This window comes from Hyla sarda, unplaced genomic scaffold (genome assembly GCF_029499605.1).
Source record: "Hyla sarda isolate aHylSar1 unplaced genomic scaffold, aHylSar1.hap1 scaffold_958, whole genome shotgun sequence".
Classification (NCBI taxonomy): Eukaryota; Metazoa; Chordata; class Amphibia; order Anura; family Hylidae; genus Hyla; species Hyla sarda.
Genome location: NW_026610988.1, coordinates 848 through 72,936, shown reverse-complemented (window position 1 = coordinate 72,936; position 72,089 = coordinate 848). Strand labels below are relative to the sequence as shown.

Below are 72,089 nucleotides of genomic sequence, written 5' to 3'. Positions count from 1 at the left end.
TATAATAGATGAGTGTAATATAATAGATGAGTGTAATATAATAAAGCAGTGTAATATAATAAAGCAGTGTAATATAATAGATGAGTAATATAATAGAGCAGTGTAATATAATATATGAGTAATATTATAGAGGAGTGTAATATTATAGAGGAGTGTAATATTATAGAGGAGTGTAATATAATAGAGGAGTGTAATATAATAGAGGAGTGTAATATAATAGAGGAGTGTAATATAATAGAGGAGTGTAATATAATAGAGCAGTGTAATATAATAGATGAGTGTAATATAATAGAGCAGCGTAATATAATAGAGCAGCGTAATATAATAGAGGAGCGTAATATAATAGAGCAGTGTAATATAATAGAGGAGTAATATAATAGAGGAGTGTAATATAATAGAGGAGTGTAATATAATAGATGAGTGTAATATAATAGAGCAGCGTAATATAATAGAGGAGCGTAATATAATAGAGGAGCGTAATATAATAGAGCAGTGTAATATAATAGAGGAGTGTAATATAATAGAGGAGTGTAATATAATAGAGCAGTGTAATATAATAGAGCAGTGTAATATAATAGAGCAGTATAATATAATAGAGCAGTGTAATATAATAGATGAGTATAATATAATAGAGCAGTGTAATATAATAGATGAGTGTAATATAATAGAGCAGTGTAATATAATAGAGCAGTGTAATATAATAGAGGAGTGTAATATAATAGAGGAGTGTAATATAATAGAGCAGTGTAATATAATAGATGAGTGTAATATAATAGATGAGTGTAATATAATAGATGAGTGTAATATAATAGATGAGTGTAATATAATAGAGGAGTGTAATATAATAGAGGAGTGTAATATAATAGAAGAGTGTAATATAATAGAGCAGTGTAATATAATAGAAGAGTGTAATATAATAGAGCAGTGTAATATAGAGCAGTGTAATATAATAGAAGAGTGTAATATAATAGAGGAGTGTAATATAATAGAGCAGTGTAATATAATAGAGGAGTGTAATATAATAGAGGAGTGTAATATAATAGAGCAGTGTAATATAATAGAGCAGTGTAATATAATAGAGGAGTGTAATATAATAGAGCAGTGTAATATAATAGAAGAGTGTAATATAATAGAGCAGTACAATATAATAGAGCAGTGTAATATAATAGATGAGTGTAATATAATAGAGCAGTGTAATATAATAGAGCAGTATAATATAATAGAGCAGTGTAATATAATAGATGAGTGTAATATAATAGAGCAGTGTAATATAATAGAGCAGTGTAATATAATAGATGAGTGTAATATAATAGATGAGTGTAATATAATAGAGCAGTGTAATATAATAGAGCAGTGTAATATAATAGAGCAGTGTAATATAACAGATGAGTGTAATATAATAGAGCAGTGTAATATAATAGATGAGTGTAATATAATAGAGGAGTGTAATATAATAGAGGAGTGTAATATAATAGAGGAGTGTAATATAATAGAGGAGTGTAATATAATAGAGGAGTGTAATATAATAGATGAGTGTAATATAATAGAGCAGTGTAATATAATAGAGCAGTGTAATATAATAGATGAGTGTAATATAATAGATGAGTGTAATATAATAGAGCAGTGTAATATAATAGAGCAGTGTAATATAATAGAGCAGTGTAATATAACAGATGAGTATAATATAATAGAGCAGTGTAATATAATAGATGAGTGTAATATAATAGAGCAGTGTAATATAATAGAGCAGTGTAATATAATAGAGCAGTGTAATATAATAGAGGAGTGTAATATAATAGAGGAGTGTAATATAATAGAGCAGTGTAATATAATAGATGAGTGTAATATAATAGATGAGTGTAATATAATAGAGGAGTGTAATATAATAGAGGAGTGTAATATAATAGAAGAGTGTAATATAATAGAGCAGTGTAATATAATAGAAGAGTGTAATATAATAGAGCAGTGTAATATAGAGCAGTGTAATATAATAGAAGAGTGTAATATAATAGAGGAGTGTAATATAATAGAGCAGTGTAATATAATAGAGGAGTGTAATATAATAGAGGAGTGTAATATAATAGAGCAGTGTAATATAATAGAGCAGTGTAATATAATAGAGGAGTGTAATATAATAGAGCAGTGTAATATAATAGAAGAGTGTAATATAATAGAGCAGTACAATATAATAGAGCAGTGTAATATAATAGATGAGTGTAATATAATAGAGCAGTGTAATATAATAGAGCAGTATAATATAATAGAGCAGTGTAATATAATAGATGAGTGTAATATAATAGAGCAGTGTAATATAATAGAGCAGTGTAATATAATAGATGAGTGTAATATAATAGAGCAGTGTAATATAATAGAGCAGTGTAATATAATAGAGCAGTGTAATATAACAGATGAGTGTAATATAATAGAGCAGTGTAATATAATAGATGAGTGTAATATAATAGAGGAGTGTAATATAATAGAGGAGTGTAATATAATAGAGGAGTGTAATATAATAGAGGAGTGTAATATAATAGAGCAGTGTAATATAATAGAGCAGTGTAATATAATAGAGCAGTGTAATATAATAGATGAGTGTAATATAATAGATGAGTGTAATATAATAGATGGGTGTGAAATAATAGATTAGTGTAATATAATAGATGAGTGTAATATAATAGATGAGTGTAATATAATAGATGAGTGTAATATAATAGATGAGTGTAATATAATAGAGCAGTGTAATATAATAGAGCAGTGTAATATAATAGAGGAGTGTAATATAATAGAGCAGTGTAATATAATAGATGAGTGTAATATAATAGAGCAGTGTAATATCATAGAGCAGTGTAATATCATAGAGCAGTGTAATATAATAGAAGAGTGTAATATAATAGAGCAGTGTAATATAATAGAGCAGTGTAATATAATAGAGGAGTGTAATATAATAGAGCAGTGTAATATAATAGAGCAGTGTAATATAATAGAGCAGTGTAATATAATAGATGAGTGTAATATAATAGATGAGTGTAATATAATAGAGGAGTATAATATAATAGAGCAGTGTAATATAATAGAAGAGTGTAATATAATAGATGAGTGTAATATAATAGATGAGTAATATAATAGATGAGTAATATAATAGAGGAGTGTAATATAATAGAGCAGTGTAATATAATAGAGCAGTGTAATATAATAGAGCAGTGAAATATAATAGAGGAGTGTAATATAATAGAGGAGTGTAATATAATAGATGAGTGTAATATAATAGAGCAGTGTAATATAATAGAGCAGTGTAATATAATAGAGCAGTGTAATATAATAGATGAGTGTAATATAATAGATGAGTGTAATATAATAGATGAGTGTAATATAATAGATGAGTGTAATATAATAGAGCAGTGTAATATAATAGAGCAGTGTAATATAATAGAGGAGTGTAATATAATAGAGGAGTGTAATATAATAGAGGAGTGTAATATAATAGAGGAGTGTAATATAATAGAGGAGTGTAATATAATAGATGAGTGTAATATAATAGATGAGTGTAATATAATAGAGGAGTGTAATATAATAGAGCAGTGTAATATAATAGAGCAGTGTAATATAATAGAGGAGTGTAATATAATAGAGGAGTGTAATATAATAGAGGAGTGTAATATAATAGAGGAGTGTAATATAATAGAGGAGTGTAATATAATAGATGAGTGTAATATAATAGATGAGTGTAAAATAATAGAGCAGTGTAATATAATAGAAGAGTGTAATATAATAGATGAGTGTAATATAATAGATGAGTGTAATATAATAGAGCAGTGTAATATAATAGAGGAGTGTAATATAATAGAGGAGTGTAATATAATAGAAGAGTGTAATATAATAGATGAGTGTAATATAATAGAGCAGTGTAATATAATAGAGGAGTGTAATATAATAGAGGAGTGTAATATAATAGAAGAGTGTAATATAATAGAGCAGTGTAATATAATAGAGGAGTGTAATATAATAGAGCAGTGTAATATAATAGAAGAGTGTAATATAATAGAGCAGTGTAATATAATAGAGCAGTGTAATATAATAGATGAGTGTAATATAATAGATGAGTGTAATATAATAGATGAGTGTAATATAATAGAGCAGTGTAATATAATAGAGCAGTGTAATATAATAGATGAGTGTAATATAATAGAGCAGTGTAATATAATAGATGAGTGTAATAGAATAGATGGGTGTAAAAATAGATGGGTGTAATATAATAGAGCAGTGTAATATAATAGAGGGGTGTAATATAATAGATGGGTGTAATATAATAGATGAGTGTAATATAATAGATGAGTGTAATATAATAGATGAGTGTAATATAATGGAGCAGTGTAATATAATAGAGCAGTGTAATATAATAGAGCAGTGTAATATAATAGATGAGTGTACTATAATAGAGCAGTGTAATATAATAGAGCAGTGTAATATAATAGATGAGTGTAATATAATAGAGCAGTGTAATATAATAGAGCAGTGTAATATAATAGATGAGTGTAATATAATAGAGCAGTGTAATATAATAGAGCAGTGTAATATAATAGATGAGTGTAATATAATAGAGCAGTGTAATATAATAGATGAGTGTACTATAATAGAGCAGTGTAATATAATAGAGCAGTGTAATATAATAGAGGAGTGTAATATAATAGAGGAGTGTAATATAATAGATGAGTGTAATATAATAGAGCAGTGTAATATAATAGAGGAGTGTAAAATAATAGATGAGTAATATAATAGATGAGTGTAATATAATAGATGAGTGTAATATAATAGATGAGTGTAATATAATAGAGCAGTGTAATATAATAGAGCAGTGTAATATAATAGATGAGTGTAATATAATAGAGCAGTGTAATATAATAGAGCAGTGTAATATAATAGAGGAGTGTAATATAATAGAGTGTAATATAATAGAGGAGTGTAATATAATAGATGAGTGTAATATAATAGAGGAGTGTAATATAATAGATGAGTGTAATATAATAGATGAGTGTAATATAATAGATGAGTGTAATATAATAGATGAGTGTAATATAATAGATGAGTGTAATATAATAGATGAGTGTAATATAATAGAGCAGTGTAATACAATAGAGCCGGGTAATATAATAGATGAGTGTAATATAATAGATGAGTGTAATATAATAGATGAGTGTAATATAATAGAGCAGTGTAATATAATAGAGGAGTGTAATATAATAGAGCAGTGTAATATAATAGAGGAGTGTAATATAATAGCAGTGTAATATAATAGATGAGTGTAATATCTATTATATTACACATCTATTATATTACACTCATCTATTATATTACACATCTATTATGAGTGTAATATAATAGAGCAGTGTAATATAATAGATGAGTGTAATATAATAGATGAGTAATATAATAGATGAGTAATATAATAGATGAGTAATATAATAGATGAGTGTAATATAATAGAGCAGTGTAATATAATAGAGCAGTGTAATATAATAGAGGAGTGTAATATAATAGAGGAGTGTAATATAATAGAGGAGTGTAATATAATAGAGGAGTGTAATATAATAGAGGAGTGTAATATAATAGAGCAGTGTAATATAATAGAGCAGTGTAATATAATAGAGCAGTGTAATATAATAGATGAGTGTAATATAATAGAGCAGTGTAATATAATAGAGCAGTGTAATATAATAGATGAGTAATATAATAGATGAGTGTAATATAATAGATGAGTGTAATATAATAGAGGAGTGTAATATAATAGAGCAGTGTAATATAATAGATGAGTAATATAATAGATGAGTGTAATATAATAGATGAGTGTAATATAATAGATGAGTGTAATATAATAGAGGAGTGTAATATAATAGAGGAGTGTAATATAATAGATGAGTGTAATATAATAGAGCAGTGTAATATAATAGAGGAGTGTAATATAATAGAGGAGTGTAATATAATAGAGCAGTGTAATATAATAGATGAGTGTAATATAATAGATGTGTAATATAATAGATGAGTGTAATATAATAGAGCAGTGTAATATAATAGATGAGTGTAATATAATAGATGTGTAATATAATAGATGAGTGTAATATAATAGAGCAGTGTAATATAATAGATGAGTGTAATATAATAGATGAGTAATATAATAGATGAGTAATATAATAGATGAGTGTAATATAATAGATGAGTGTAATATAATAGAGCAGTGTAATATAATAGATGAGTGTAATATAATAGAGCAGTGTAATATAATAGAGCAGTGTTATATAATAGATGAGTGTAATATAATAGAGGAGTGTAATATAATAGAGGAGTGTAATATAATAGAGGAGTGTAATATAATAGAGCAGTGTAATAATAGATGAGTGTAATATAATAGAGCAGTGTAATATAATAGAGGAGTGTAATATAATAGATGAGTGTAATATAATAGATGGGTGTAATATAATAGAGCAGTGTAATATAATAGAGCAGTGTAATATAATAGAGCAGTGTAATATAATAGATGAGTGTAATATAATAGAGCAGTGTAATATAATAGAGCAGTGTAATATAATAGATGAGTGTAATATAATAGAGCAGTGTAATATAATAGAGCAGTGTAATATAATAGAGCAGTGTAATATAATAGATGAGTGTAATATAATAGAGGAGTGTAATATAATAGAGGAGTGTAATATAATAGAGGAGTGTAATATAATAGAGGAGTGTAATATAATAGATGTGTAATATAATAGATGTGTAATATAATAGATGAGTGTAATATAATAGATGAGTGTAATATAATAGATGAGTGTAATATAATAGAGCAGTGCAATATAATAGAGCAGTGTAATATAATAGAGCAGTGTAATATAATAGATGAGTGTAATATAATAGAGGAGTGTAATATAATAGAGGAGTGTAATATAATAGATGAGTGTAATATAATAGATGAGTGTAATATAATAGATTAGTGTAATATAATAGAGCAGTGTAATATAATAGAGCAGTGTAATATAATAGATGAGTGTAATATAATAGATGAGTAATATAATAGATGAGTGTAATATAATAGATGAGTGTAATATAATAGATGAGTGTAATATAATAGATGAGTGTAATATAATAGAGCAGTGTAATATAATAGAGCAGTGTAATATAATAGATGAGTGTAATATAATAGAGCAGTGTAATATAATAGAGCAGTGTAATATAATAGATGAGTGTAATATAATAGATGTGTAATATAATAGATGAGTGTAATATAATAGAGCAGTGTAATATAATAGATGAGTATAATATAATAGAGCAGTATAATATAATGAGTGTAATATAATATATTACACTGCTCTATTATATTACACTGCTCTATTATATTATACTCATCTATTATATTACACATCTATTATATTACACTCATCTATTATATTACACTGCTCTATTATATTACACTGCTCTATTATATTACACTGCTCTATTATATTACACTCATCTATTATATTACACTCATCTATTATATTACACTCATCTATTATATTACACTCATTATATTACACTCCTCTATTATATTACACTAATCTATTATATTACACTCATCTATTATATTACACTCATTATATTACACTCCTCTATTATATTACACTAATCTATTATATTACACTCATCTATTATATTACACTCATCTATTATATTACTCATCTATTATAATATACTGTTCTACTATATTACACTAATCTATTATATTATACTCATCTATTATATGACACTCATCTATTATATGACACTCATCTATTATATGACACTCATCTATTATATTTGAAAGAAGAGATCGCAGACGGCACTCACGGAAACAGCAAGAAGTTTTATTCGGGATCGCTGGTCCACGCAACAACAACGACAGGTAAGTCGACCGGTTTCGCGCTACACAGAGCGCTTACACGTGACCTCTGACATCAATTAACCCTTCCCCCTTAAATACATACACCAAGTAATACAAAAATAGAAAACTAGACATTACAGGGTTAAAAGCACAAGTATGGTGTGTGGTATAGAGAGACTAGCATTAGTATTTACTAATTAGCTATAGCAGCGCCTAGGCCTGTGTAACAATTACGGAGGTAATGCACCGCATTAAAAACGCTAGGTGTGAACATAGATCCTATGCTAACAACATCACCTGCACTATGGGAATACATTAAAATCCTCCCGTAGGTTTAATCCTAATGGTCCTATGGCGTCTGTAAGTATAATCATTTCTGATTCTTTTTGTAACAATAATTTGTGTCTATCTCCACCAAATTTTAAGGGTGCAACTGTTTTTAATCCTAGGAATTTTAAATCTTCAATTTTGTTATTATGTTTATATTTCATATGTTCTATTACTTTTGGGCAGCCTTTTCCAGTAGTGAGTGAGCGAAAATGTTCCCTAATTCTTTTATACAAAGGTCTTATGGTCTTCCCAATATAGTAAAAACCACATGTGCAAACTAATGCATAAACAATATAGGTAGATTTACATGTCACAAAATCATGGATATCAATATTCTGTGATCCTAAATATATACTTTTCGTTTGTATCATGTGCGAACATAATTTACACTGTCCACATTTAAAACATCCTTGTGGTTTTGATTTTTCTATCCAATTTTTGGACGTATCATCTTGTAATCTACCTCGTACAATATAATCTCTAATATTCTTAGTTCTGCGAAAAGAAATTAGTGGTTTATTCAACAATGTTTTGCTTAAGATATCATCCTGCTGGAGAATATGCCAATTTTTATGTATCGCTGACCTGATTTTATTTTCCATAGGGCTGTATGAGAAGGAAAACGTAAAATTTTTTGTTTGATTTTCTATATTTACTTTAGCGCAGTCTTTATCATGTGTTTTATGTTTTTTATGCAACAATTGACTGCGAGGTATTTTCCTGACCTTGAATAGAGCCTCACTCAGGATAGATATAGGGTAACCCCTCTCTTTTAGTCTGTCCCATAATTGTTTCGCCTGTATTTCAAATGTTTCAGTAGTGGTATTTATCCGTTTCAATCGGACAAATTGTCCGAAAGGAAGGGATTTTTTGACATGATGAGGATGAAAGCTGTCATATCTAAGTAAGGAATTAGTAGCTGTAATTTTTCTAAACCCCTCAATCTCCAAATAATCATTTTTAGCAACAAGTTTAGTGTCGAGAAATTCTATACTATTGGTGCCCACCACACTAGTAAAATGCATATTATAGTTATTATCGAAAAGTATACATTTAGGATCACAGAATATTGATATCCATGATTTCGTGACATGTAAATCTACCTATATTGTTTACGCATTAGTTTGCACATGCGGTTTTTACTATATTGGGAAGACCATAAGACCTTTGTATAAAAGAATTAGGGAACATTTTCGCTCACTCACTACTGGAAAAGGCTGCCCAAAAGTAATAGAACATATGAAATATAAACATAATAACAAAATTGAAGATTTAAAATTCCTAGGATTAAAAACAGTTGCACCCTTAAAATTTGGTGGAGATAGACACAAATTATTGTTACAAAAAGAATCAGAAATGATTATACTTACAGACGCCTTAGGACCATTAGGATTAAACCTACGGGAGGATTTTAATGTATTCCCATAGTGCAGGTGATGTTGTTAGCATAGGATCTATGTTCACACCTAGCGTTTTTAATGCGGTGCATTACCTCCGTAATTGTTACACAGGCCTAGGCGCTGCTATAGCTAATTAGTAAATACTAATGCTAGTCTCTCTATACCACACACCATACTTGTGCTTTTAACCCTGTAATGTCTAGTTTTCTATTTTTGTATTACTTGGTGTATGTATTTAAGGGGGAAGGGTTAATTGATGTCAGAGGTCACGTGTAAGCGCTCTGTGTAGCGCGAAACCGGTCGACTTACCTGTCGTTGTTGTTGCGTGGACCAGCGATCCCGAACAAAACTTCTTGCTGTTTCCATGAGTGCCGTCTGCGATCTCTTCTTTCAAGTCTTCTACGCTTATGCTTATGGCGGACCGAGCACCGGATTTGTGGCATTTGGACGTAAAGGTGCAGTGATCCAGTATACTCCGGCAGAATCGTGAGTGCGGCAGTGCCGACTTTTCTCCTTCTCCATGTGACTCATCTATTATATGACACTGCTCTATTATATTACACTCATCTATTATATTACACTCCTCTATTATATTACACTCCTCTATTATATTACACTCATCTATTATATTATACTGCTCTATTATATTACACTGCTCTATTATATTACACTCCTCTATTATATTACACTGCTCTATTATATTACACTCCTCTATTATATTACACTCCTCTATTATATTACACTCCTCTATTATATTACACTCCTCTATTATATTACACTCATCTATTATATTACACTCATCTATTATATTACACTCATCTATTATATTACACTGCTCTATTATATTACACTCATCTATTATATTACACTCCTCTATTATATTACACTCCTCTATCATATTACACTCATCTATCATATTACACTCATCTATTATATGACACTGCTCTATTATATTACACTCATCTATTATATTACACTGCTCTATTATATTACACTCATCTATTATATTACACTCATCTATTATATTACACTCATCTATTATATTACACTGCTCTATTATATTACACTCATCTATTATATTACACTCCTCTATTATATTACACTCCTCTATCATATTACACTCATCTATCATATTACACTCCTCTATTATATTACACTCCTCTATTATATTACACTCCTCTATTATATTACACTCATCTATTATATTACACTCCTCTATTATATTACACTCCTCTATTATATTACACTCATCTATTATATTACACTCATCTATTATATTACACTGCTCTATTATATTACACTCATCTATTATATTACACTCCTCTATTATATTACACTCCTCTATCATATTACACTCCTCTATCATATTACACTCATCTATCATATTACACTCATCTATCATATTACACTGCTCTATTATATTACACTCATCTATTATATTACACTCATCTAATATATTACACTCCTCTAGTTTATTACACTCCTCTATTATATTACACTCCTCTATTATATTACACTCCTCTATTATATTACACTCATCTATTATATTACACTCATCTATTATATTACACTGCTCTATTATATTACACTCATCTATTATATTACACTCCTCTATCATATTACACTCATCTATCATATTACACTCATCTATCATATTACACTCATCTATCATATTACACTGCTCTATTATATTACACTCATCTATTATATTACACTCATCTATTATATTACACTCATCTAATATATTACACTCCTCTAGTTTATTACAGTCCTCTAGTATATTACACTCCTCTATTATATTACACTGCTCTATTATATGACACTGCTCTATTATATGACACTCATCTATTATATGACACTCATCTATTATATTACACTGCTCTATTATATTACACTCATCTATTATATTACACTCATCTATTATATTACACTGCTCTATTATATTACACTCATCTATTATATTACACTGCTCTATTATATTACACTGCTCTATTATATTACACTGCTCTATTATATTACACTGCTCTATTATATTACACTGCTCTATTATATTACACTCTTCTATTATATTACACTCTTCTATTATATTACACTCTTCTATTATATTACACTCTTCTATTATATTACACTCTTCTATTATATTACACTCTTCTATTATATTACACTCCTCTATTATATTACACTCCTCTATTATATTACACTCATCTATTATATTACACTGCTCTATTATATTACACTGCTCTATTATATTACACTGCTCTATTATATTACACTGCTCTATTATATTACACTGCTCTATTATATTACACTGCTCTATTATATTACACTGCTCTATTATATTACACTCCTCTATTATATTACACTGCTCTATTATATTACACTGCTCTATTATATTACACTCCTCTATTATATTACACTCCTCTATTATATTACACTCCTCTATTATATTACACTCCTCTATTATATTACACTGCTCTATTATATTACACTCATCTATTATATTACACTGCTCTATTATATTACACTCCTCTATTATATTACACTCCTCTATTATATTACACTCATCTATTATATTACACTGCTCTATTATATTACACTGCTCTATTATATTACACTCCTCTATTATATTACACTCCTCTATTATATTACACTGCTCTATTATATTACATTGCTCTATTATATTACACTCCTCTATTATATTACACTCATCTATTATATTACACTCCTCTATTATATTACACTCCTCTATTATATTACACTCATCTATTATATTACACTCCTCTATTATATTACACTCCTCTATTACATTACACTCATCTATTATATTACACTGCTCTATTATATTACACTCATCTATTATATTACACTGCTCTATTATATTACACTCATCTATTATATTACACTCATCTATTATATTACTCATCTATTATATTACACTCATCTATTATATTACACTGCTCTATTATATTACACTCATCTATTATATTACACTCATCTATTATACCCGTCTCCATTTGTCATGTTGATTTCCCGGCTGCTGATTCGCTTCTTTTCCTCGGCTCTCGGTCTCCCGTGTGATCTGACCCGTCCTACTGATAGAGGAAATGAGTCAAATCCTGAATAATCCGCAGAATTCCCTGAAGGAGCCGCAGATTGTAGAGTGTCCTGAGAACAGGAGCGTAATAACACAAATGTCCCTGAGAATGTGGGCGCGGGCCCGAGAGGACAGGAGCTGGATCATTATTACTGATCTTATCCTCCAGTCACCTCCAGAGCTGCACTCACTATTCTGCTGTTACATCATGTCTTCTCCTCCAGAGCTGCACTCACTATTCTGCTGTTACATCATGTCTTCTCCTCCAGAGCTGCACTCACTATTCTGCTGTTACATTCTCATGTTTTCTCACTAAATATATTTCCTATTGACATGAAATCTTCCCCAGATGTTGGTAACAACCCAAAGTATTCCATATATACAATCCATAATATATAAATATACACACTACACTGTTCAAAAAACTAAATTATAGGTAATTAGCAAGACACCTACTATAAAGGAGTGGTTCGGCACGTGGTGACCACAGACCACTTCTCAGTTCCTATGCTTCCTGGCTGATGTTTTGGTCACTTTTGAATGCTGGCAGTGCTTTCACTCTAGTGGTAGCATGAGACGGAGTCTACAACCCACACAAGTGGCTCAGGTAGTGCAGCTAATCCAGGATGGCACATCAATGCGAGCTGTGGGAAGAAGGTTTGCTGTGTCTGTCAGCGTAGTGTCCAGAGCATGGAGGCGCTACCAGGAGACAGGCCAGTACATCAGGAGACGTGGAGGAGGCCGTAGGAGGACAACAACCCAGCAGCAGGACCGCTACCTCCACCTATGTGCAAGGAAGAGCAGGAGGAGCACTGCCAGAGCCCTGCAAAATGACCTCCAGCAGGTCACAAATGTGCATGTGTCCACTCAAACGGTCAGAAACAGACTCCAGGGGGTGGTATGAGGGCGTCCACAGGTGGGGGTTGTGCTTACAGCCCAACACCGTGCAGGACGTTTGGCATTTGCCAGAGAACACAAAGATTGGAAAATTCTCCACTGGGGCCCTGTGCTCTTCACAGATGAAAGCAGGTTCACAATGAGCACGTGACAGAGTCTGGAGACGCCGTGGAGAATGTTCTGCTGCCTACAACATCCTCCAGCATGACCGGTTTGGCGGTGGGTCAGTAATTGTGTGGGGTGGCATTTCTTTGGGGGGCCGCACAGCCCTCCATGTTCTTGCCAGAGGTAGCCTGATTGCCATTATGTACTGAGATGAGATCCTCAGACCCCTTGTGAGACCATATGCTGGTGCGGTTGGGTTCCTCCTAATACAAGACAATGCTAGACCTCATGTGGCTGGAGTGTGTCAGCAGTTCCTACAAGAGGAAGACATTGATGCTATGGACTGGCCGCCCGTTCCCCTAAATCCGATTGAGCCCATCTGGGACGTCTCGCTCCATCCACCACAGACTGTCCAGGAGTTGGCGGATGCTTTAGTCCAGGTCTGGGAGGACATCCCTCAGGAGACCATCCTCCACCTCATCAGGAGCATGCCCAGGCGGGGAGGTCATACGGGCACGTGGAGGCCACACACACTACTGAGCCTCATTGGGACTTGTATTAAGGACATTACATAAAGTTGGATCGGCCTGTAGTGGGGTTTTCCACTGTGATTTTGAGGATGACTCCATATCCAGACCTCCAGGGGTTAATGATTTCCATTGATAATTTTTGGTTATTTTGTTGTCACATTCAACTATGTAAAGAGGAAAGGATTTCATACGATTAGTTCATTCAGATCTAGGATGTGTTATCTTAGTATTCCCTTTATATTTTGAGCAGTCTATATACACACACTGCATCCATCCATATATATACAATCCATACATATTTACAATCTGCAGAACCTTCAGGATGTGAAGACTGTTTGTGTGGAAGAATCCCCCCAGAACAATGTAGGACACTACTTTCTCCATACAGGAGGCTGAAACCATCATCACCAACAAGGGTTCTGTATAAAAAGTGTTGGATAAATATCAGAAGAGGGTTCAATACTTTTTAATTACTGCTTTCAGTTTTTGTCTTGGCTTTCCAGGCCTTTCTTTATGTGTCCAATACTTTTCCCTGTGTCACCTCAAATGATTACACATAATTACTGATTAGTTTTGGTCACTTTGTATATAAGTATGTATGTATGTATGTGTATATATATATATATATATATTATAGATGGTATATATGGATTCTATACGATACTATTACATACACAGCCGCTATAACCTGTATGCGGTACAATTACATATGCACAGCCCCTATAACCTGTATACGGTACAATTACATACGCACTGCCCCTATAACCTGTATACGGTATAATTACGTACGCACTGCCCCTATAACCTGTATACGGTATAATTACGTACGCACCGCCCCTATAACCTGTATACGGTATAATTACGTACGCACACCCCCTATAACCTGTATACGGTATAATTACGTACGCACCGCCCCTATAACCTGTATGCGGTACAATTACATATGCACAGCCCCTATAACCTGTATACGGTACAATTACATACGCACTGCCCCTATAACCTGTATACGGTATAATAACATACGGTATAATTACATACGCACTGCCCCTATAACCTGTATACGGTATAATTACTTACGGACTGCCCCTATAACCTGTATACGGTATAATTACGTACGCACTGCCCCTATAACCTGTATACGGTATAATTACGTACGCACTGCCCCTATAACCTGTATACGGTATAATTACGTACGCACTGCCCCTATAACCTGTATACGGTATAATTACGTACGCACAGCCCCTATAACCTGTATACGGTATAATTACGTACGCACTGCCCCTATAACCTGTATACGGTATAATTACGTACGCACAGCCCCTATAACCTGTATACGGTATAATTACGTACGCACCGCCCCTATAACCTGTATACGGTATAATTACGTACGCACCGCCCCTATAACCTGTATACGGTATAATTACGTACGCACCGCCCCTATAACCTGTATACGGTATAATTACATACGCACCGCCCCTATAACCTGTATACGGTATAATTACATACGCACCGCCCCTATAACCTGTATACGGTACAATTACATACGCACCGCCCCTATAACCTGTATACGGTACAATTACATACGCACCGCCCCTATAACCTGTATACAATATAATAACGTACGCACACCCCCTATAACCTGTATACGGTATAATTACGTACGCACTGCCCCTATAACCTGTATACGGTACAATAACATACGCACACCCCTATAACCTGTATACGGTATAATTACGTACGCACCGCCCCTATAACCTGTATGCGGTACAATTACATATGCACAGCCCCTATAACCTGTATACGGTACAATTACATACGCACTGCCCCTATAACCTGTATACGGTATAATAACATACGGTATAATTACATACGCACTGCCCCTATAACCTGTATACGGTATAATTACTTACGGACTGCCCCTATAACCTGTATACGGTATAATTACGTACGCACTGCCCCTATAACCTGTATACGGTATAATTACGTACGCACTGCCCCTATAACCTGTATACGGTATAATTACGTACGCACAGCCCCTATAACCTGTATACGGTATAATTACGTACGCACAGCCCCTATAACCTGTATACGGTATAATTACGTACGCACCGCCCCTATAACCTGTATACGGTATAATTACGTACGCACCGCCCCTATAACCTGTATACGGTATAATTACGTACGCACCGCCCCTATAACCTGTATACGGTATAATTACATACGCACCGCCCCTATAACCTGTATACGGTATAATTACATACGCACCGCCCCTATAACCTGTATACGGTACAATTACATACGCACCGCCCCTATAACCTGTATACGGTACAATTACATACGCACCGCCCCTATAACCTGTATACGGTATAATTACGTACGCACTGCCCCTATAACCTGTATACGGTATAATTACGTACGCACCGCCCCTATAACCTGTATACGGTATAACATACGCACCGCCCCTATAACCTGTATACGGTATAATTACGTACGCACTGCCCCTATAACCTGTATACGGTATAATTAAGTACGCACTGCCCCTATAACCTGTATACGGTATAATTACGTACGCATCGCCCCTATAACCTGTATACGGTATAATTACGTACGCACTGCCCCTATAACCTGTATACGGTATAATTACGTACGCATCGCCCCTATAACCTGTATACGGTATAATTACGTACGCACCGCCCCTATAACCTGTATACGGTATAACATACGCACCGCCCCTATAACCTGTATACGGTTTAATTACGTACGCACCGCCCCTATAACCTGTATACGGTATAATTACGTACGCACTGCCCCTATAACCTGTATGCGGTATAATTACGTACGCACTGCCCCTATAACCTGTATACGGTATAATTACGTACGCATCGCCCCTATAACCTGTATACGGTATAATTACGTACGCACTGCCCCTATAACATACTCCTCCTGATAGATGAGGGGTCGGTAGCTGCAGTGACAGGATTATTAGTACCATGTGAAGGAGGATGTGACAGGATGATGGGGTCGTGTCCGCTGGGAGTAGTCTGAGCCTCATGTTCTCGTTCCCTTTCACCTCTTGTCTTCTCCGGTTCCCGACGCTCAGTGTTTATTATTTGCTCAGGGTAGAACATCTGCCTGGTCCGGCGCGGTCCGGGATCGTGTCCAGGGTGTGGGGTCATCCTTCGCCTTGTGTGGGAAAATCAGTGTCTTCTGCTGCAGCCGAAAAGATTGTTAGGAGTTGTGGGTGAGCGGCCACCAGCACTGACACTACCGGAAATCTTCTAGAACCTTCTCTACTGCCCCCATATAATGCCCCACACCACAGGCCGATCTGATTCTCAGCAGTTGTGGGTGAGCGGCCACCAGCACTGACACTACCGGAAATCTTCTAGAACCTTCTCTACTGCCCCCATATAATGCCCCACACCACAGGCCGATAAGATTGTTAGGAGTTGTGGGTGAGCGGCCACCAGCATTGACACTACCGGAGATCTTCTAGAACCTTCTCTACTGCCCCCATATAATGCCCCACACCACAGGCCGATCTGATTCTCAGCAGTTGTGGGTGAGCGGCCACCAGCACTGACACTACCGGAAATCTTCTAGAACCTTCTCTACTGCCCCCATATAATGCCCCACACCACAGGCCGATCTGATTCTCAGCAGTTGTGGGTGAGCGGCCACCAGCACTGACACTACCGGAAATCTTCTAGAACCTTCTCTACTGCCCCCATATAAATAAATAATGCCCAGGCGCAACCCAGGAAGAAGCGGAGTCACCTGTAATGGCCATGGTATTAATCGGCATATGACTGACGCAGAGATAAGAGACTGGCCACCTGAACACCCACGAGGCACTGCCCACCAGCAGTAATACCATCTGAGGGGGGTTGTGGGTAATAAAAATCAGCCACGGAAACCATCACAGATTCTGATATTTTTATTAATATTATTTTTTAATTTCAGAAAAGTGTCACTGCCGGTGTCTGCTCCTGTGTACGGAAATATATTCCTGATCTGTGGACGAAACACATCATACTACCATCTCTGAAGCAGGCATCTTCTAGTAATGCCTGGAGCAGAGATCAATTTTCCTCTAGTAATGTCTGGAGCAGAGATCAGGTTTCTTCTAGTAATGTCTGGAGCAGAGATCAGATTTCTTCTAGTAATGTCTGGAGCAGAGATCAGATTTCTTCTAGTAATGCCTGGAGCAGAGATCAATTTTCCTCTAGTAATGTCTGGAGCATAGATCAGATTTCTTCTAGTAATGTCTGGAGCAGAGATCAGATTTCTTCTAGTAATGTCTGGAGCAGAGATCAGATTTCTTCTAGTAATGTCTGGAGCAGAGATCAGATTTCTTCTAGTAATGCCTGGAGCAGAGATCAATTTTCCTCTAGTAATGTCTGGAGCAGAGATCAGATTTCTTCTAGTAATGTCTGGAGCAGAGATCAGATTTCTTCTAGTAATGTCTGGAGCAGAGATCAGATTTCTTCTAGTAATGTCTGGAGCAGAGATCAGTTTTCCTCTAGTGGTGTCTGGAGCAGAGATCAGTTTTCCTCTAGTAATGTCTGGAGCAGAGATCAATTTTCCTCTAGTAATGTCTGGAGCATAGATCAGATTTCTTCTAGTAATGTCTGGAGCAGAGATCAGATTTCTTCTAGTAATGTCTGGAGCAGAGATCAGTTTTCTTCTAGTAATGTCTGGAGCAGAGATCAGTTTTCCTCTAGTGGTGTCTGGAGCAGAGATCAGTTTTCCTCTAGTGGTGTCTGGCACATATGTTCTCCTTTAAAATAATGTCCTTGGGGAAAGAAAAACAAAAAACTGAAAATAAGACCCAGAATCCAATGAGACGTCGTCCTTTATTATCATCTCTACAGGAATCGGTCACACTACATGCACAAGCAGAGAACATGCTGCGTATCCTCCATGTATCGTAGCTGTATACAGAGGTCACATATCTACAATATATCCGAGCTGTATACAGAGGTCACATATCTACAATATATCCGAGCTGTATACAGAGGTCACATATCTACAATATATCCGAGCTGTATACAGAGGTCACATATCTACAATATATCCGAGCTGTATACAGAGGTCACATATCTACAATGTATCCGAGCTGTATACAGAGGTCACATATCTACAATGTATCCGAGCTGTATACAGAGGTCACATATCTACAATGTATCCGAGCTGTATACAGAGGTCACATATCTACAATGTATCCGAGCTGTATACAGAGGTCACATATCTACAATGTATCCGAGCTGTATACAGAGGTCACATATCTACAATGTATCCGAGCTGTATACAGAGGTCACATATCTACAATGTATCCGAGCTGTATACAGAGGTCACATATCTACAATGTATCCGAGCTGTATACAGAGGTCACATATCTACAATGTATCCGAGCTGTATACAGAGGTCACATATCTACAATGTATCCGAGCTGTATACAGAGGTCACATATCTACAATGTATCCGAGCTGTATACAGAGGTCACATATCTACAATGTATCCGAGCTGTATACAGAGGTCACATATCTACAATGTATCCGAGCTGTATACAGAGGTCACATATCTACAATGTATCCGAGCTGTATACAGAGGTCACATATCTACAATGTATCCGAGCTGTATACAGAGGTCACATATCTACAATGTATCCGAGCTGTATACAGAGGTCACATATCTACAATGTATCCGAGCTGTATACAGAGGTCACATATCTACAATGTATCCGAGCTGTATACAGAGGTCACATATCTACAATGTATCCGAGCTGTATACAGAGGTCACATATCTACAATGTATACAGCACATTTCATGTCCACACACAGGAAGGTGACATCGTGGTCAGTTCTGTGGACGACTTGTATTATGGGATCTGATTACTGCAGAACAGAGGAGATTTGATCTATACAGGGATCTAATACAGAGGTCTAACGCGGGGGATCTAATAAGGAGATCTAATATAGGGGGATCTAATACAGAGGTCTAACGCGGGGGATCTAATAAGGAGATCTAATATAGGGGGATCTAATACAGAGGTCTAACGCGGGGGATCTAATAAGGAGATCTAATATAGGGGGATCTAATACAGAGGTCTAACGCGGGGGATCTAATAAGGAGATCTAATATAGGGGGATCTAATACAGAGGTCTAATGCGGGGGATCTAATAAGGAGATCTAATATAGGGGGGTCTAATACAGAGATCTAATAGAGATCAAATGTGTGGATATAATATGGAGATCTAATATGGGGACCTTATACATTCCAGTCCTGAAGAAGACTATAAGGGGTAAATTGTCCTGATTTCTCCCATGATCCTCGGCTCAGGAGTGGCTAGTGATCAGCCCTAGATGGACCTGCCCGTCTGCTGTCTTTGTCCTCCCACCCATCATCACCAGGGGGTGAAGCCCCCGCGGCCCAGACACCTCCAGACCATCAGCATCAACAAGTGCGCATTACAGGAGTTCTCTAGTTGTGTGCGGGGGCTGGGGATGCACTAAACTCTACAAAGAAACCTCAGAACTCCATTTGCCAAATCAGACCCCCAGAGCTGAGCAGCAGGAGAGCCATATGAGACCCCCCAGAGCTTAGCAGCAGGTGAACCATATCAGACCCCCCAGAGTTGAGCAGCAGGTGAACCATATCAGACCCCCCAGAGCTGAGCAGAAGGCAAACCATATCAGACCCCCCAGAGCTGAGCAGCTGGCGAACCATATCAGACCCCCCAGAGCTGAGCAGCTGGCGAACCATATCAGACCCCCCAGAGCTGAGCAGCAGGCGAACCATATCAGACCCCCCAGAGCTGAGCAGCAGGCGAACCATATCAGACCCCCCAGAGCTGAGCAGCTGGCGAACCATATCAGACCCCCCAGAGCTGAGCAGAAGGCGAACCATATCAGACCCCCCAGAGCTGAGCAGCAGGCGAACCATATCAGACCCCCCAGAGCTGAGCAGCAGGCGAACCATATCAGACCCCCCAGAGCTGAGCAGCAGGCGAACCATATCAGACCCCCCAGAGCTGAGCAGCAGGCGAACCATATCAGACCCCCCAGAGCTGAGCAGCTGGCGAACCATATCAGACCCCCCAGAGCTGAGCAGAAGGCGAACCATATCAGACCCCCCAGAGCTGAGCAGCAGGCGAACCATATCAGACCCCCCAGAGCTGAGCAGCAGGCGAACCATATCAGACCCCCCAGAGCTGAGCAGCAGGCGAACCATATCAGACCCCCCAGAGCTGAGCAGCAGGCGAACCATATCAGACTCCCCAGAGCTGAGCAGCAGGCGAACCATATCAGACCCCCCAGAGCTGAGCAGCTGGCGAACCATATCAGACCCCCCAGAGCTGAGCAGCTGGCGAACCATATCAGACCCCCCAGAGCTGAGCAGCAGGCGAACCATATCAGACCCCCCAGAGCTGAGCAGCAGGCGAACCATATCAGACCCCCCAGAGCTGAGCAGCAGGCGAACCATATCAGACCCCCCAGAGCTGAGCAGAAGGCGAACCATATCAGACCCCCCAGAGCTGAGCAGCTGGAGAGCCATATGAGACCCCCCAGAGCTTAGCAGCAGGTGAACCATATCAGACCCCCCAGAGCTGAGCAGCAGGCGAACCATATCAGACCCCCCAGAGCTGAGCAGCAGGCGAACCATATCAGACCCCCCAGAGCTGAGCAGCTGGCGAACCATATCAGACCCCCCAGAGCTGAGCAGAAGGCGAACCATATCAGACCCCCCAGAGCTGAGCAGCAGGCGAACCATATCAGACCCCCCAGAGCTGAGCAGCAGGCGAACCATATCAGACCCCCCAGAGCTGAGCAGCAGGCGAACCATATCAGACCCCCCAGAGCTGAGCAGCAGGCGAACCATATCAGACCCCCCAGAGCTGAGCAGCAGGCGAACCATATCAGACTCCCCAGAGCTGAGCAGCAGGCGAACCATATCAGACCCCCCAGAGCTGAGCAGCTGGCGAACCATATCAGACCCCCCAGAGCTGAGCAGCTGGCGAACCATATCAGACCCCCCAGAGCTGAGCAGCAGGCGAACCATATCAGACCCCCCAGAGCTGAGCAGCAGGCGAACCATATCAGACCCCCCAGAGCTGAGCAGCAGGCGAACCATATCAGACCCCCCAGAGCTGAGCAGCAGGCGAACCATATCAGACCCCCCAGAGCTGAGCAGCTGGCGAACCATATCAGACCCCCCAGAGCTGAGCAGAAGGCGAACCATATCAGACCCCCCAGAGCTGAGCAGCTGGAGAGCCATATGAGACCCCCCAGAGCTTAGCAGCAGGTGAACCATATCAGACCCCCCAGAGTTAAGCAGCAGGTGAACCATATCAGACCCCCCAGAGCTGAGCAGAAGGCGAACCATATCAGACCCCCCAGAGCTGAGCAGCTGGCGAACCATATCAGACCCCCCAGAGCTGAGCAGCTGGCGAACCATATCAGACCCCCCAGAGCTGAGCAGCAGGCGAACCATATCAGACCCCCCAGAGCTGAGCAGCAGGCGAACCATATCAGACCCCCCAGAGCTGAGCAGCAGGCGAACCATATCAGACCCCCCAGAGCTGAGCAGCTGGCGAACCATATCAGACCCCCCAGAGCTGAGCAGAAGGCGAACCATATCAGACCCCCCAGAGCTGAGCAGCAGACGAACCATATCAGACCCCCCAGAGCTGAGCAGCAGGCGAACCATATCAGACTCCCCAGAGCTGAGCAGCAGGCGAACCATATCAGACCCCCCAGAGCTGAGCAGCAGGCGAACCATATCAGACCCCCCAGAGCTGAGCAGCTGGCGAACCATATCAGACCCCCCAGAGCTGAGCAGAAGGCGAACCATATCAGACCCCCCAGACCTGAGCAGCTGGCGAACCATATCAGACCCCCCAGAGCTGAGCAGCTGGCGAACCATATCAGACCCCCCAGAGCTGAGCAGCTGGCGAACCATATCAGACCCCCCAGAGCTGAGCAGCAGGCGAACCATATCAGACTCCCCAGAGCTGAGCAGCAGGCGAACCATATCAGACCCCCCAGACCTGAGCAGCAGGCGAATCCATATCAGACCCCCCAGAGCTGAGCAGAAGGTGAACCATATCAGACCCCTCAGAGCTGAGCAGCAGGTATAAAAAGAAGTCTATGCCAAAAGGAACAATGCCAATGACCCCAGCATCTCCCCTTCGGATCTTAGTGAAGCCACACTATTGGGCCCCCTCTCCTGTAGACCATGGAGGGGCCCCCTCTCCTGTAAGACCATGGAGGGGCCCCATCTCGTACACAAGAGGGCCCATGGTTTTCAAGACCTTATTGACCAGTTGGCTGCTATGTCAAGAATGATCAATGTGCTATCAGATTAACCCCTCAGCAGCCCCTCACCCATAGGCTGCAGTAGATGTATATTCTATGTATAGTGATATACTATGTGATCACAGGAGGAGCCAGTGAGACCCTGTACATGATGGGTCAGTGAGACCCTGAGCCCCGTATGATGGGTCAGAGAGACCCACGCCCCCTACAGGTTGGGCCAGTGAGACCCCGCGCCCCGTATATATGATGGGTCAGTGAGACCCCGCGCCCTATACATGATGGGTCAGTGAGGGCTCTGCTCATATATGATGGGCCAGTGAGACCCCGCACCCCCCAACTACAGTGACCGATCCTCCCACCCTCCCCCCAACTACAGTGACCGATCCTTCCCCCCTTCCCCCACTACAGTGACTGATCCTCCCACCCTCCCCCCCAACTACAGTGAAGGCTCCTCCCACCCTCCCCCCAAATACAGTGACTGATCCTCCCATCCTCTCCAGACTACAGTGACCCCAGGGAGCAGCTTCATCCAACCTACAGTCTGACCCCGGGGAGCAGCTCCATCCACCCTACAGTCTGACCCCAGGGAGCAGCTCCATCCACCCTACTGTCTGACCCCAGGGAGCAGCTCCATCCACCCTACAGTCTGACCCCGGGGAGTAGCTCCATCCACCCTACAGTCTGACCCCAGGGAGCAGCTTCATCCACCCTACAGTCTGACCCCGGGGAGCAGCTTCATCCACCCTACAGTCTGACCCCGGGGAGCAGCTCCATCCACCCTACTGTCTGACCCCAGGGAGCAGCTTCATCCACCCTACAGTCTGACCCCGGGGAGCAGCTCCATCCACCCTACAGTCTGACCCCAGGGAGCAGCTTCATCCACCCTACAGTCTGACCCCGGGGAGTAGCTCCATCCACCCTACAGTCTGACCCCAGGGAGCAGCTTCATCCACCCTACAGTCTGACCCCGGGGAGCAGCTTCATCCACCCTACAGTCTGACCCCGGGGAGCAGCTCCATCCACCCTACAGTCTGACTCCGGGGAGCAGCTGCATCCACCCTACTGTCTGACCCCAGGGAGCAGCTCCATCCACCCTACAGTCTGACCCCAGGGAGCAGCTTCATCCACCCTACAGTCTGACCCCGGGGAGCAGCTCCATCCACCCTACAGTCTGACCCCGGGGAGTAGCTCCATCCACCCTACAGTCTGACCCCGGGGAGCAGCTCCATCCACCCTACAGTCTGACCCCGGGGAGCAGCTGCATCCACCCTACAGTCTGACCCCGGGGAGCAGCTTCATCCACCCTACAGTCTGACCCCAGGGAGTAGCTCCATCCACCCTACAGTCTGACCCCAGGGAGCAGCTTCATCCACCCTACAGACGGACCCCGGGGAGCAGCTTCATCCACCCTACAGACGGACCCCGGGGAGCAGCTTCATCCATCCTACAGTCTGACCCCAGGGAGCAGCTCCATCCACCCTACAGTCTGACCCCAGGGAGCAGCTTCATCCACCCTACAGTCTGACCCCGGGGAGCAGCTTCATCCACCCTACAGACGCACCCCCGGGGAGCAGCTTCATCCACCCTACAGTCTGACCCCGGGGAGCAGCTCCATCCACCCTACAGTCTGACCCCGGGGAGCAGCTCCATCCACCCTACAGTCTGACCCCGGGGAGCAGCTCCATCCACCCTACAGTCTGACTCCGGGGAGCAGCTCCATCCACCCTACAGTCTGACCCCGGGGAGCAGCTCCATCCACCCTACAGTCTGACCCCAGGGAGCAGCTTCATCCACCCTACAGTCTGACCCCGGGGAGCAGCTTCATCCACCCTACAGTCTGACCCCGGGGAGCAGCTTCATCCACCCTACAGTCTGACCCCGGGGAGCAGCTCCATCCACCCTACTGTCTGACCCCAGGGAGCAGCTTCATCCACCCTACAGTCTGACCCCCGGGGAGCAGCTTCATCCACCCTACAGTCTGACCCCGGGGAGCAGCTCCATCCACCCTACAGTCTGACCCCAGGGAGCAGCTTCATCCACCCTACAGTCTGACCCCGGGGAGCAGCTTCATCCACCCTACAGTCTGACCCCGGGGAGCAGCTTCATCCACCCTACAGTCTGACCCCAGGGAGCAGCTTCATCCACCCTACAGTCTGACCCCGGGGAGCAGCTCCATCCACCCTACAGTCTGACCCCGGGGAGCAGCTCCATCCACCCTACTGTCTGACCCCAGGGAGCAGCTTCATCCACCCTACAGTCTGACCCCAGGGAGCAGCTTCATCCACCCTACAGACGGACCCCGGGGAGCAGCTTCATCCACCCTACAGTCTGACCCCAGGGAGCAGCTTCATCCACCCTACTGTCTGACCCCAGGGAGCAGCTTCATCCACCCTACAGTCTGACCCCGGGGAGCAGCTCCATCCACCCTACTGTCTGACCCCGGGGAGCAGCTTCATCCACCCTACAGTCTGACCCCGGGGAGCAGCTGCATCCACCCTACAGACGGACCCCGGGGAGCAGCTCCATCCACCCTACTGTCTGACCCCGGGGAGCAGCTCCATCCACCCTACTGTCTGACCCCGGGGAGCAGCTTCATCCACCCTACAGCAGTTCCCTATAGATAACCAGATCATAATAACCAAAATACATGGGGGCAATAATAGGATTGTCAGCAGTCGTCCAGAGAACCGCCCACAGCGTCACACCATGGCTCGCCAGAGAACCGCCCACAGCGTCACACCATGGCTCGCCGGAGAACCGCCCACAGCGTCACACCACGGCTCGCCAGAGAACCGCCCAAAGCATCACACCACAGAACGCCGGAGAACCGCCCACAGCTTCACACCACGGCACACCGGAGAACCGCCCACAGCGTCACACCACGGCACACCGGAGAACCGCCCACAGCGTCACACCACGGCACGCCGGAGAACCGCCCACAGCGTCACACCACGGCACGCCGGAGAACCGCCCACAGCGTCACACCACGGCACGCCGGAGAACCGCCCACAGCGTCACACCACGGCATGCCGGAGAACCGCCCACAGCGTCACACCACGGCACGCCGGAGAACCGCCCACAGCGTCACGCCGGAGAACCGCCCACAGAGTCACACCACCGTATGCCAGAGAGTCACCTGACAGTTCTGGTCTGTGCACCAGGAAGCCTCGTCTATATGCACAGAAGTGGTTTTCAAACTGTTCAATGGCATCGGAGACGCTGCGGAGAACAGAGCGAGATCATCGGGAAATACTAAGGGGCCGCAGGATAGAGAACTACAAGCTGCTCCGTCGGTGTCATACAACCGGCCCATGACATGTGATAGAGGACCTTGGAGGCTCCGTACGGTCAGGTGTTCCTCTCTGACCCCTCACCCTCCGAGCTGCAGTCACTCCACATTACACAGCGGAACCCCTGACCCATTATGACCTTCGAGACACATATAAACCATTTCCCTAACCCAGGTGTTCCCAGCCCTACAGGAAGACAAGAGAACCTCGGGGGAGGGGCTGGCAACGATCGTAAGTCACACTTACACTTCATCATCATATTCCTTTGGAGGAGAAACGGCTATAACCAGGTCAATCCAATCCTGTGAAGAGAAAATTAAATGAATGATGAAAAGAAAGAGGAAGAGAGAAGAGGAGAGAAGAGGGGAGAGGAGAGAAGAGGGGAGAGGAGAGAAGAGGAGAGAAGAGGAGAGAAGAAGAGGAGAGAAGAAGAGGAGAGAAGAAGAGGAGAGAAGAAGAGGAGAGAAGAAGAGGAGAGAAGAAGAGGAGAGAAGAAGAGGAGAGAAGAAGAGGAGAGAAGAAGAGGAGAGAAGAGGAGAGAAGAGGAGAGAAGAGGAGAGAAGAGAGAAGAGGAGAGAAGAGGAGAGAAGAGAGAAGAGGAGAGAAGAGAGAAGAGGAGAGAAGAGAGAAGAGAAGAGGAAAGAGAGAAGGGAGAAGAGGAGAGAGGAGAGAAGAGGAGAGAAGAGGAGAGAAGAGGAGAGAAGAGAGAAGAAGAGGAGAGAAGAGAGAAGAGAAGAGGAGAGAAGGGAGAAGAGGAGAGAAGAAGAGAGAAGGGAGAAGGGAGAAGAGGAGAGAAGAGAGAAGAGGAGAGAAGAGAGAAGAAGAGAAGAGAGAAGGGAGAAGAGGAGAGAGAAGAAGAGAGAAGAGGAGAGAGAAGAAGAGAGAAGAGGAGAGAAGAGGAGAGGAGAGGAGAGAAGAGAGAAGAGGAGAGAAGAGGAGAGGAGAGGAGAGAAGAGAGAAGAGGAGAGAAGAGGAGAGAAGAGAGAAGAGGAGTGAAGAGGAGAGAAGAGAGAAGAGGAGTGAAGAAGAGAGAAAAGAGGAAGAAGAGAGAAGAGAAAAGAGGAAGAAGAGAGAAAAGAGGAAGAAGAGAGAAGAGGAAGAGGAAGAAGAGAGAAGAGGAAGAAGAGAGAAGAGGAAGAAGAGAGAAGAGGAAGAAGAGAGAAGAGGAAGAAGAGAGAAGAGGAAGAGGAAGAAGAGGAAGAAGAAAAGAAGAGGAAAGAAAGAAGAGGAAAGAAAGAAGAGGAAAGAAAGAAGAGGAAAGAAAGAAGAGGAAAGAAAGAAGAGGAAAGAAGAAGATAGATAAGGAGGAGGAGGATAAAGAAGTGGAGGATGATGTGAAAGAAGAGGAGGAACACAGGAGAAGGCAGATGAGGAGAATGAGTGACCGGCAGAGACCAGGTCCTGCAGGGCTTCACTTACCCCCCCGGAGCCCCAGGCTCTGGACAGCGTGCTCTGCGCCTCCGATAAGGTCACGTCCATCAGGATCTTCCCATTCACGGACAGAATCTCGTCCCCCTGCACGATGCCCCCTACAGGAGAGATGGAGCGGTCACTCTACAAGGGGCTCCTGGGTAATGAAGGGTCATTCCATTCCCTCCCCCAGTGGCAGCCATTACAGCGACTGGAGAGATTGTCTATTCACGTAGGCGTCGCCCTCTACAGAGCTGTAATGGCGGCAGGAATTCATTATGTTCCACCATGTGACGCACCGTGACGGTCAGCTGCGCCCCCGTCGTATATCGCAGACACCACGATTTTCCCAATTGGAGATTCAATGCCGCCTTCCACCGCCAGGTCCAGCGCCCCCTCCTGCAGGAGAAGGGAACAGTCTCATGGCTGAGCCAAAAAGGATGCCAAAAGTGACACGCCGACCTTGTTGGCCCCGCACACACAATACCCCGGACATCCTGACCCCGCACAAAATATACACCGGACATCCTGACCCCGCACACAATATACACCGGACATCCTGACCCCGCACACACAATATACACCGGACATCCTGACCCCGCACACAATATACACCGGACATCCTGACCCCGCACACACAATATACACCGGACATCCTGACCCCGCACACACAATATACCGGACATCCTGACCCCGCACACACAATATACACCGGACATCCTGACCCCGCACACAATATACACCGGACATCCTGACCCCGCACACACAATATACACCGGACATCCTGACCCCGCACACAATATACACCGGACATCCTGACCCCGCACACAATATACACCGGACATCCTGACCCCGCACACAATATACCCCGGACATCCTGACCCCGCACACACAATACCCCGGACATCCTGACCCCGCACACAATATACACCGGACATCCTGACCCCGCACAAAATATACACCGGACATCCTGACCCCGCACACAATATACACCGGACATCCTGACCCCGCACACAATATACACCGGACATCCTGACCCCGCACACAATATACACCGGACATCCTGACCCCGCACACACAATATACACCGGACATCCTGACCCCGCACACAATATACACCGGACATCCTGACCCCGCACACAATATACACCGGACATCCTGACCCCGCACACAATACACCGGACATCCTGACCCCGCACACACAATATACACCGGACATCCTGACCCCGCACACAATATACACCGGACATCCTGACCCCGCACACAATATACACCGGACATCCTGACCCCGCACACAATATACACCGGACATCCTGACCCCGCACACACAATACCCCGGACATCCTGACCCCGCACACACAATATACACCGGACATCCTGACCCCGCACACACAATATACACCGGACATCCTGACCCCGCACACACAATATACACCGGACATCCTGACCCCGCACACACAATACACCGGACATCCTGACCCCGCACACACAATATACACCGGACATCCTGACCCCGCACACACAATATACACCGGACATCCTGACCCCGCACACACAATATACCCCGGACATCCTGACCCCGCACACACAATACACCGGACATCCTGACCCCGCACACAATACCCCGGACATCCTGACCCCGCACACACAATATACACCGGACATCCTGACCCCGCACACACAATATACACCGGACATCCTGACCCCGCACACAATACCCCGGACATCCTGACCCCGCACACAATATACACCGGACATCCTGACCCCGCACACACAATATACACCGGACATCCTGACCCCGCACACACAATATACACCGGACATCCTGACCCCGCACACACAATATACACCGGACATCCTGACCCCGCACACACAATACACCGGACATCCTGACCCCGCACACACAATACACCGGACATCCTGACCCCGCACACACAATACACCCCGGACATCCTGAACCCGCACACACAATACCCTGGACATCCTGACCCCGCACACACAATATACACCGGACATCCTGACCCCGCACACACAATACCCCGGACATCCTGACCCCGCACACACAATATACACCGGACATCCTGACCCCGCACAAAATATACACCGGACATCCTGACCCCGCACACAATATACACCGGACATCCTGACCCCGCACACACAATACCCCGGACATCCTGACCCCGCACACACAATACACCGGACATCCTGACCCCGCACACAATATACACCGGACATCCTGACCCCGCACACACAATACCCCGGACATCCTGACCCCGCACACACAATATACACCGGACATCCTGACCCCGCACACACAATATACACCGGACATCCTGACCCCGCACACAATATACACCGGACATCCTGACCCCGCACACACAATATACACCGGACATCCTGACCCCGCACAAAATATACACCGGACATCCTGACCCCGCACACACAATATACACCGGACATCCTGACCCCGCACACAATATACACCGGACATCCTGACCCCGCACACACAATATACACCGGACATCCTGACCCCGCACAAAATATACACCGGACATCCTGACCCCGCACACACAATATACACCGGACATCCTGACCCCGCACACACAATACCCCGGACATCCTGACCCCGCACACACAATATACACCGGACATCCTGACCCCGCACACACAATACCCCGGACATCCTGACCCCGCACACACAATACCCCGGACATCCTGACCCCGCACACACAATATACACCGGACATCCTGACCCCGCACAAAATATACACCGGACATCCTGACCCCGCACACAATATACACCGGACATCCTGACCCCGCACACACAATATACCCCGGACATCCTGACCCCGCACACACAATATACCCCGGACATCCTGACCCCGCACACACAATATACCCCGGACATCCTGACCCCGCACACAATATACACCGGACATCCTGACCCCGCACACACAATACCCCGGACATCCTGACCCCGCACACACAATACCCCGGACATCCTGACCCCGCACACACAATATACACCGGACATCCTGACCCCGCACACAATATACACCGGACATCCTGACCCCGCACACACAATATACACCGGACATCCTGACCCCGCACACACAATATACACCGGACATCCTGACCCCGCACACACAATATACACCGGACATCCTGACCCCGCACACACAATATACACCGGACATCCTGACCCCGCACACAATATACACCGGACATCCTGACCCCGCACACAATATACACCGGACATCCTGACCCCGCACACACAATATACACCGGACATCCTGACCCCGCACACAATATACACCGGACATCCTGACCCCGCACACACAATATACACCGGACATCCTGACCCCGCACACAATATACACCGGACATCCTGACCCCGCACACACAATATACACCGGACATCCTGACCCCGCACACACAATATACACCGGACATCCTGACCCCGCACACACAATATACACCGGACATCCTGACCCCGCACACACAATATACACCGGACATCCTGACCCCGCACACACAATATACCCCGGACATCCTGACCCCGCACACAATATACACCGGACATGCTGACCCCGCACACACAATATACACCGGACATCCTGACCCCGCACACAATATACACCGGACATGCTGACCCCGCACACACAATATACACCGGACATCCTGACCCCGCACACACAATATACACCGGACATCCTGACCCCGCACACACAATATACACCGGACATCCTGACCCCGCACACAATATACACCGGACATCCTGACCCCGCACACACAATATACCCCGGACATCCTGACCCCGCACACACAATATACACCGGACATCCTGACCCCGCACACACAATATACACCGGACATCCTGACCCCGCACACACAATACCCGGACATCCTGACCCCGCACACACAATATACACCGGACATTCTGACCCCGCACACACAATACCCCGGACATCCTGACCCCGCACACAATATACACCGGACATCCTGACCCCGCACACACAATATACACCGGACATCCTGACCCCGCACACAATATACACCGGACATCCTGACCCCGCACACACAATACCTCGGACATCCTGACCCCGCACACACAATACACACCGGACATCCTGACCCCGCACACACAATACCCCGGACATCCTGACCCCGCACACAATATACACCGGACATCCTGACCCCGCACACAATATACACCGGACATCCTGACCCCGCACACACAATATACACCGGACATCCTGACCCCGCACACACAATATACACCGGACATCCTGACCCCGCACACACAATATACACCGGACATCCTGACCCCGCACACACAATATACACCGGACATCCTGACCCCGCACACACAATATACACCGGACATCCTGACCCCGCACACAATATACCCCGGACATCCTGACCCCGCACACACAATATACACCGGACATCCTGACCCCGCACACAATATACACCGGACATCCTGACCCCGCACACAATATACACCGGACATCCTGACCCCGCACACACAATACCCGGACATCCTGACCCCGCACACACAATATACACCGGACATCCTGACCCCGCACACACAATATACACCGGACATCCTGACCCCGCACACACAATATACACCGGACATCCTGACCCCGCACACACAATACCCCGGACATCCTGACCCCGCACACACAATACCCCGGACATCCTGACCCCGCACACACAATATACACCGGACATCCTGACCCCGCACACACAATATACACCGGACATCCTGACCCCGCACACACAATATACACCGGACATCCTGACCCCGCACACAATATACACCGGACATCCTGACCCCGCACACACAATATACCCCGGACATCCTGACCCCGCACACACAATACCCCGGACATCCTGACCCCGCACACAATATACACCGGACATCCTGACCCCGCACACACAATATACACCGGACATCCTGACCCCGCACACACAATACCCCGGACATCCTGACCCCGCACACACAATATACACCGGACATCCTGACCCCGCACACACAATATACCCCGGACATCCTGACCCCGCACACACAATACCCCGGACATCCTGACCCCGCACACAATATACACCGGACATCCTGACCCCGCACACACAATATACCCCGGACATCCTGACCCCGCACACACAATATACACCGGACATCCTGACCCCGCACACACAATATACACCGGACATCCTGACCCCGCACACACAATATACACCGACATCCTGACCCCGCACACACAATATACACCGGACATCCTGACCCCGCACACAATATACACCGGACATCCTGACCCCGCACACAATATACACCGGACATCCTGACCCCGCACACACAATATACACCGGACATCCTGACCCCGCACACAATATACACCGGACATCCTGACCCCGCACACAACATACCCGGACATCCTGACCCCGCACACAATATACACCGGACATCCTGACCCCGCACACACAATACCCCGGACATCCTGACCCCGCACACACAATATACACCGGACATCCTGACCCCGCACACACAATATACACCGGACATCCTGACCCCGCACACACAATATACACCGGACATCCTGACCCCGCACACACAATATACACCGGACATCCTGATCCCGCACACAATATACACCAGACATCCTGACCCCGCACACACAATATACACCGGACATCCTGACCCCGCACACAATATACACCGGACATCCTGACCCCGCACACACAATATACACCGGACATCCTGACCCCGCACACACAATATACACCGGACATCCTGACCCCGCACACACAATATACACCGGACATCCTGACCCCGCACACAATATACACCGGACATCCTGACCCCGCACACACAATATACACCGGACATCCTGACCCCGCACACAATATACACCGGACATCCTGACCCCGCACACAATATACACCGGACATCCTGACCCCGCACACACAATATACACCGGACATCCTGACCCCGCACACACAATACACCGGACATCCTGACCCCGCACACACAATATACACCGGACATCCTGACCCCGCACACAATATACCCCGGACATCCTGACCCCGCACACACAATACCCCGGACATCCTGACCCCGCACACACAATATACACCGGACATCCTGATCCCGCACACAATATACACCAGACATCCTGACCCCGCACACACAATATACACCGGACATCCTGACCCCGCACACAATATACACCGGACATCCTGACCCCGCACACACAATATACACCGGACATCCTGACCCCGCACACACAATATACACCGGACATCCTGACCCCGCACACACAATATACACCGGACATCCTGACCCCGCACACACAATATACCCCGGACATCCTGACCCCGCACACACAATATACACCGGACATCCTGACCCCGCACACACAATATACACCGGACATCCTGACCCCGCACACACAATATACCCCGGACATCCTGACCCCGCACACAATATACACCGGACATCCTGACCCCGCACACACAATATACACCGGACATCCTGACCCCGCACACAATATACACCGGACATCCTGACCCCGCACACACAATATACACCGGACATCCTGACCCCGCACACACAATATACACCGGACATCCTGACCCCGCACACACAATATACACCGGACATCCTGACCCCGCACACACAATATACCCCGGACATCCTGACCCCGCACACACAATATACACCGGACATCCTGACCCCGCACACACAATATACACCGGACATCCTGACCCCGCACACACAATATACCCCGGACATCCTGACCCCGCACACAATATACACCGGACATCCTGACCCCGCACACACAATATACCCCGGACATCCTGACCCCGCACACAATATACACCGGACATCCTGACCCCGCACACAATATACACCGGACATCCTGACCCCGCACACACAATATACCCCGGACATCCTGACCCCGCACACACAATACACCGGACATCCTGACCCCGCACACAATATACACCGGACATCCTGACCCCGCACACACAATATACACCGGACATCCTGACCCCGCACACACAATACCCGGACATCCTGACCCCGCACACACAATACCCGGACATCCTGACCCCGCACACAATATACACCGGACATCCTGACCCCGCACACACAATACCCCGGACATCCTGACCCCGCACACACAATATACACCGGACATCCTGACCCCGCACACACAATACACCGGACATCCTGACCCCGCACACACAATATACACCGGACATCCTGACCCCGCACACACAATATACACCGGACATCCTGACCCCGCACACACAATACCCCGGACATCCTGACCCCGCACACACAATATACACCGGACATCCTGACCCCGCACACACAATACACCGGACATCCTGACCCCGCACACACAATATACACCGGACATCCTGACCCCGCACACACAATATACACCGGACATCCTGACCCCGCACACACAATATACACCGGACATCCTGACCCCGCACACACAATATACACCGGACATCCTGACCCCGCACACACAATACCCCGGACATCCTGACCCCGCACACACAATACCCGGACATCCTGACCCCGCACACACAATATACACCGGACATCCTGACCCCGCACACAATATACACCGGACATCCTGACCCCGCACACACAATATACACCGGACATCCTGACCCCGCACACACAATACACCGGACATCCTGACCCCGCACACACAATATACACCGGACATCCTGACCCCGCACACACAATACACCGGACATCCTGACCCCGCACACAATATACACCGGACATCCTGACCCTGCACACACAATATACACCGGACATCCTGACCCCGCACACAATATACCCCGGACATCCTGACCCCGCACACAATATACACCGGACATCCTGACCCCGCACACACAATATACACCGGACATCCTGACCCCGCACACACAATATACACCGGACATCCTGACCCCGCACACACAATATACACCGGACATCCTGACCCCGCACACACAATATACACCGGACATCCTGACCCCGCACACACAATATACACCGGACATCCTGACCCCGCACACACAATATACACCGGACATCCTGACCCCGCACACACAATATACACCGGACATCCTGACCCCGCACACACAATACACCGGACATCCTGACCCCGCACACACAATACCCGGACATCCTGACCCCGCACACACAATACACCGGACATCCTGACCCCGCACACACAATATACACCGGACATCCTGACCCCGCACACACAATACACCGGACATCCTGACCCCGCACACACAATACCCCGGACATCCTGACCCCGCACACACAATACCCCGGACATCCTGACCCCGCACACAATATACCCCGGACATCCTGACCCCGCACACACAATATACACCGGACATCCTGACCCCGCACACAATATACACCGGACATCCTGACCCCGCACACACAATATACACCGGACATCCTGACCCCGCACACACAATATACACCGGACATCCTGACCCCGCACACACAATATACACCGGACATCCTGACCCCGCACACACAATATACACCGGACATCCTGACCCCGCACACAATATACACCGGACATCCTGACCCCGCACACACAATACCCCGGACATCCTGACCCCGCACACACAATATACACCGGACATCCTGACCCCGCACACAATATACACCGGACATCCTGACCCCGCACACAATATACACCGGACATCCTGACCCTGCACACACAATATACCCCGGACATCCTGACCCCGCACACACAATATACCCCGGACATCTTGACCCAACACACAATATACACCGGACATCCTGACCCCGCACACACAATATACACCGGACATCCTGACCCCGCACACACAATATACACCGGACATCCTGACCCCGCACACACAATATACACCGGACATGCTGACCCCGCACACACAATATACACCGGACATCCTGACCCCGCACACACAATATACACCGGACATCCTGACCCCGCACACAATATACACCGGACATCCTGACCCCGCACACAATATACACCGGACATCCTGACCCTGCACACACAATATACCCCGGACATCCTGACCCCGCACACACAATATACCCCGGACATCTTGACCCAACACACAATATACACCGGACATCCTGACCCCGCACACAATATACCCCGGACATCCTGACCCCGCACACACAATATACACCGGACATCCTGACCCCGCACACACAATATACACCGGACATCCTGACCCCGCACACACAATATACCCCGGACATCTTGACCCAACACACAATATACACCGGACATCCTGACCCCGCACACACAATATACACCGGACATCCTGACCCCGCACACAATATACACCGGACATCCTGACCCCGCACACACAATATACACCGGACATCCTGACCCCGCACACAATATACACCGGACATCCTGACCCCGCACACACAATATACACCGGACATCCTGACCCCGCACACACAATATACACCGGACATCCTGACCCCGCACACACAATATACACCGGACATCCTGACCCCGCACACACAATATACACCGGACATCCTGACCCCGCACACACAATATACACCGGACATCCTGACCCCGCACACAATATACACCGGACATCCTGACCCCGCACACAATATACACCGGACATCCTGACCCCGCACACAATATACACCGGACATCCTGACCCCGCACACACAATACCCCGGACATCCTGACCCCGCACACAATATACACAGGACATCCTGACCCCGCACACACAATACCCCGGACATCCTGACCCCGCACACACAATATACACCGGACATCCTGACCCCGCACACACAATATACACCGGACATCCTGACCCCGCACACACAATATACACCGGACATCCTGACCCCGCACACACAATACCCCGGACATCCTGACCCCGCACACAATATACACCGGACATCCTGACCCCGCACACACAATATACACCGGACATCCTGACCCCGCACACACAATACCCCGGACATCCTGACCCCGCACACAATATACACCGGACATCCTGACCCCGCACACACAATATACACCGGACATCCTGACCCCGCACACAATATACACCGGACATCCTGACCCCGCACACAATATACACCGGACATCCTGACCCCGCACACAATATACACCGGACATCCTGACCCCGCACACACAATATACACCGGACATCATGACCCCGCACACACAATATACACCGGACATCTTGACCCAACACACAATATACACCGGACATCCTGACCCCGCCCACACAATATACACCGGACATCCTGACCCCGCACACAATATACACCGGACATCCTGACCCCGCACACACAATATACACCGGACATCTTGACCCAACACACAATATACACCGGACATCACAGGTTCCTCATTTCACCTTTTTTATTCGTAGCTGCCGGACGTCCTTTCCTGCGATCTGCTCCGCAGTGAACTGAGAATGAGGAGAGGAATAAACAAAACAGTGGAAATATGAGAGACTACAACAATACAATAAGGCCACAGCCCGAGGACAGGGGTGGGGGGGGGGGGTCAGCGCCAAAGCCCAAGGAGGGGGCAGCGCCACAGGCCGAGGACGGGGGGGTGGGGGTCAGCGCCACAGCCCAAGGAAGGGGGGGGGGGGGTCAGCGCCACAGCCCAAGGGGGCAGCGCCACAGGCCGAGGACAGGGGGGGGGGGGGGGGGTCAGCACCACAGGCCGAGGACGGGGGGGGGGGGTCAGCGCCACAGGCCGAGGACAGGGGGGGGCGGGGTCACAGCGCCACAGCCCGAGGACGGAAGGGGGTTCAGCACCACAGCCCAAGGAGGGGGGAGGGGGCAGCGCCACAGGCCGAGGACAGGGGGGGGGGGTCAGCGCCACAGGCCGAGGACAGGGGGGGGGGGGGACACGGGTCAGCGCCACAGCCCGAGGACAGGGGGCACTATATTGGGGGTCTCTGGCACTCACCATTGTGTAGGGGTCAAAGTCCTCTACGTACTTCTGGAATCCCTCAATAAAGAGACAAAAGTGCTGTTAGTGCGGAACGTCAACCACCTGATAGCCAGAAGCTGGAACACCACAGAAATAATGGAGGGGCACCTTTTATAACCATCACCCACCGCAGCCAATCAGAGTCCACAGTTCACCATACCAGTGCAGTCAGAAATGAAAGCTGATCTCTGATTGGTCGCTGGGGGCTCCGGTCTCCCCAAAATAGCTTAATTATCTGCAACTAAAGAATGCCAAAATCCTGAGTAATAAGGACTCGGGGTTGAAAGTTTACAACACTCAGGGGTGAAGGGTCATCAAAGCACCCAGAGGATACCAGGGGTGAAGGGTCATCAAAGCACCCAGATATCAGGGTGAAGGGTCATCAAAGCACCCAGATATCAGGGTGAAAGGTCACCGCACCCAAAGGATACAGGGGTGAAGGGTCCCAGCACCCACAGGATACAGGGGTGAAGGGTCCCAGCACCCAGAGGATACAGGGGTGAAGGGTCCCAGCACCCAGAGGATACAGGGGTGAAGGGTCCCAGCAACCAGAGGATACAGGGGTGAAGGGTCCCAGCACCCAGAGGATACAGGGGTGAAGGGTCCCAGCACCCAGAGGATACAGGGGTGAAGGGTCCCAGCACCCAGAGGATACAGGGGTGAAGGGTCCCTGCAACCAGAGGATACAGGGGTGAAGGGTCCCTGCAACCAGAGGATACAGGGGTGAAGGGTCCCTGCAACCAGAGGATACAGGGGTGAAAGGTCCCTGCAACCAGAGGATACAGGGGTGAAGGGTCCCTGCAACCAGAGGATACAGCGGTGAAGGGTCCCAGTACCCACAGGTTACAGCGGTGAAGGGTCCCAGTACCCACAGGATACAGGGGTGAAGGGTCCCAGTACCCACAGGATACAGGGGTGAAGGGTCCCAGTACCCACAGGATACAGGGGTGAAGGGTCCCAGTATCCACAGGATACAGGGGTGAAGGGTCCCAGCACCCAAACCCAGAGGATACAGGGGTGAGGGTCACAGCACCCAGAGGATACAGGGGTGAAGGGTCACAGCACCCAGAGGTTACTTGTCTCTTGTTGGATCGGAAGGATGAGTTGTAGACGACCATTCGCTTCAGCATCTCTTGTGGCTGCAGAACAGAAACATTATCAGAGACTATTAAAGAGTATTACAGCACTGCTAACCCTAGATTACTGAGTGGGAGGAGTCTGTAGTTAGCTGACCCTGGGTTATTGGGGGAAAGGAGACTGGAGTCAGTGTGGAGGGAGAGGGGGGGGGGGGGGGGAAGTATTCACCTCCTTGAGTCAGTACTTGGTAGACCCTCTCCCTACCATTCCAGCTGGTCTTTCTAGATAGAAATGTTTCTCTGTTCTTGGTAGAAGAGCAGACGCTCAGATTGGATGGAGACGTCTGTGATCAGGTGTCTTCAGGTCTTCTATAGACGTCTGTGATCAGGTATCTTCATGTCTTCTATAGACATCTGTGATCAGGTATCTTCATGTCTTCTATAGACGTCTGTGATCAGGTATCTTCATGTCTTCTATAGACGTCTGTGATCAGGTATCTTCATGTCTTCTATAGATGTCTGTGATCAGGTGTCTTCATGTCTTCTATAGACATCTGTGATCAGGTATCTTCATGTCTTCTATAGACATCTGTGATCAGGTATCTTCATGTCTTCTATAGATGTCTGTGATCAGGTATCTTCATGTCTTCTATAGACATCTGATCAGGTGTCTTCATGTCTTCTATAGACGTCTGTGATCAGGTATCTTCATGTCTTCTATAGACGTCTGTGATCAGGTGTCTTCATGTCTTCTATAGACGTCTGTGATCAGGTGTCTTCATGTTTTCTATAGACGTCTGTGATCAGGTATCTTCATGTCTTCTATAGATGTCTGTGATCAGGTGTCTTCATGTCTTCTATAGACGTCTGTGATCAGGTATCTTCATGTCTTCTATAGACGTCTGTGATCAGGTATCTACATGTCTTCTATAGACGTCTGTGATCAGGTGTCTTCATGTCTTCTATAGACGTCTGTGATCAGGTATCTTCATGTCTTCTATAGACGTCTGTGATCAGGTGTCTTCATGTTTTCTATAGACGTCTGTGATCAGGTATCTTCATGTCTTCTGTAGACGTCTGTGATCAGGTGTCTTCATGTCTTCTATAGACGTCTGTGATCAGGTGTCTTCATGTCTTCTATAGACGTCTGTGATCAGGTATCTTCATGTCTTCTATAGACGTCTGTGATCAGGTGTCTTCATGTCTTCTATAGATGTCTGTGATCAGGTGTCTTCATGTTTTCTATAGACGTCTGTGATCAGGTGTCTTCATGTCTTCTATAGACATCTGATCAGATCTTCAGGTCTTCTATAGACGTCTGTGATCAGGTGTCTTCATGTCTTCTATAGACGTCTGTGATCAGGTGTCTTCATGTCTTCTATAGACGTCTGTGATCAGGTATCTTCATGTCTTCTATAGACGTCTGTGATCAGGTATCTTCATGTCTTCAATAGACGTCTGATCAGGTGTCTTCATGTCTTCTATAGACGTCTGTGATCAGGTATCTTCATGTCTTCTATAGACGTCTGTGATCAGGTATCTACTATAGATGTCTGTGATCAGGTATCTTCATGTCTTCTATAGACGTCTGTGATCAGGTATCTTCATGTCTTCTATAGACGTCTGTGATCAGGTATCTTCATGTCTTCTATAGACGTCTGTGATCAGGTATCTACTATAGATGTCTGTGATCAGGTATCTTCATGTCTTCTATAGACGTCTGTGATCAGGTATCTTCATGTCTTCTATAGACGTCTGTGATCAGGTGTCTTCATGTCTTCTATAGACGTCTGTGATCAGGTGTCTTCATGGCTTCTATAGACGTCTGTGATCAGGTATCTTCATGTCTTCTATAGACCTCTGTCATCAGGTATCTTCATGTCTTCTATAGACGTCTGTGATCAGGTGTCTTCATGTCTTCTATAGAAGTCTGTGATCAGGTGTCTTCATGTCTTCTATAGAAGTCTGTGATCAGGTGTCTTCATGTCTTCTATAGAAGTCTGTGATCAGGTATCTTCATGTCTTCTATAGATGTCTGTGATCAGGTATCTTCATGTCTTCTATAGAAGTCTGTGATCAGGTGTCTTCATGGCTTCTATAGATGTCTGATCAGGTGTCTTCATGTCTTCTATAGAAGTCTGTGATCAGGTGTCTTCATGTCTTCTATAGAAGTCTGTGATCAGGTGTCTTCATGTCTTCTATAGAAGTCTGTGATCAGGTGTCTTCATGGCTTCTATAGACGTCTGATCAGGTATCTTCATGGCTTCTATAGATTCTCTGGACTATGACATTTTAGGACATACAATACTTTGAAATAATCCGTTCTATTATAGTGCTGTGTTTAGGGTAATTGTCCTCCTGACTGATGAAGCTTTGGCCCAGGCATCAGATGTTCTTCAGGGATTGTCCTGGTTTTGGCTCCATCTTTCCCGCAGTTTTGACCACATGGATTGTCCGGATTCCTTGTGGTCACGTCTTCTGTTCACTCTTCCATATGGATCTCAGCTGCTGATTTTCAGCTCCTTCAGTCACCCCGGGCCTCTTAGTGGCTCCAATGATAATGTTCTCCTTGCCCATTTTGTCAGTTTGGTTGAACAGCCTTGTCCTGGTAGGTTTGTTGTTGCAGTATATTTTTTCCATTACCTGATGATGGATTTTACAGGGCTCTGTGAGATGTTTAGAGCTTAAAGATATTTTGTACATAATTTACCCATGACCTGTTTAGTGAGCTCCTTGGTCTTTATCCTTGACCGGTTTGGTGAGCTCCTTGGTCTATCCCTGACCGGTTTGGTGAGCTCCTTGGTCTTTATCCCTAACCGGTTTGATAGCTTCTTGGTCTTTATCCCTGACCTGTTTGGTGAGCTCCTTGGTCTTTATCCCTGACCAGTTTGGTGAGCTCCTTGGTCTTTATCCCTGACCTGTTTGGTGAGCTTTCATCTTTATCCCTAACATGTTTGGTGAGCTTGTCTTTATCCCTGACCTGTTTGGTGAGCTCCTTGGTCTTTATCCCTGACCTGTTTGGTGAGCTCCTTGGTCTTTATCCCTGACCTGTTTGGTGAGCTCTTTCATCTTTATCCCTAACATGTTTGGTGAGCTTGTCTTTATCCCTGACCTGTTTGGTGAGCTCCTTGGTCTTCATGCTGCTGTTTGTTCAGTAATGCTCTGTAACAAACTCTGAGGCCTTCACAGAACCGGGGGTTTTTGTACTGAGATTACATAGCAGACAGATAGAGCCTATTTACTGATCATATGACTTGTGAAGGTGATACGTGGCACCGGATTTTTGTAAGGTGTCTCAGTAAAGGGTAAACACATCTGCACTCAATAAATGTGAAATACATGTAATATTCCCCCCTTCTATATAATGGACTATTCTGTGTTGGTTCAATACATAAAATCCAAATAAAATAAATGTAACTCAGTGGATATACCAGAACACAATGTAGAAAAGACCAAGGGGGTGAATACTTATGGAAGGCGCTGTAGTACTAGTATTTAGGGGTATATGGGACACGCTGCCGGGGCTGTTATATGCTGCAGATCTCCTATATAGAGACCCCTGCCATCCCCATTCCACCTGTGTCTATGGAGACCCCTGCCTTTTCCACCCCACTTGTGTCTATGGAGACCCCCAACTGTGTCTATGGAGACCCCCACCCTCCCCCACCTGTGTCTATGGAAATCGAAGACTCCCACCCCCACTTGTGTCTTTAGAGAGCCCCCCCATCTGCCCCCCCCCTGCTTTTCCTGTATGATCATCGGTGGCGGCCCCTGGTGTTTATTTTCAGTTCGCAGATTTGCACCAAGAGGATTGTATCTACAAAACCGGATGGGAGATGGCTCCGCCTCCTGCACTCCATTAATGAGGATACCTGTCCCATGTGCTGCAGGGACTCACCAGAGGCTCCGCCTTCACAGCCGGTCTGAGGATGAAGTTGGCGTCAGGAGGTAACATGACAGGTTTGGAGGGGATGGGCACGGCCGGCCGGCGCTGGGTGGGAGGACTCGGAGCCATCTGCTGTGGTCCAGACAGCAACAAAGAAAAAAGGTGTGAACTCTCCCAGAGAGACCACCCCACAAATGGGAGCCCCCCACAACATGGCCACCATCCCACACACACACTGCAAACCAAAGACCCCACAAACCGAAAATTCTAACTACATGGCCAATCGCCTTCCACAAACTGGAGCCCCCAACATGGCCAAAGGTCCCCCACAACATGGCTGCCTGCCCCCACACACACACCACAAACCAGAGCCCCCCCCCACAACATGGCTGCCTGCCCCCACACACTGCAAACCAGAGCCCCCCACCACATGGCTGCCTGCCCCCACACACACCACAAACCAGAGTGCCCCCCCACAACATGGCTGCCTGCCCCCTCACACTGCAAACCAGAGCCCCCCACAACATGGCTGCCTGCCCCCTCACACTGCAAACCAGAGCCCCCCACCACATGGCTGCCTGCCCCCACACACACCACAAACCATAGCCCCCCCCCACATCATGGCTGTCTGCCCCCCCACACTGCAAACCAGAGCCCCCCCCCCACAACATGGCTGCCTGCCCCCACACACACACCACAAACCAGAGTGCCCCCCCACAACATGGCTGCCTGCCCCCTCACACTGCAAACCAGAGCCCCCCCACAACATGGCTGCCTGCCCCCACACACACCACAAACCATAGCCCCCCCCCACATCATGGCTGTCTGCCCCCCCACACTGCAAACCAGAGCCCCCCCCCCACATCATGGCTGCCTGCCCCCCCACACTGCAAACCAGAGCCCCCCCACAACATGGCTGCCTACCCCCACACACTGCAAACCAGAGCCCCCCCCCCACAACATGGCTGCCTGCCCCCACACACACCACAAACCAGAGCCCCCCACAACATGGCTGCCTGCCCCCTGACAATGCGAACCAGAGCCCCCCCCCCCCCCATAACATGGCTACCTGCCCCCCCCCACACTGCAAACCAGAGCCCCCCCCCACATCATGGCTGCCTGCCCCCCCACACTGCAAACCAGAGCCCCCCCCCCCACAACATGGCTGCCTGCCCCCCCCACACTGCAAACTAGAGCCCCCCCACAACATGGCTGCCTGCCCCCTCACAATGGAAACCAGAGCCCCCCCCACAACATGGCTGCCTGCCCCCCCACACTGCAAACCAGAGCCCCCCCCACAACATGGCTGCCTGCCCCCCCACACTGCAAACCAGAGCCCCCCCCCCCCACAACATGGCTGCCTGCCCCCCCCACACTGCAAACCAGAGCCCCCCCACAACATGGCTGCCTGCCCCCACACAATGCAAACCAGAGCCCCCCCCCCATAACATGGCCGCCTGCCCCCCCACACTGGAAACCAGAGCCCCCCCCCACAACATGGCTGCCTGCCCCCACACACTGCAAACCAGAGCCCCTCCACATCATGGCTGCCCTCCCCCCACAACATGGCTGCCTGCCCCCACATACCAGAGGATTGCTAGAGGAGGAGGAGATCTTACTGACATTTGACGGGTTTCTGACGACCTGCGGAGATACACAAATCAGCAGAACGTAACACACACATCCCTGCACCACACACTTGTGACACACACACACACCCAAACACCCCCCTCACGTGACACCCCCCCCCTCACGTGACACACACACACACACCCACCCCTCACGTGACACACACACACACACACACACCCCTACGTGACACACACCCCTCATGTGACACACAAACACGCACCCCTCACGTGACACACACACACACACACCCCTCACGTGACACACAAACACACCCCTCACGTGACACACAAACACGCACCCCTCACGTGACACACAAACACGCACCCCTCACGTGACACACACACACGCACCCCCACGTGACACACACACACGCACCCCCACGTGACACACACACACACGCACGCACCCCTCATGTGACACACACACCCCCCTCACGTGACACACACACACACACACCCCTCACGTGACACACCAACACCCCCCTCACGTGACACACACACACACCCCTCACGTGACACACACACACACCCCTCACGTGACACACACACACACCCAAACACCCCCCTCACGTGACACACACCCACCCCTCACGTGACACCCCCCCCTCACGTGACACACACACACACACACACACCCACCCCTACGTGACACACACCCCTCACGTGACACACACACACACACACACCCCCTCACATGACACATACACACACCCCTCACGTGACACACACACCCCCCTCACGTGACACACACACACACACACGTGACACACCCCCCTCACGTGACACACACACACGACACACACACCCCCCCCTCACGTGACACACACACACACACCCCCCCCTCACGTGACACACACACACACACACCCCTCACGTGACACACAAACACACCCCTCACGTGACACACAAACACGCACCCCTCACGTGACACACACACACCCCTCACGTGACACACACACACACACACCCCCCTCACGTGACACACACACACACACCCCCTTCACGTGACACACACACACACACCCCTCACGTGACACACACACACCCCCCCCTTTCACGTGACACACACAAACACACACACCCCTCACGTGACACACACACACACCCCCCTTTCACGTGACACACACACACCCCCCCTTTCACGTGACACACACACACACCCCCCCCCTTTCACGTGACACACACACAAACACACACACCCTTCACGTGACACACACTCCTCACTCTTCACGAGACACACACACTCCTCACTCTTCACGTGACACACACACTCCTCACTCTTCACGTGACACACACACCCTTCACGTGACACACACACACACACACCCTTCACGTGACGCACACACTCCTCACACGACACACACACACTCCTCACACTCTTCACGTGACACACACATTCCTCACACTCTTCACGTGACACACACATTCCTCACACTCTTCACGTGACACACACATTCCTCACACTCTTCACGTGACACACACATTCCTCACACTCTTCACGTGACACACACACTCCTCACACTCTTCACGTGACACACACACTCCTCACACTCTTCACGTGACACACACACTCCTCACACACTTCACGTGACACACACACACACTCCTCACGTGACACACACACTCCTCACGTGACACACACACTCCTCACGTGACACACACACTCCTCACACTCTTCACGTGACACACACACACACACTCCTCACACACTTCACGTGACACACACATTCCTCACACTCTTCACGTGACACACACACCCCTCACACTCTTCACGTGACACACACACCCCTCACACTCTTCACGTGACACACACACCCCTCACACTCTTCACGTGACACACACACCCCTCACACTCTTCACGTGACACACACACCCCTCACACTCTTCACGTGACACACACACCCCTCACACTCTTCACGTGACACACACACCCCTCACACTCTTCACGTGACACACACACCCCTCACACTCTTCACGTGACACACACACCCCTCACACTCTTCACGTGACACACACACCCCTCACACTCTTCACGTGACACACACACTCCTCACGTGACACACACATTCCTCACACTCCTCACGTGACACACACATTCCTCACACTCTTCACGTGACACACACACATTCCTCACACTCTTCACGTGACACACACACCCCTCACACTCTTCACGTGACACACACACCCCTCACACTCTTCACGTGACACACACACCCCTCACACTCTTCACGTGACACACACACATTCCTCACACTTTTGGGAAATTTTTCTCTCCAGAGTCCACACACGACTGCCCTGTCATTAACGCTTTGTTACTACTGATGGCCTTGCTACGTCCTGATCGGCTCTTCTGCCCCCCCCCCCCCCATCCTGTACACGCAGCACTGACCTTGGGGCTGGGGGGATAAGCCGGTTCGGGGTTGGAGGACCTGAGCGCTCTTCTTCCTCTGTAGTTTCTTAGCTCATCAGAGAAGGGCGGTGGTGGGCGAGGAGATGGCGGTGGCACTGGAGGCGGAGCTGCAGGAGAGGGCAGATGCATCCATGTTGGCTGAATAGGAGACGCCCTGGAGGGGAGGGTGGGCGCGGGCGGAGCGCTCCTTCTCATCATGGTGATATTGGGGGAGGCAGTCTGGTGCGGGGGGGAGGCAGACAGGTGCATGGAGGACTGCGGAGGAGGGGGGGCAGGACGCTTTACAAGGCGACCACTGTTCTCCACATCATCCAGGTCCGTGGTGTGAAGCTGCAGGCCGCCAACAAATCTGCGTACCGTGCCGGAACCTGGAGCCACCGGAGGAGGAGAAGCAGAAGGGCGAACCCCGGCCCCCGACCCCTGTCAGAGCAACACGCATTATATAAGATATGGGAGGTACATATATGTACATGTACATATACATATATATATACACACACACACTACACCGAACCTATATACATTATATACCTACATATATACTACACCGAGCCTATATACATTATATACTACACCGAGCCTATATACATTATACACCTACATATATACTACACCGAGCCTATATACATTATATACTACACCGAGCCTATATACATTATACACCTACATATATACTACACCTAGCCTATATACATTACATACTACACCGAGCCTATATACATTATACACCTACATATATACTACACCGAGCCTATATACATTATACACCTACATATAAACTACACCGAGCCTATATACATTATATACCTACATATATACTACACCGAGCATATATACATTATATACTACACCGAGCCTATATACATTATACACCTACATATATACTACACCTAGCCTATATACATTACATACTACACCGAGCCTATATACATTATACACCTACATATATACTACACTGAGCCTATATACATTATACACCTACATATATACTACACCTAGCCTATATACATTACATACTACACCGAGCCTATATACATTATATACTACACCGAGTCTATATACATTATACACCTACATATATACTACACCGAGCCTATATACATTATACACCTACATATAAACTACACCGAGCCTATATACATTATATACCTACATATATACTACACCGAGCATATATACATTATATACTACACCGAGCCTATATACATTATACACCTACATATATACTACACCGAGCCTATATACATTATATACCTACATATATACTACACCGAGCCTATATACATTATATACCTACATATATATTACACCGAGCCTATATACATTATATACTACACCGAGCCTATATACATTATATACTACACCAGGCCTATATACATTATATACCTACATATATACTACACCAGGCCTATATACATTATATACCTACATATATACTGCACCAGGCCTATATACATTCTACACCTACATATATACTACACCGAGCCTATATACATTATACACCTACATATATACTACACCGAGCCTATATACATTATTTACTACACCGAGTCTATATACATTATACACCTACATATATACTTCACCGAGCCTATATACATTATATACTAAACTGAGCCTATATACATTATACACCTACATATATACTACACCGAGCCTATATACATTATATACCTACATATATACTACACCGAGCCTATATACATTATATACTACACCGAGCCTATATACATTATACACCTACATATATACTACACCGAGCCTATATACATTATATACTACTCCGAGTCTATATACATTATACACCTATATATATACTACACCGAGCCTATATACATTATATACCTACATATATACTACACCGAGCCTATATACATTATATACTACACCGAGTCTATATACATTATACACCTACATATATACTACACCGAGCCTATATACATTATACACCTACATATATACTACACCGAGCCTATATACATTATATACCTACATATATATTACACCGAGCCTATATACATTATATACTACACCGAGCCTATATACATTATATACTACACCAGGCCTATATACATTATATACTACACCGAGCCTATATACATTATATACCTACATATATACTCCACCGAGCCTATATACATTATATACTACACCGAGTCTATATACATTATACACCTACATATATACTACACCGAGCCTATATACATTATATACTACACCGAGTCTATATACATTATACACCTACATATATACTACACCGAGCCTATATACATTATACACCTACATATAAACTACACCGAGCCTATATACATTATATACCTACATATATACTCCACCGAGCCTATATACATTATATACCTACATATATACTACACCGAGCCTATATACATTATATACCTACATATATACTACACCGAGCCTATATACATCATATACTACACCGAGCCTCTATATATATTATATACCTACATATATACTACACCGAGCCTATATACATTATATACTACACCGAGCCTATATACATTATACACCTACATATATACTACACCAAGCCTATATACATTATATACTACACCGAGTCTATATACATTATACACCTACATATATACTACACCAGGCCTATATACATTATATACCTACATATATACTACACCGAGCCTATATACATTATATACTACACCGAGCCTATATACATTATACACCTACATATATACTACACCAGGCCTATATACATTATATACCTACATATATACTACACCGAGCATATATACATTATATACTACACCGAGCCTATATACATTATACACCTACATATATACTACACCGAGCCTATATACATTATATACCTACATATATACTACACCGAGCATATATACATTATACACCTACATATATACTACACCGAGCCTATATACATTATACACCTGCATATATACTACACCGAGCCTATATACATTATATACTACACCGAGCCTATATACATTATACACCTACATATATACTACCCCGAGCCTATATACATTATACACCTACATATATACTACACTGAGCCTATATACATTATATACTACACCGAGCCTATATACATTATATACCTACATATATACTACACCGAGCCTATATACATTATATACTAAACCGAGCCTATATACATTATACACCTACATATATACTACACCGAGCCTATATACATTATATACCTACATATATACTACACCGAGCCTATATACATTATATACTACACCGAGCCTATATACATTATACACCTACATATATACTACACCGAGCCTATATACATTATATACCTACATATATACTACACCGAGCCTATATACATTATATACTACACCGAGCCTATATACATTATATACTACACCGAGTCTATATACATTATACACCTACATATATACAACACCGAGCCTATATACATTATATACTACACCGAGCCTATATACATTATATACTAAACCGAGCCTATATACATTATACACCTACATATATACTACACCGAGCCTATATACATTATATACCTACATATATACTACACCAAGCCTATATACATTATATACTACACCGAGCCTATATACATTATATACTACACCGAGCCTATATACATTATATACCTACATATAAACTACACCGAGCCTATATACATTATATACTACACCAAGCCTATATACATTACATACTACACCGAGCCTATATACATTATATACTACACTGAGCCTATATACATTATATACCTACATATAAACTACACCGAGCCTATATACATTACATACTACACCGAGCCTATATACATTATATACTACACCGAGTCTATATACATTATACACCTACATATATACTACACCGAGCCTATATACATTATACACTACACTGAGCCTATATACATTATACACCTACATATATACTACACCGAGCCTATATACATTATATACTACACCGAGCCTATATACATTATATACTACACTGAGCCTATATACATTATACACCTACATATATACTACACCGAGCCTATATACATTATATACTACACCGAGCCTATATACATTATATACTACACTGAGCCTATATATATACACATTATACACCTTCGTATATCCTACACCGAGCCTATATACATTATATACTACAGCAGGCCTATATACATTATATACCTACATATATACTACACCAGGCCTATATACATTATATACCTACATATATACTACACCAGGCCTATATACATTCTACACCTACATATATACTACACCGAGCCTATATACATTATACACCTACATATATATTACACCGAGCCTATATACATTATATACTACACCGAGCCTATATACATTATACACCTACATATATACTACACCGAGCCTATATACATTATATACTACACCGAGCCTATATACATTATATACTACACCGAGCCTATATACATTATATACTACACCGAGCCTATATATATTATATACCTACATATATACTACACCGAGCCTATATACATTATATACTACACCGATCCTATACATATTTTACACCTACATATACACTACACCGAGCCTCAGAAGAAAGAGGAGTCCAGCGTCCAGAAACTCGGAGGAAAATATTTATTCACCAGATGGTCATGACAGGAACACAGGGTACAGTGACGCGTTTCGGCTTTACAACGAAGCCTTAGTCATACACTATGACACGTGTATGACTAAGGCTTCGTTGTAAAGCCGAAACGCGTCACTGTACCCTGTGTTCCTGTCATGACCATCTGGTGAATAAATATTTTCCTCCGAGTTTCTGGACGCTGGACTCCTCTTTCTTCTGCTGTTCTATTGGGCGAGGTCCGCGCTCTGTCCGTGCGCACCTGGGGTGAGCTGAAGCATTGCTGTTTCTCTATACTACACCGAGCCTATATACATTATTTACTACACCGGGCCTATATACACTATACACCTACATATATACTACACCGAGCCTATATACATTATATACCTACATATATACTACACCGAGCCTATATACATTATATACCTACATATATACTACACCGAGCCTATATACATTATACACCTACATATATACTACACCGAGCCTATATACATTATATACTACACAGAGCCTATATACATTATACACCTACATATATACTACACCAAGCCTATATACATTATATACTACACCGGGCCTATATACATTATACACCTACATATATACTACACCTAGCCTATATACATTATATACTACACCGAGCATATATATATTATACACCTACATATATACTACACCGAGCCTATATACATTATACACCTACATATATAACTACACCGAGCCCATATACATTATATACCTACATATATACTACACCGAGCCATATACATTATATACCTACATATATACCACACCGAGCCTATATACATTATACACCTACATAAATACCACACCGAGCCCATATACATTATATACCTACATATATACTACACCGAGCCTCTATACATTATATACTACACCGAGCCTATATACATTATATACTACACCGAGCCTATATATATTATATACTACACCGAGCCTATATACATTATACACCTACATATATACTACACCGAGCCTATAAACATTATTCACCTACATATATACTACTCAGAGCCTATATACATTATATACTACACCGAGCCTATATACATTATATACTACACCGAGCCTATATACATTATATACTACACCGAGCCTATATACATTATACACTACACCGAGCCTATATACATTATACACCTACATATATACTACACCGAGCCTATATACATTATACACCTACATATATACTACACCGAGCTCACATCTCCTACCCCAGCAGTAATTACATTCAGGGCTCACATCTCCTCCCTCAGCAGTAATTACATTCAGAGTTCACATCTCCTCCCCCAGCAGTAATTACATTCAGGGCTCACATCTCCTCCCTCAGCAGTAATTACATTCAGCGCCCACATCTCCTCCCCCAGCAGTAATTACATTCAGGGCTCACATCTCATCCCCAGCAGTAATTCTATTCAGGGCTCACATCTCCTCCCCCAGCAGTAATTCTATTCAGGGCTCACATCTCCTCCCCCAGCAGTAATTACATTCAGGGCTCACATCTCATCCCCCAGCAGTAATTACATTCAGGGCTCACATCTCATCCCACAGCAGTAATTACATTCAGGGCTCACATCTCCTCCCCCAGCAGTAATTACATTCAGGGCTCACATCTCATCCCCAGCAGTAATTACATTCAGCGCTCACATCTCCTCCCCAGCAGTAATTACATTCAGGGCTCACATCTCCTCCCCAGCAGTAATTACATTCAGGGCTCACATCTCCTCCCCAGCAGTAATTACATTCAGGGCTCACATCTCATCCCCAGCAGTAATTACATTCAGGGCTCACATCTCCTCCCCAGCAGTAATTACATTCAGGGCTCACATCTCCTCCCCAGCAGTAATTACATTCAGGGCTCACATCTCCTCCCCCAGCAGTAATTACATTCAGGGCTCACATCTCATCCCGCAGCAGTAATTACATTCAGGGCTCACATCTCCTCCCCCAGCAGTAATTACATTCAGGGCTCACATCTCCTCCCCCAGCAGTAATTACATTCAGCGCCCACATCTCCTCCCCCAGCAGTAATTACATTCAGCGCCCACATCTCCTCCCCCAGCAGTAATTACATTCAGGGCTCACATCTCATCCCGCAGCAGTAATTACATTCAGGGCTCACATCTCATCCCGCAGCAGTAATTACATTCAGGGCTCACATCTCATCCCGCAGCAGTAATTACATTCAGGGCTCACATCTCCTCCCCCAGCAGTAATTCTATTCAGGGCTCACATCTCCTCCCCCAGCAGTAATTCTATTCAGGGCTCACATCTCCTCCCCCAGCAGTAATTCTATTCAGGGCTCACATCTCCTCCCCCAGCAGTAATTCTATTCAGGGCTCACATCTCCTCCCCCAGCAGTAATTACATTCAGGGCTCACATCTCCTCCCCCAGCAGTAATTACATTCAGGGCTCACATCTCCTCCCCCAGCAGTAATTACATTCAGGGCTCACATCTCCTCCCCCAGCAGTAATTACATTCAGGGCTCACATCTCCTCCCCCAGCAGTAATTACATTCAGGGCTCACATCTCCTCCCGCAGCAGTAATTACATTCAGGGCTCACATCTCATCCCGCAGCAGTAATTACATTCAGGGCTCACATCTCATCCCCAGCAGTAATTACATTCAGGGCTCACATCTCCTCCCCCAGCAGTAATTACATTCAGGGCTCACATCTCCTCCCCCAGCAGTAATTACATTCAGGGCTCACATCTCCTCCCCCAGCAGTAATTACATTCAGGGCTCACATCTCCTCCCCCAGCAGTAATTACATTCAGGGCTCACATCTCCTCCCCCAGCAGTAATTACATTCAGGGCTCACATCTCCTCCCCCAGCAGTAATTACATTCAGCGCACACATCTCCTCCCCCAGCAGTAATTACATTCAGCGCCCACATCTCCTCCCCCAGCAGTAATTACATTCAGGGCTCACATCTCCTCCCCCCAGCAGTAATTACATTCAGGGCTCACATCTCCTCCCCCAGCAGTAATTACATTCAGGGCTCACATCTCCTCCCCCAGCAGTAATTACATTCAGGGCTCACATCTCCTCCCCCAGCAGTAATTACATTCAGGGCTCACATCTCCTCCCCCAGCAGTAATCACATTCAGAGTTCACATCTTCTGCCCCAGCAGTAATCACATTCAGCGCTCACATCTCCTCCCCCAGCAGTAATCCCATTCAGCGCTCACATCTCCTCCCCCAGCAGTAATTACATTCAGGGCTCACATAGGAATTACATTCAGGGCCCACATATCCTCCCCAGCAGTAATTACATTCAGGGCTCACATCTCCTCCCCCAGCAGTAATTACATTCAGGGCTCACATCTCCTCCCCCAGCAGTAATTACATTCAGGGCTCACATCTCCTCCCCCAGCAGTAATTACATTCAGGGCTCACATCTCCTCCCCCAGCAGTAATTACATTCAGGGCTCACATCTCATCCCCAGCAGTAATTACATTCAGCGCCCACATCTCCTCCCCCAGCAGTAATTACATTCAGCGCACACGTCTCCTCCCCCAGCAGTAATTACATTCAGCGCCCATATCTCCTCCCCCAGCAGTAATTACATTCAGCGCACACATCTCCTCCCCCAGCAGTAATTACATTCAGCGCCCACATCTCCTCCCCCAGCAGTAATTACATTCAGGGCTCACATCTCCTCCCCCAGCAGTAATTACATTCAGGGCTCACATCTCCTCCCCCAGCAGTAATCACATTCAGAGTTCACATCTTCTGCCCCAGCAGTAATTACATTCAGCGCTCACATCTCCTCCCCCAGCAATAATTACATTCAGGGCTCACATCTCATCCCCCAGCAGTAATTACATTCAGGGCTCACATCTCATCCCCAGCAGTAATTACATTCAGCGCCCACATCTCCTCCCCCAGCAGTAATTACATTCAGCGCCCACATCTCCTCCCCCAGCAGTAATCCCATTCAGCGCTCACATCTCCTCCCCCAGCAGTAATTACATTCAGGGCTCACATCTCATCCCCCAGCAGTAATTACATTCAGGGCCCACATATCCTCCCCAGCAGTAATTACATTCAGGGCTCACATATCCTCCCCAGCAGTAATTACATTCAGGGCTCACATCTCCTCCCCCAGCAGTAATTACATTCAGGGCTCACATCTCATCCCCCAGCAGTAATTACATTCAGCGCCCACATCTCCTCCTCCAGCAGTAATTACATTCAGGGCTCACATCTCCTCCCCCAGCAGTAATTACATTCAGGGCTCACATCTCCTCCCCCAGCAGTAATCACATTCAGGGTTCACATCTTCTGCCCCAGCAGTAATTACATTCAGCGCTCACATCTCCTCCCCCAGCAGTAATCCCATTCAGCGCTCACATCTCCTCCCCCAGCAGTAATTACATTCAGGGCTCACATCTCATCCCCCAGCAGTAATTACATTCAGGGCCCACATATCCTCCCCAGCAGTAATTACATTCAGGGCTCACATCTCCTCCCCCAGCAGTAATTACATTCAGGGCTCACATCTCATCCCCCAGCAGTAATTACATTCAGCGCCCACATCTCCTCCTCCAGCAGTAATCACATTCAGCGCTCACATCTCATCCCCCAGCAGTAATTACATTCAGGGCTCACATCTCCTCCCAGCAGTAATTACATTCAGCGCTCACATCTCCTCCCCAGCAGTAATTACATTCAGGGCCCACATCTCCTCCCCCAGCAGTAATTACATTCAGTGCTCACAACTTATCCCCAGCAGTAATTACATTCAGGGCTCACATCTCCTCCCCAGCAGTAATTACATTCAGGGCTCACATCTCCTCCCCCAGCAATAATTACATTCAGGGCTCACATCTCCTCCCCCAGCAGTAATTACATTCAGGGCTCACATCTCCTCCCCAGCAGTAATTACATTCAGAGGCCCACATCTCCTCCCCAGCAGTAATTACATTCAAGGCTCACATCTCCTCCCCCAGCAGTAATCACATTCAGGGCTCACATCTCATCCCCCAGCAGTAATTACATTCAGGGCTCACATCTCATCCCCCAGCAGTAATTACATTCAGGGCTCACATCTCATTCCCAGCAGTAATTACATTCAGGGTTCACATCTCCTCCCCCAGCAGTAATTACATTCAGGGCTCACATCTCATCCCCAGCAGTAATTACATTCAGGGTTCACATCTCCTCCCCCAGCAGTAATTACATTCAGGGCTCACATCTCCTCCCCAGCAGTAATTACATTCAGGGCTCACATCTCCTCCCCAGCAGTAATTACATTCAGGGCTCACATCTCCTCCCCCAGCAGTAATTACATTCAGGGCTCACATCTCCTCCCCCAGCAGTAATTACATTCAGGGCTCACATCTCCTCCCCAGCAGTAATTACATTCAGGGCTCACATCTCCTCCCCCAGCAGTAATTACATTCAGGGCTCACATCTCCTCCCCAGCAGTAATTACATTCAGGGCTCACATCTCCTCCCCCAGCAGTAATTACATTCAGGACTCACATCTCCTCCCCCAGCAGTAATCACATTCAAGGCTCACATCTCCTCCCCAGCAGTAATTACATTCAGGGCTCACATTCTCCCCCCGCCCCTCAGCAGTAATTAGTTTTGGCACCCCCCCCAAATACTGTACACACCCCCTTTATATTGTACACCCCCCCTTTATACTGTACACACACCATTCACTGTATACTGTACACACAATATACTGTATACACACCCCATATATTATACATACAATCCATACCCCCCAGTGTTTTCCATCCTTTACCTCATGAGCTTCACTCTCGGCAGAGGAGATTTGCTCCAGGCGGGTCTGGCAGAGTCTCTCCACCCAGTGCTGGACCTTCTCTGACTCCTCCAGATCTTCTCGCTCCGTCTCAGAGACCTTGTGGAGAAACAAACAGTAAGAGACAGGTGACCCCAACACTGGCCCTCCCGAAAAGAGCAGACACTGGGCCCATCATCAGCATCAAGGTGCCCCAGACGGTATCCTCCATAACTCACCCTGGTAACTGGGAAACGCAGGGGAGAACATGGACCCCAACTCATCCGGTTCATGACCTTGGACACCCACCGCCTGAGAGAAAGCTGTATCCTCTACATCTACAGGACACCAGATGTCAGGTTCCCGCCCACAGGACACGAGAAGTAGGGGCCCTGCGCACAGGACACCAGATGTCAGGGCCCCACCCACAGGACACCAGATGTAGAGGAGCAGGTATATGGGCCCCGCCCACAGGACACCAGAAGTAGAGGCCCCGCCCACAGGACACCAGATGTCAGGGCCCCACCCACAGGACACCAGATGTCAGGGCCCCACCCACAGGACACCAGATGTCAGGGCCCCACCCACAGGACACCAGATGTCAGGGCCCCACCCACAGGACATTAGATGTAGAGGAGCAGGTATTCGGGCCCCACCCACAGGACACTAGAAGTAGGGGCCCTGCTCACAGGACACTATTTGTAGAGGAGCAGCTTTAGGGGCCCCACCCACAGGACACCCCAGATCATTTACCTCCTGCACCAGGCGGTTGATCTTCAGCTGCTTCTCCTTCTCCAGCATCTCCTCCTTCTCTTTGGCCAATTTCTGCTCAAACTCCATCTCCTTCTTACTCCTCCTCTGCTCAAACACATTCTCCTCTGCTTTTGATTTCTTACGATCTTTCCCTTTCTGATGGGGACGGATCAGGACAAACATGGAGGCGGATAACATGACCGAAAGGGCACACGGGGCAGATCACCCTACACACACACACACACACAGGGGGGGGGGGGGGGGACAGATCACACCACACACAGGGGGGGGGGGACAGATCACACCACACACACACACGGGGGGGGACAGATCACACCACAAACACACAGGGGGGGGGGGGGGACAGATCACACCACACACACACAGGGGGGGGGGGGGGGGTGGACAGATCACACCACACACACACACACACACACACAGGGGGGGGGGACAGATCACACCATACACACAGGGGGGACAGATCACACCACACACACACACAGGGGGGGACAGATCACACCACACACACACACACAGGGGGGGGCAGATCACACCACACACACACAGGGGGGGGGACAGATCACACCACACACACAGGGGGGGGGGGGGTGGACAGATCACACCACACACACACAGGGGGGGGGTGGACAGATCACACCACACACACACACACACACACACAGGGGGGGGGGGGGACAGATCACACCATACACACAGGGGGGACAGATCACACCACACACACACACAGGGGGGGACAGATCACACCACACACACACAGGGGGGGGGACAAATCACACCACACACACACAGGGGGGACAGATCACCCCCCACACACACACGGGGGGGACAGATCACACCACACACACACACACACACACACAGGGGGGGACTGATCACACCACACACACACACACACAGGGGGGGGGCAGATCACACCATACACACAGGGGGGACAGATCACACCACACACACAGGGGGGACAGATCACACCACACACGGGGGGGACAGATCACACCACACACACGGGGGGACAGATCACACCACACACACACAGGGGGGGGGGGACAGATCACACCACACACACACAGGGGGGGGGGACAGATCACACCACACACACACAGGGGGGGGGGGACAGATCACACCACACACACACAGGGGGGGGGGACAGATCACACCACACACACACAGGGGGGGGGGGTGGACAGATCACACCACACACACACACACACACACACGGGGGGGGGGGGACAGATCACACCATACACACAGGGGGGACAGATCACACCACACACACACACACAGGGGGGACAGATCACACCACACACACACACACACACACACACAGGGGGGGGGGACAGATCACACCATACACACAGGGGGGACAGATCACACCACACACACACACAGGGGGGACAGATCACACCACACACACACACACAGGGGGGGGGGCAGATCACACCACACACACACACAGGGGGGGGACAGATCACACCACACACACAGGGGGGGGGGGTGGACAGATCACACCACACACACACAGGGGGGGGGTGGACAGATCACACCACACACACACACACACACACACACACACACACAGGGGGGGGGGGACAGATCACACCATACACACAGGGGGGACAGATCACACCACACACACACACAGGGGGGGGACAGATCACACCACACACACACAGGGGGGGGACAAATCACACCACACACACACAGGGGGGACAGATCACCCCCCACACACACACACGGGGGGGACAGATCACACCACACACACACAGGGGGGGGGACAGATCACACCACACACACACACACACACAGGGGGGGACTGATCACACCACACACACACACACACACGGGGGGGGCAGATCACACCATACACACAGGGGGGACAGATCACACCACACACACAGGGGGGACAGATCACACCACACACACGGGGGGGACAGATCACACCACACACACGGGGGGACAGATCACACCACACACACACAGGGGGGGGGGGACAGATCACACCACACACACACAGGGGGGGGGGACAGATCACACCACACACACACAGGGGGGGGACAGATCACACCACACACACACAGGGGGGGGACAGATCACACCACACACACACAGGGGGGGGACAGATCACACCACACACACACAGGGGGGGGACAGATCACACCACACACACACACACACACACGCGGGGGGGGGGATGGACAGATCACACCATACACACAGGGGGGACAGATCACACCACACACACACGGGGGGGGGGGACAGATCACCCCACACACACACAGGGGGGACAGATCACCCCACACACACACACGGGGGACAGATCACACGATCACACCACACACAGGGGGGGGACAGATCACACCACACACACACACACACACACACAGGGGGGACAGATCACACGATCACACCACACACACAGGGGGGGGGACATCGGGGGGACAGATCACACCACACACACACACACACACAGGGGGGGGGGGACAGATCACACCACACACACGCAGGGGGGACAGATCACACCACACACACACAGGGGGGGGACAGATAACACCATACACACAGGGGGGACAGATCACACCACACACACACACACACACACACACACACACACACGGGGGGGACAGATCACCCCACACACACAGAGGGGGGGGGGACAGATCACACCACACACACACAGGGGGGGGGGAACAGATCACACCACATACACACACACACAGGGGGGGGGGGGCAGATCACCCCACACACACAGAGGGGGGGACAGATCACACCACACACACACACACACACACACACACACACACACACAGGGGGGGAGACAGATCACACCACACACACAGGGGGGGACAGATCACCCCACACACACACACACACACACACACAGGGGGGGACAGATCACCCCACACACACACAGGGGGGACAGATCACCTCACCCACACACATAGGGGGGACAGATCACCCCCACACACACACACAGAGGGGGGGGGGGGACAGATCACACCACACACACAGGGGGGACAGATCACACCACACACACACAGGGGGACAGATCACACCACACACACACAGGGGGGGACAGATCACACCACACACACATAGGGGGGGGGGGCAGATCACACCACACACACACACACACACACACACACACACACACACACACAGGGGGGGACAGATCACACCACACACACAAACACAGGGGGGACAGATCACACCACACACACACAGAGGGGGACAGATCACACCACACACACACACACACACACACACACACAGGTGGGACAGATCACACCACACACACACACAGGGGGGACAGATCACACCACACACACACACACACACACACAGGTGGGACAGATCACACCACACACACACACAGGGGGGACAGATCACACCACACACACACACAGGGGGGACAGATCACACCACACACACACACACACACACACACACACAGGGGGGGGGCAGATCACTACACACACACAGGGGGGGGGGGCAGATCACCCCACACACACAGGGGGGGGGGGGGCAGATCACACCACACACACACAGGGGGGATAGATCACATCACATCACACACACACACACACACACAGGGGGGGACAGATCACACCACACACACACAGGGGGGGGGGGGGGGGCAGATCACCCCACACACACACAGAGCAGATCGCACCACACACACAGAGCAGATCGCACCACACACACAGGGCAGATCGCACCACACACACAGGGCAGATCGCACCACACACACACAGGGCAGATCGCACCACACACACACACACACACACACAGGGCAGATCGCACCACACACACAGGGCAGATCGCACCACACACACACAGGGCAGATCGCACCACACACACAGGGCAGATCGCACCACACACACAGGGCAGATCGCACCACACACACAGGGCAGATCGCACCACACACACAGAGCAGATCGCACCACACACACAGGGCAGATCGCACCACACACACACAGGGCAGATCGCACCACACACACAGGGCAGATCGCACCACACACACAGGGCAGATCGCACCACACACACAGGGCAGATCGCACCACACACACAGGGCAGATCGCACCACACACACACAGGGCAGATCGCACCACACACACACACACAGGGCAGATCACACCACACACACAGGGCAGATCACACCACACAGGGCAGATCACACCACACACACACAGGGCAGATCACACCACACACACACAGGGCAGATCACACCACACACACACAGGGCAGATCACACACACACACACAGGGCAGATCACACCACACAGGGCAGATCACACCACACAGGGCAGATCACACCACACACACAGGGCAGATCACACCACACACACACACAGGGCAGATCACACCACACACACACAGGGCAGATCACACCACACACACACAGGGCAGATCCCACCACACACACAGGGCAGATCACACCACACACACAGGGCAGATCGCACCACACACACAGGGCAGATCACACCACACACACACAGGGCAGATCGCACCACACACACAGGGCAGATCGCACCACACACACAGGGCAGATCGCACCACACACACAGAGCAGATCGCACCACACACACAGGGCAGATCACACCACACACACACAGAGCAGATCACACCACACACACACACACACACAGGGCAGATCACACCACACACACACACACACACAGGGCAGATCACACCACACACACACAGGGCAGATCACACCACACACACACAGGGCAGATCACACCACACACACACAGGGCAGATCACACCACACACACACAGGGCAGATCACACCACACACACACAGAGCAGATCGCACCACACACACACAGAGCAGATCGCACCACACACACAGGGCAGATCACACCACACACACACACACACAGGGCAGATCACACCACACACACACACAGGGCAGATCACACCACACACACACACAGGGCAGATCACACCACACACACACACAGAGCAGATCACACAACACACACAGAGCAGATCACACCACACACACACAGGGCAGACCACACCACACACACAGGGCAGATCGCACCACACACACACAGAGCAGATCGCACCACACACACAGGGCAGATCGCACCACACACACAGAGCAGATCACACCACACACACACACAGGGCAGATCACACCACACACACACAGGGCAGATCGCACCACACACACACAGGGCAGATCGCACCACACACACACACAGGGCACATCACACCACACACACACAGGGCAGATCGCACCACACACACACAGGGCAGATCGCACCACACACACAGGGCAGATCGCACCACACACACAGGTCAGATCGCACCACACACACAGGGCAGATCGCACCACACACACAGGGCAGATCGCACCACACACACACAGGGCAGATCGCACCACACACACAGGGCAGATCGCACCACACACACAGGGCAGATCGCACCACACACACAGGGCAGATCACAGCACACACACACACAGGGCAGATCGCACCACACACACAGGGCAGATCGCACCACACACACAGGGCAGATCGCACCACACACACAGGGCAGATCGCACCACACACACAGGGCAGATCACACCACACACACAGGGCAGATCACACCACACACACACGGCAGATCACACCACACACACACAGGGCAGATCGCACCACACACACACACACACACACACAGGGCAGATCGCACCACACACACAGGGCAGATCGCACCACACACACAGGGCAGATCGCACCACACACACAGGGCAGATCGCACCACACACACAGGGCAGATCGCACCACACACACACAGGGCAGATCGCACCACACACACACAGGGCAGATCGCACCACACACACAGGGCAAATCGCACCACACACACAGGGCAAATCGCACCACACACACAGGGCAGATCGCACCACACACACAGGGCAGATCGCACCACACACACAGGGCAGATCACACCACACACACACAGAGCAGATCACACCACACACACAGGGCAGATCACACCACACACACAGGGCAGATCGCACCACACACACAGGGCAGATCGCACCACACACACAGGGCAGATCACACCACACACACACAGGGCAGATCGCACCACACACACAGGGCAGATCGCACCACACACACAGGGCAGATCGCACCACACACACAGGGCAGATCGCACCACACACACAGAGCAGATCGCACCACACACACACACACAGGGCAGATCGCACCACACACACACACAGGGCAGATCACCCCACACACACAGGGCAGATCACCCCACACACACAGGGCAGATCGCACCACACACACAGGGCAGATCGCACCACACACACAGGGCAGATCGCACCACACACACACAGGGCAGATCGCACCACACACACACAGGGCAGATCGCACCACACACACACAGGGCAGATCGCACCACACACACACACAGGGCAGATCACACCACACACACACACACACAGGGCAGATCACAGCACACACACAGGGCAGATCGCACCACACACACAGGGCAGATCACAGCACACACACACACAGGGCAGATCGCACCACACACACAGGGCAGATCGCACCACACACACAGGGCAGATCGCACCACACACACAGGGCAGATCGCACCACACACACAGGGCAGATCGCACCACACACACAGGGCAGATCACACCACACACACAGGGCAGATCACACCACACACACACGGCAGATCACACCACACACACACAGGGCAGATCGCACCACACACACACACACACACAGGGCAGATCGCACCACACACACAGGGCAGATCGCACCACACACACAGGGCAGATCGCACCACACACACAGGGCAGATCGCACCACACACACAGGGCAGATCGCACCACACACACACAGGGCAGATCGCACCACACACACACAGGGCAGATCGCACCACACACACAGGGCAAATCGCACCACACACACAGGGCAAATCGCACCACACACACAGGGCAAATCGCACCACACACACAGGGCAGATCGCACCACACACACAGGGCAGATCGCACCACACACACAGGGCAGATCACACCACACACACACAGAGCAGATCACACCACACACACAGGGCAGATCACACCACACACACAGGGCAGATCGCACCACACACACAGGGCAGATCGCACCACACACACAGGGCAGATCGCACCACACACACACAGGGCAGATCGCACCACACACACAGGGCAGATCGCACCACACACACAGGGCAGATCGCACCACACACACAGGGCAGATCGCACCACACACACAGAGCAGATCGCACCACACACACACACACAGGGCAGATCGCACCACACACACACACAGGGCAGATCACCCCACACACACAGGGCAGATCACCCCACACACACAGGGCAGATCGCACCACACACACAGGGCAGATCGCACCACACACACAGGGCAGATCGCACCACACACACACAGGGCAGATCGCACCACACACACACAGGGCAGATCGCACCACACACACACAGGGCAGATCGCACCACACACACACACAGGGCAGATCACACCACACACACACACACACAGGCAGATCACAGCACACACACAGGGCAGATCGCACCACACACACACACAGGGCAGATCACACCACACACACACAGGGCAGATCACACCACACACACACACAGAGCAGATCACACCACACACACACACAGGGCAGATCACACCACACACACACACAGGGCAGATCACACCACACACACACAGAGCAGATCACACCACACACACACAGAGCAGATCACACCACACACACACAGGGCAGATCCCACCACACACACACAGGGCAGATCCCACCACACACACAGGGCAGATCACACCACACACAGGGCAGATCACACCACACACACAGGGCAGATCACACCACACACACAGGGCAGATCGCACCACACACACAGGGCAGATCACACCACACACACACAGAGCAGATCACACCACACACACACAGGGCAAGATCACACCACACACACAGGGCAGATCACACCACACACACAGGGCAGATCACACCACACACACAGGGCAGATCACACCACACACACAGGGCAGATCACACCACACACACAGGGCAGATCACACCACACACACACAGAGCAGATCACACCACTCACACACAGAGCAGATCACACCACTCACACACAGAGCAGATCACACCACACACACAGGGCAGATCACAGCACACACACACACACAGGGCAGATCACACCACACACACACACAGGGCAGATCACACCACACACACACAGAGCAGATCACACCACTCACACACAGGGCAGATCACACCACACACACACAGGGCAGATCACACCACACACACACAGAGCAGATCACACCACTCACACACAGAGCAGATCACACCACACACACACAGAGCAGATCACACCACTCACACACAGGGCAGATCACACCACACACACACAGGGCAGATCACACCACACACACACAGGGCAGATCACACCACACACACACAGAGCAGATCACACCACACACACAGGGCAGATCACACCACACACACAGGGCAGATCACACCACACACACACAGAGCAGATCACACCACTCACACACAGAGCAGATCACACCACACACACACAGAGCAGATCACACCACACACACAGGGCAGATCACACCACACACACAGAGCAGATCACACCACACACACACAGGGCAGATCACACCACACACACAGGGCAGATCACACCACACACAGGGCAGATCACACCACACACAGGGCAGATCACACCACACACAGGGCAGATCACACCACACACACAGGGCAGATCACACCACACACACAGGGCAGATCACACCACTCACACACAGGGCAGATCGCACCACACACACACAGAGCAGATCACACCACACACAGGAGACACACCATGCATAGAATAAAGGTCTGTATTATATAGTGCAGAATGAAGTTTCGGGCACATAACAGCTGTAGATCCAGCCTTACAATCCAGGACATGTCCTTTAGGGCCCCATATTCTACTGCTTGTACCCGCACTGTACACACAAAGTATATGTACACACAAAGTATATGTACCCGCACTGTACACACAAAGTATATGTACCCGCACTGTATACACAAAGTATATGTACTTGCACTGTATACACAAAGTATATGTACCCGCACTGTACACACAAAGTATATGTACCCGCACTGTATATACAGCATTAGATGGGCAGCACCAACACACGTAGACACAACACCCAACACACGTCTTACCTTCCTCAGGGTTGGAAACTTCCCTTCATATCGGTAGAACCATCCGAAGGCTAAATGTGGTAACAGAGGCAGAAGATGAAATGCTGGCCATGGAGGATGATGGGGAAGTAGTTCACACTTTCCCATAGGCCCAGAAACCATGGTGGAAGTGGCCCCACCCACAGCGCTGGTGAACAGTCAGTCATGGAGGCAGATGTGACCACCCCTGGGTGTGAAGAACCTGCACTCATAGCAGCCAATCAGAGCTCAGCTTTCATCCTCAAGACTGCACTGGAAAAATACATTGTGGACTCTGATTGGTTGTTCTGGGTGAAGAGGTCCCTGTGACCTACAACCCCTTGGGGTCATTGGAGGTCACTGACTAAAGCCACTGTAATCTCTAGGCAAGAGAGGAGAGGGGCAGAGAGAGAGGGAAAGGAGGAGGGGAAGAGAGAGGGAAGAAGGGAAAAGAGAGGGAAAGGAAGAGGGAAAGGAAGAGGGAGAAGAGAGAGGGAAAGGAGGAGGGAAAGGAGGAGGGAAAGGAAGAGGGAAAGGAAGAGGGAAAGGAAGAGAGAGGGAAAGGAGAAGGGAAAGGAGGAGGGAAAGGAAGAGGGAAAGGAAGAGGGAAAGGAGGAGGGAAAGGAGGAGGGAAAGGAAGAGGGAAAGGAAGAGGGAAAGGAGGAGGGAAAGGAAGAGGGAAAGGAGGAGGGAAAGGAGGAGGGAAAGGAAGAGGGAAAGGAAGAGGGAGAGGAAGAGGGAGAAGGAAGAGGGAAAGGAAGAGGGAAAGGAAGAGGGAAAGGAAGAGGGAGAAGAGAGAGGGAAAGAAAAAGGGAAAGGAAGAGGGAGAAGAGAGAGGGAAAGGAAGAGGGAAAGGAAGAGGGAGAAGAGAGAGGGAAAGGAGGAGGGAACGGAAGAAGGAGGGAGAAGAGAGGGGAGGGAGAAGAGAGGGGAAGAAGGAGGGAGAAGAGAGAGGGAGAAGAGAGAGGGAGAAGAGAGAGGGAAAGGAGGAGGGAAAGGAGGAGGGAAAGGAGGAGGGAAAGGAGGAGGGAACGGAAGAAGGAGGGAGAAGAGAGGGGAGGGAGAAGAGAGGGGAAGAAGGAGGGAGAAGAGAGAGGGAGAAGAGAGAGGGAGAAGAGAGAGGGAAAGGAGGAGGGAAAGGAGGAGGGAAAGGAGGAGGGAAAGGAGGAGGGAAAGGAGGAGGGAAAGGAAGAGGGAGAAGAGAGGGGAAGAAGGAGGGAGAAGAGAGGGGAAGAAGGAGGGAGAAGAGAGAGGGAGAAGAGAAAGGGAGAAGAGAAAGGGAAAGGAGGAGGGAAAGGAGGAGGGAAAGGAAGAGGGAGAAGAGAGGGGAAGAAGGAGGGAGAAGAGAGGGGAAGAAGGAGGGAGAAGAGAGGGAGAAGAGAGAGGGAGAAGAGAAAGGGAGAAGAGAAAGGGAGAAGAGAAAGGGAGAAGAGAAAGGGAAAGGAGGAGGGAAAGGAGGAGGGAAAGGAAGAGGGAAAGGAAGAGGGAGAAGAGAGAGGGAAAGAAAAAGGGAAAGGAAGAGGGAGAAGAGAGAGGGAAAGGAAGAGGGAAAGGAAGAGGGAGAAGAGAGAGGGAAAGGAGGAGGGAACGGAAGAAGGAGGGAGAAGAGAGGGGAGGGAGAAGAGAGGGGAAGAAGGAGGGAGAAGAGAGAGGGAGAAGAGAGAGGGAGAAGAGAGAGGGAGAAGAGAGAGGGAAAGGAGGAGGGAAAGGAGGAGGGAAAGGAGGAGGGAAAGGAGGAGGGAAAGGAAGAGGGAGAAGAGAGGGGAAGAAGGAGGGAGAAGAGAGGGGAAGAAGGAGGGAGAAGAGAGAGGGAGAAGAGAAAGGGAGAAGAGAAAGGGAAAGGAGGAGGGAAAGGAGGAGGGAAAGGAAGAGGGAGAAGAGAGGGGAAGAAGGAGGGAGAAGAGAGGGGAAGAAGGAGGGAGAAGAGAGGGAGAAGAGAGAGGGAGAAGAGAAAGGGAGAAGAGAAAGGGAGAAGAGAAAGGGAGAAGAGAAAGGGAAAGGAGGAGGGAAAGGAGGAGGGAAAGGAGGAGGGAAAGGAGACGGAAAGGAGAGGGAAAGGAGAGGGAAAGGAGAGGGAAAGGAGAGGGAAAGGAGGAGGGAGAAGAGGGAAAGGAGGAGGGAGAAGAAAGAGGGAAAGGAGGAGGGAGAAGAAAGAGGGAAAGGAGGAGGGAGAAGAAAGAGGGAAAGGAGGAGGGAGAAGAGAGGATAAGAACATCAGGGAGGGAAGGAAAGGAGGGAAATGGGGGGGGGGGGCAAAAGAAGGGAAGTACCACCTGATTGTTCGGTGTCCTGGGGCCGTCCTGCATTGTATTTCCATCAGCTGAAGAGAGAAGTAAGGAAAACAATGGCAGTGACAGAAGTGGGGAGTGAACAATGAAGAACAGAGAGGATTATGGGGCTCAGGACAGAGCATGTGGCAGAAGATGCTCAAAGATTTATACACTGTTTTTCCTTACACTCCCATAGGGAAAGGCCCAACAAACCCCAGACACATCACAGCCAGGCAAATGTGTCAGTCAGGAGTCTGGGAAAGTTTGGACACAAAGCCAGAGTCTCCCTACAAGTATATAGGAGATTCACAGCAGATTGGTGAGTGTTCACACAGTTACTAAATAATTCTCCTATATAACACAAACATAACGGCACTGACTATACGTGTCCGAGCACAACCACAGGACGACTGACCCTACGATAAACGGGCAAGAGAGGACCCTGCACCCTGATGTGTGACTTCCATCGTGTACTGAATGTCCCTCAGGCCCCCATCATGTGGTGAATGTCCCTCAGGCCACCATCATGTGGTGAATGTCCCTCAGGCCCCCATCATGTGGTGAATGTCCCTCAGGCCCCCATCATGTGGTGAATGTCCCTCAGGCCCCCATCATGTGGTGAATGTCCCTCAGGCCCCCATCATGTGGTGAATGTCCCTCAGGCCCCCATCATGTGGTGAATGTCCCTCAGGTTATTATCGTGTGGACCCCATGTACATTAAATCAACAACGCAAAGGGCATAAGAGGCCCACTATAATCTATAATCACATAAACCCCAGGGCCGTACCCCGGGGTATAACACCCCTATTAACATACCCTGTATCCTGGGATATAACATCCCTATTAATATACCCTGTATCCCGGGATATAACACCCCTATTAATATACCCTGTAGCCCGGGGTATAACACCCTATTAATATACCCTGTAGCCCGGGGTATAACACCTCTATTAATATACCCTGTAGCCCGGGGTATAACACCCCTATTAATATACCCTGTAGCCCGGGGTATAACACCCCTATTAATATACCCTGTAGCCCGGGATATAACACCCCTATTAATATACCCTGTAGCCCGGGATATAACACCCCTATTAATATACCCTGTAGCCCGGGGTATAACACCCCTATTAATATACCCTGTAGCCCGGGGTATAACACCCCTATT

General features: G+C 47.6%; 1 protein-coding gene and 1 long non-coding RNA gene across 2 annotated transcripts; both read right to left on the bottom strand.

Moving 5' to 3' along the window:
• Window positions 1–18,162: 18,162 nt before the first annotated feature.
• LOC130350978 (harmonin-like) lies at window positions 18,163–70,965 on the bottom strand. Its single transcript, XM_056554903.1, has 14 exons — window positions 70,924–70,965; window positions 68,654–68,703; window positions 59,411–59,566; window positions 58,661–58,777; window positions 48,263–48,703; window positions 45,830–45,886; window positions 44,255–44,374; window positions 40,357–40,419; window positions 39,257–39,298; window positions 38,691–38,744; window positions 28,559–28,658; window positions 28,269–28,378; window positions 27,096–27,151; window positions 18,163–19,036 (listed from the first exon to the last, which is right to left on the bottom strand). The coding sequence occupies exons 3-14, from the start codon at window positions 59,495–59,497 to the stop codon at window positions 19,024–19,026; spliced, it is 1,260 nt and encodes a 419-aa protein (XP_056410878.1). The 5' UTR covers window positions 59,498–59,566; window positions 68,654–68,703; window positions 70,924–70,965; the 3' UTR covers window positions 18,163–19,023.
• Window positions 42,446–43,990, bottom strand: LOC130350979 (uncharacterized). Its single transcript, XR_008887764.1, has 2 exons — window positions 43,405–43,990; window positions 42,446–43,206 (listed from the first exon to the last, which is right to left on the bottom strand). It is a non-coding gene; the product is annotated as an uncharacterized LOC130350979 (long non-coding RNA).
• Window positions 70,966–72,089: the final 1,124 nt, after the last annotated feature.

Coding starts and splice junctions, on each gene's coding strand:
- LOC130350978 (XM_056554903.1), bottom strand. CDS start 59,497: ATGGAGTTTGAGCAGAAATTGGCCAAAGAGAAGGAGGAGATGCTGGAG. Junction 39,299..40,356: donor TCCGATCCAACAAGAGACAA/GTAACCTCTGGG, acceptor CTCTTTATTGAG/GGATTCCAGAAGTACGTAGA. Junction 28,659..38,690: donor GGCAGCTACGAATAAAAAAG/GTGAAATGAGGA, acceptor CTTCTCCTGCAG/GAGGGGGCGCTGGACCTGGC.